The following is a 71,212-nucleotide window of genomic DNA, read 5'->3' on the forward strand; positions in this document are numbered from 1 at the left end:
TGATTCTCATGGGCAGCTCTTGGCACCTGCACAGATTCATTCCAGCCAGCCACATGAAACCATCTGCAATGTATGTACTTTATTGTTAACATTTTCCTTTTTATGTTCTTACATTGCTATTTAATTCAAACTATTATTATGCATCTTGGCATTTTTACGTGTACCCATCTCTTTTATGTGATGTTACAGTCCTACCAGATCTCATGAGTCTTGATATTTGTGTGGTTTTCTTATGTTCCAGCCCTTTGGAATTGTGCGAATCTGATTTTTTCTTAAAACAAATGTAAATCATTAGCACTTACGGATTCAGAGAAAAAGGTTCAAAAACCAGAAGACAAGAGAGAATTGCAAATTTGCCATAATTTAAAATATCGTGATTGCAAGGATAATCTTGTGATTTATTGGGATCTGGCACATGATTTTTTCACAGTTGGGGGCTTAGCAGCTGCGTTGCCTCTAATTTTATTACATCTGTAGACAGAATAAATGTTGTTATATACACCAAGACATGCGTAGATGCACACCACTGATAGAAACACACCTTGCCCTGGAGGCAGGGAAGTAAAAATCCTTGTTTCCCTTAATGTCTCTGGCATACACTTGGCAATAGAAGCCAGGAATGAGAGATCTGTGGGATCATTGTCTCATTGGGCAAATGAGGGGGAAAATGGAAGAAACTTTTGTCCACCGCTGGTATGCAGCCACCTTTTTGATGGGATTTAGCACCTATTTATCACCAGCAATTCTACACAAGCAGGGGTTTGACAAAACAATGGAAGAATCACTTTTCAGACTGAAATTGTATACTTCCCTATGGCTGGGTCTACACGTGCCCCTTCCTTTCGAAAGAGGCATGTTAATGAGCAGGTTCGAAAGATGCTAATGAGGTGCTGGAATGAATATGCAGCGCCTCATGAGCATAATGGTGGCCGCGGCGATTCGAAAGTGCGGCTTTTTGAATCGCGTGCCGCCCGTGGAGAAGAGACTTTCCAAAAGGACCCCCCCCCAGTTTTCCAAAAGGACCCCCCCCAGTTTTCGAAAGCCCTTCTTCCGATCACAGATAGGAAGACCCACATGGCCAGAGCTGCTGACTGGGATGCATTACTTGAGCCTAACATCTGATGGGTATGTGGCTGGTGGTTTTTTTTTTTTCCTGTGAGTGCTTGAGCTTCAGAGCAAACAGAGGCAGTGCATATGGCTTTTGAGAAATATTTGTTATGTATTGTGGGATTGAAATGACTGCTCCAGGAATCTTTGGGAGCTGGAATTTCCCAGCATGCAACTTGCTTTATGTCAGAATGCCATCCATACCTAATAATTTTTTTGCATTTCTTTGAAAAAATTCCACACATTCAGACGGCACTTTTTGACTATTTTTGATGGAAGCATTATGCCAGAGAGAGCTGCATTATTCACATGAACTTCGCAAATATAGGATGCACAATTCTCCTATATTTGCAGACCTGGTGGAAGTACTGCAACATCTGGGGACAAGGTGGGTTTTTTCCAAGGCTGGTTTCCTGACAGATAGTGAACAACAATTCAATTTTGTTGATGACATTCATGAAGGAGCTGCAGATGGTGGAGTGTCTCTTCTTGGACTGCAAAATAAGCACTGACTAGGGGGATCTCATCATAATTCAGATCTGGAGTGATGAGCAGAGGCTGCAGAACTTTCAGCTGCAGAAGCTCACATTCCTGGATCTGTGTTCTTAGCTCATCCTAGCCCTACACTGCATGGATGCCAGAATGAGAGATGTATTGATAATGGAAAAGTAAATTACACTGTAGAAGCTCGTGTCATGGAGTATATGGGGTCACTGAGTCCGGCATCCTCCTCTGCAGCCAGATGTGACTCTGAGCCAGGAGGTAGAACAGAAGGTTTATTAGATGATGGGGACAGAGTGGAGAACAGACTTCTCAGGACAGAAACAGACAGTACAATCCACCCTGGGGAGAGGGAGGCCCTGACCCTCTCCCCTGCTTCCCCAGATAGCAAAGACCACCTGCTCCCAGCTGCCTGGTTAAAATTCAAACCGCCAGGCCCCTCCTCCTGCCTTTGTCCTGGTTCTTGAGCAAAAGGCGTCACCTGGCTGCACTCCCTGCCTCCCCACAGGCTCAGGTTACAAAGGCATGTTCATTGTATATTCGAAAACAACAAGAGTCCTGTGGCACCATATAGACTAACAGATATTTTGGAGTGTAAGCTTTCGTGGGCAACAACCCACTTTGTCAGATGCATGAGCGGGTCTTTGCCCACAAAAGTTTGTGCTCCAAAATATGTTAGTCTGTAAGGTGCCACAGGAATTGATTGTTTTAGACAGTGGAACATCATTTTGAAATTAGATAATCTACAGTGGGGGCCCTTGTAATACAATTGTGCAGGGCCTTCAACCATCTTACATGCATCTGTCTTGGCAATGTGCAGGAAATAGCAGATGGGTTTGCAGAAATAGGATTCCTGAATTGTGGTGAGGTGATAGGTATCCTAGCACCAATACCCCAACAGAAAGGACTATTTTTCTAAGCACTGATGGACCTCTTGGGGATGTTTCACCATTGTTAATGTGGACTGGTCAGGGAAGGTAATGATGCTGGTATTTTTAAGAGCATGGGACTATTCAGTATGCTAAATCAGGACTGACTGGTGAATTACCACTGGTGACAGTAAAATGCCAACAATGATTCTGGGGGCACATGCCCTCCTGGAATCCCTGCACCAGTCACCTCTGGTGCCAGTGGCACTGAGTCCATACTCAGAAGGGGTCCTGATGCCTGAAGTGTGACCCTGCCACCCCTTCTGTTTGCATTCTGCCACAGGTCCTGGCTGTACTTGGCCTCTCCCCTGGCAAAGCCCTGCCCCACTTGGGGTGCATCTACACTAGGAACTAACTTTGAAAACTTTTAGGTGCTACTTCAAAGTAGCCTGCAGAAAGTCTACACGTTTTCCCTTAACTCGAAGTTAACTTTGAAGTAAGGGAGCCCAACTTCAAAGTCCTTACTTCATTACCCCAAATAGAATAGTGCTTTATTTCAAAGTAGGGTGTGCGTAGACTCTCCACTTCCAAGTCTGTTACTTTGAAGTAAGTTGTAGTGTAGACATGGCCTTAGTCTCATCCCCATGAGACACCACTTGCTGCTTGCTTCCCTCCACCTGCTCTATATGAGCTGTAGAGCAGGTCGTGGGGACAGGTCCTTGAGGGGGAGGCACAGGGGGAAAAGGCTGAGTGGGGTGGGGCTCTGTGGGATGGTGCATAACCCCTGATTTGAAGTGCTTTTAACATGGGTCTCCATGGTTTGTTTACTTGCCACGATGCTGTCCTCCAGATTTTTTTTTAAGCTAAATCAATATTTGTCCTTTTGGATACACTGTGGATCAGGAGCAGCTTAGCTGCTCAGGAAAAAGAAAAGATCAAGAACAGGGTATCATTTAAATATTCTCTTCTGGTAATTTTCCTAAACAGCTAAGTTGGTCCTGATCTGCAGTGAAATATGTCTCAAAATTAAGACAGGTAACTGGCAATAATCAATTATCTAGCAAAATCAGCACTAATTAAAAGTTTAAATTGCATTGGTACCTTATAGATTCTTCTAAAAGGTCACCCAAGGCAGGGCACTGGGCTCCAAAGTGTGTACTTTCTGGTAAGCTCTGTAACTTAGAACCATGTTATACAGAATGCTTAGGAGTAACCGAAGAAAGCATATTCAAACCTAAGATCTAGTAGTTATCAGAAAAACAGCCCATTCAAACAGACTGTATTTAGTGTTCTGATCCAAGTACAAAAGCATTTATTGGACAAAGAGTAACACAAGAACTGTGAATGAATGTCTGTCCCAGTGTTTGTAGAACTGAGCTTTAAAAGGTATGTAGTTTGCTATATTTTAAACAAACAGCAACAAAAAAGGAAAGGTTTAGTGCTTGGACAAATTAAGTGACTGAATCCAATCTACATAGCCTTGACTACAAGAGGCCCTTTATTAATATTTCTCATTGTTATTACTTCTGATTGCTGCTCCACCAGTATTAGTGTAGACAAAATACTGGCATTTTTAACATAATACTACAGGGTTGTTTTAAATTGTGGACTGCCAAAACCTGGTCTGTGCTACAGCTCCCAACACTGAAGCTTCATCATGAGTAGCAATGGAGGAGATGTTTATGTTAAACTTCTTCTGTCAAAGGGGTTAGCTACCTTTTGTGAATCGGTGAATTTGTCTCAGTAGTTTTTCAAGGTGTATATTTGTGGCTGATTAAAATTATCTCCACAGGCTCTTCCAGTATACAAGAACATATGATTAGAAAAGTATTTCATAAACACACACACACAAGAAAAATATGTAAAAATAAACCCCACTCTTAAGTTAATCCATATTTATATTTTTCTGGTGGAGAACAAACTTCAGTTCATACAAAACATTTAAAGAAAAAAATTAACCAGTATTAACAAAAAATAGGAGACACTTAAATATTCACAGCATGGCTTGATGTTCTAACTCATGTAGTTCCAGCAGTTTTCCCAGAATGTATGTATTTTGTTTCATTGGAAATAAATGTGCAAGCTTAAAATGAGAATAAATGTCTGCTTCTTTCCATAACACTTAAATCCAGGGTGAGGAACCTTCAGCCCAAGGACAGCATCAAGGCCCTGGCTTAATTTGATCTGTCTGGAAACCCTGAACCTTGTGAACCCCTCTGGCAGGGCTGGACTGTGAGTGGTGGCTCAGCCCATTGTGGGGCAGTCCCCAAGCCCTAGCTCCCTCCTGCCCACAGGACTGGAGTGGAACATGTGTCAAGTTAAGTGTGCATGAGGCCTGGGTTTTTGGTGCTTTTTTTATTCATTGCTTCCTACAGTGGGGGCAGGTGATTATTGCTTTACCTTGTGCATGAGTCCCGACTGATTTTTCTGTGGGGCAGTTGCCCGTTGCTGGAAAATGTTTCCCCAACCCTGACTTAAACTTTTAATGGATTCCTGCATATATGTTGTTTGATTTATTGTATAGCTGTGTTGGTCCCAGGTTATGAGAGTGACAAAGTAAGTGATGGAATATTTTTATTGGATCAAATTCTGTTGGTGGAAAGGACAAGCTTTTGAGCTTCACAGAACTTTTCCCTCAAGTGTCAAGTGGATAATCAGAGAGCCTAAGCTAAGTATAACATGGGAAAGATCATTAAGCATAAGGAGTTCATATATGCTACTGCTGAGGACATAAAATGAAGTGACAATTAAGGGCTAGCAAGTAGTAAGGTGCGTTACAAATTGTTGTAATGAGCCATAAAACCAGTCTCTGGTAAGTCCAGGGTTTTTAGTATTCAGTGGAATTACGAATTTAAGTTTCAAGGCTTGTCTTCTGAAGGTATTGTGCAGGTTTCCTTCAAGAATAAGAACTGACAAATCAGCTACGGAGTGATCTCTCTGTGAAAAACATTTGTCCACAAGTGATATGGTATATTTGTCTTTTATCATTTTCTCCATGAAAATTAACTGAAGAGCACAGTGATTGTCAGGCTTCAACCACCTAGTTATTGCTGAAGCACTTGATGAGATAACCACATGTTGTGATAAGCATGTCTAGGATTCTTGGACCTTGAAAGGTGTGCTGCAAGGTGGTGGTGGTTATTATAGCATTGGACACAGGTGTGTGGACATAGGCGCTACCTCCCTCTCTACCCAGGAGGCGCTCCGCCCCCATTCCACACTTTTGAGCACCCCCTGATTTTTTCCGTGTTCTTCAGAACACCAAGGGGTCAATGCCCACATGCAGATTTTGTATCTGCAGTTGTGACAGGGTCTCTTACTGCTTTGAGTTAGTCTGTTGTGGTCTGTGTCCTCTTCAGGCATTCAAATACCCCTCCAACCTCGCCAACTCATTGAAGGCAATCTCCCCACACACCAGGACACACCAACTCAAAGTGAGGCACAGAGATGCTACAGATAAGTTAATAAAAAGGACTAGCAAAAAGGGAAGGAAAAAACATTCAGACTGACCTTTTATAACAGGATGATGAACCTTTTTTTGGGTCAGGGGCCACACAAGTGAGAAGCCAAAACAGCACTTTGCCCCTGCCCACAACAACCCTCACTGATGTGGTCCCCGACTGAAAAACAAATGAGGAGAGACACATTCCCCTCAAATGCCAGCATAGAAGACAGGGCTAGTAGATTTTGTGAGCCTCCCCAGGCTCTGGAATAGAGTCAAAAGTGGGGGAGCTGTCAGGAAACAGGCTGGGTATGGAGAGTCTGGGCAGAAGGAGTGGATGCAGGAGTGGTCTTGGAGAGGTTCCAGGAGGGGGTCTCAATAGGAGCAGGGGATGCAGGGACAGGGTGCAGATCGGAATGGGGTTTGAGGGGTCTAGGGATGGTTTAAAGTTGGGGGTCTGGGCAAGATGGGGGCCACTTACCTGGTACAGCTCCTCTGCTGCTTCCAGACACTGACCCCTGCTGTTCTCATAGGCCAAAATTCCAGCCAATCAGAGCATTGTGGAGAAAAGCCTCTCTGGACAGCACTGCATTATCATTCCCCCAGCTGGGGGAGGTGGACGGAGCTGTTTCCTGCCCCCACCAGAAAGAATCCATAGGCCAGATCTGGACCCAGCTTACCTGTCACCAGCTCAGGGCCCCCAATCTCCCACTCTGCAGTCGTCCAGATGCCACATCCAGGCAAATCGTGGTCCATATTTGGACCACAGGTTATCCACCTGTTTTAAAACTGTTTTAACCTAGAAATATCATTAAACCCTTTGTGCTAGGTTCTGATAACCATAATGTAGCAGAGAAAAGGGGGAGAAAACTCCTTATGCTCATACACAGACTTTCCGTTTGCTTTTGTGGGCGTTGGATCAGGTTAAGAGCAAGATGGGGATGGCTATACCATCCACAAGTATTCCACATCCATGTAGGTATAATACCGAGATTTGACTGACTCTTGTCATAAATCTTTTGAGCAAATTTAATCTTTGTGTATGGGGGTAAAAATCCCATGAAGTCAAGAGAGTTACAAATGCTTGTACAAACAAGTTCAAATTCATCCCTGTGTCTTGGGTATTTATAATCACCCAAGAGAATGTTCATGGATAAGCCAATGTTATATCAAAAATGCATTTTGTTATATTTGTAGTGAAACAGTCTGAAAGAGCAAGATTCTATCCTTAGTTCCATCCTACAAGGCCTCTGACGTCAATAGTACTGCATAGGTTCAAGGCCACTGACGGCAATTGTACTGCATGGGTTTAACTGAACACAGAACTGAGCCAACTATGTTTTAACTGAAATATCATAAACTTGGTGATCTCTTGAATCTGGCTCTTGCCATCCTTTCTAGTGAGTTTTATATACTGAAACCAAGTGAACCTTTCAGAGCATAAACTCCTGACACTCAGTTTTTGAAGTGTGTTTCAATGTGGTTAGTAATACCACTTACACATAGTAGTTTCACTGTGGTGTTTTCTGCTGCATGTGAAAGTCTGAAATGGATGATGTTCATTTCAAATCAGGGGCTCCATTTCTTATTTTACTTCTTTCCAGAGAAAGTCTTTGAAGATCTTTCCGAATATTGGGATAATTTTCCAGATCTTCATATAATGATCGAACGATATCCAATCTCCTGTAGTCCACTGGTTTTACCAGACTGCGAACAACCTGAAGACATCTCTCTTTCAGACTGAACACTGTAAAGAGGGATAAAGATTTATGTAAATTGACATTTTAGCACTCTCCTGACAAATATGTCTAAGTATCTCACGAATATTAACAAATTTAGTTTGCAATTCTTCTGTGATTCTCCGTGCCTTGAATATTGAGTCTGCTCTGGTATGGCTATGATCTGAAGAAGTGGGTCTGTCCCATGAAAGCTCATCACCTAATAAATTATTTTGTTAGGTCTTTAAAGTGCTACTGGACTGCATTTTTGTTTTGATAGCATATAGACTAGCATGGCTCTCTCTCTTAGTATTCTGTGAGATAGGTTTTACTTTTCCCAGATGGGAAGAAATGAGACCCGGTGAGGTTAGATATATCACCAAGTCACTGACAGAGAGAAACAGAGCTCTGATCTTCTGACTCCCTTGTTTGCCCTACCTACTCAATCATGAAATATTCCACAAGATATGTTAAAAATGCAGGGAGGCTTAAATAATGTCAAAACTCAGTAAATCGCTGTGCTCAAGAGAAATCAATGTTGATGTGTTAGAAAGCCCTTGTTTTCAAAATCTTAGATATAATTTTTATTAATTGCTTGAATATCTGGTTCATACATGCCCACTGTTATACTGATTGAGGTCACTGGAGTTAGCTCATCAATTTCCTCTTACATTCTAGCAGATATAATTTAATTCTCTTTATACTTTTACCTGGAAGTGTGATATTTGCAAATATGGGCTGGCCATTCACATTGCGAGTAGGAACGAACAGTTCTGTCTGATTGACAAGAAGTCCATCGCCTGTTTTTGCATCTCTGAACAGCCAAAGATGTTCTGTAACAAAACAGAGATTAAAAATAACAAAGGAACTGAATTCCTAATTATTTTGAATATTATTTCAATTGGATACAAATATGAAGAAGGTAACTTATTTTAAAATTAAGCTGAGCTTTGGAATTAGTAACTTTCAGTTTTTTTTGTGGCTTGTATGGGACCTTTGGAAGTGGGAGAACAGGAAGAGTGTGGATGGTAGGGGGAAAAAAAGAAAGGCAGATGATCCCAGAAGACATCCAAGAGAAGATGTACCAAGTCATCAAGATGACAAGATTTAAGACATCCCTCTAAAAGGATACTTTGCACACAGAAGTCTGTGCTTTGGGCATATGACTATAGTGGACCACCTGTAAGTGGCTTTCAAATAGCTGTTTGAACTGAATTCCACTCAGGTTTTCCCAGGAGTGGACATCACTGTTGCCAGTTTCTTAAACAAATGCACTCAGACAGTCATGGAGCCTTTAGACACAACAGTAGCCTTGGGTCAGGCAGAGTGGGTGATACTTTGTTTTAAATCAAAATCTTTATTTTTCTCCATTGCTATATATCTATCCAAGGTTCAACTTTGCATATGAGCCTCACCCCAATTCAAGAAAACATTACGCTCCACTCATCTCCTGAATCTCTAGATATTATCATCCACTGAGCTAGCTGGGTGTCAAAGCTAGACCAACCCACAAAGATTCTCTTACATATTTACCTTACCCCACAACGTAGATAAACTCACGTAGGTCCCACTTGGCCTTTTCTATTTAACTATACTCATCCAGGCAGCTGGTGCCCCTAGCTGCACCAACCCTGGGACCTAGAGTATAGCCACCCTCCAGAATCTGTGCCTCTGTCCCCTACCATGATACCCAAGTAGCTGTGACTCCTCTGGAGTGGCCCTGCTCATTCCAACCAGGTAGTTGTGGCCCCACACCAGTTGGTGCCCCCCACTCCATTCCAAGGCAAGTAGTTGCACGTCCCTGCTGTTTCGCATCCAGACACCCTCCCATGCACCCCAAGTAGCTGTGCTCCCCACTGCCTATCTCAGTAGCTGTGTTCTTCCTCTGCCCGGCCAGTCACCCCTCCTCCGCCCTCGGTAGCTGTGCACTCCCGGCCCGGCCCACCTAGGTAACTGTGCATCCGGCGGCCGGTGCCCGGCTGCAGCACCGGGTAGGGCCGTGGCTGGCCCTCGAAGTCCAGCCAGACGGGCATGACCAGCCGGGGGCTCCGATTACAAAAGATCACGTGAGAGGGCTCCCGCGTGTTCACAGAACGCAGGAGCTGTCCCCTAGCTTCCTCCGCCCGCTCCTGCGGCATCTCCAGACCAACGCACTAACCACCCCTATCAGGAACCGGACGAGACCTACGTGCTCCGTCCCGCGCATGCGCGGTGAGACACTGACGCCATTGGACCGGCGGGTGCTGAAAACGGAACCCCAGGCCGTACAGGCGGCCTATCGGCCGTTGCGCTGGGGGGAGGGTACTCCGCGCGCAGGTGCTGTAACGAGACCCAGCCTGCGCCGCCTGGCGGTGGAGCCGTGTGGGTGGGTTCTCAGTGCTCCACAGCCGGGCCGGTTACGGGCGAGGCCGCGACCGTTTGGAGGCGTTCTTTGATCGCCCTGCGGGCGGGTGCCGCCGGGGCGGAGGAGAACCCTTCGGCCCGCAGCCCCTTTCCTGATTCCCCCCCAGCCCCTCGTCATGGGAGGGCAACAGAATGGGCTGCGGCGGGGGTTGCAGCGCCACACGCAGTATTGCCGCTGGGGCTGGGCCCTGGCTGCTGCTATTTGTTGGGCAAGTGCTTGTTGAAATGTGCCGGCACCTCCTTCCCGGAGCGAGGCTCAGGGGGCATCTGAAGAAGTGAGTCTGTGCTCACGAAAGCTCATGCTCAGAACTTTTCTGTTAGTCTATAAGGTGCCACAGGACCCTTCGTTGCTGTTGTGAGGAGCGAGGAATTCTCACTACTGCTGCAGTAGTCACGTCCAGGCCGAAGAGTACAGGTGTGGAGACTTCAAGCGGGGGGACGGGCCACAGGACAGCTGCCCTTGCCCTATCCAACTCATGCACTCCAGTACCTGTTTTGCTCCCACCCCCTACCTCACCACTTGCCGTTTCCTCCTGTGGATGTGCCTTACCTTATCTGGTGAATAGCAACAGAGAAGTAGCCCTGTTAGTCTGTGCTCCCAACAAAACAAACCAGCAGAAATGTAGCACTGTAAAGACTAACCAAATGATTTATTTGGTGACGAGCTTTTATGGGAGAGAGCCACTTCAGATCAATTTCTGAAGAAGTGGGTCTGTCCCACGAAAGCTCATCACCAAATAAATCATTTGGTTAGTCTTTACAGTGCTACATTATCTGATGAATGCAGGGCAGTTTCCTTCCCCTTGCCCCCAGGGGAGCCAGGAAGCTTGTGCTGCTCTTAGGTCATGTAACCTCCCTGCTTCCTCTGACTCACTAGAAACTGCAAGGTGCTGATGGTGAGTGTCTGGGTCCTGATGCTGGGGAAACATGTGACCCACCTCATACGCCCTCATATGTGTCACCCATGCCTGTGGCAACTGCCCCATTTCCTGCAAGTGGGCCAGGTATATTTAACACCATTATGAATGCTGGAGGCAAGGTGTGGTTTGGAATGGAGGGTACAGTGCTCAGTCCTGCCATGTGATAACCTCTGGCCACCATGAGTGGTCTGACCATCAGTTTGAGAAACCCATGTGTTGGGCTGAGTGGCGTGTAAGGGCTGTGGTTCTCCTAGCAGTTTATTGTCTCCTAGCTGGTCACATCTTCTATTCAAGGGGCTGGTTGTGAGCCAGACTGACCTGTGTAGTTTGTGTACCATAGGCTGTGTCTACACTAGGACACAACGTCAAAGTAGCCTATTTCGAAGTAAGAAATTTGAAATAGGCTACTTCGATGATTATCATCTACACGTTCTCCAGGGCTGGCAAATGTTGATGTTCAATGTCGAAGTAGCGCTGGGGAACATCGAAAAGAGCCGCCCCAGAGGGAAACGCGGAGTGTCCACACACAAGCCCACTATTTCGAAATAAGGGGCCAGGAAAGCCCACGAACTGGGTCACTAGCCCTTCAGGGGCAGCTGCAAGCCGCTCCCTTAAAGGGCCCCTCCCAGACACACTCAGCCTGCACTGCACGAGCAGCCCTGCATTGGTGAGACAAGCCTCGCAGATCTCGAGCCTGCAGATATGGACCTCTAGCAGCAGCTGGAAGCCCTACAAGCCGCCTCCCGCTGAGCAGGCACCCTTCTAGATGCTGCCCGGGCAGCCACCCAGCAGCTTCTGGAATGGGAGCCCTCCCCAGGAGCACCAGGAGACGCCCCCGAACATTGGGCCCTCCTCACTCTCCCCCGCCGGGTGCCCCACTGACTCTGGAGCTACCCCTCCAGCACTGAGTGGTGGGAGCACCTGGTTATGGGGGAATGGAATGATGAGCAGTGGCTGTGGAACTTCCGCATGAGCCGGCAGACCATCATGGAGCTCTGCTAGTGGCTCACCCCTGCACTCAGGCACCAGGACACCCGCATGCGGCACGTCCTCCCTGTTGAGAAGAGGGTCGCAATAGCTGTCTGGAAGCTGGCCACTCCAGACAGCTACTGCTCCATGGGACAGCAGTTTGGAGTGGGAAAGGCCACAGTTGGGGCTGTCCTCATGGAGGTAAGGAGGCCTGGGGCTGAACTCCCTGCTGGGGAGGGGGGCCTGGGTGAGGGGGGGCCAAGGAGGGGGGCCTGGATGAGGGGGTCACACTCTCCAAACCCTCACAGGCACCAGTCTTCCCTCCCCAGAGGTGGTGCGTGCACTCAATGCCCTGCTGCTGAAGAGGGTCGTCCAAGTTGGGGACCTGGATGCGGCCGTTGAGGGATTCGCCACCATGGGATTCCCCAACTGCTTCGGAGCCCTTGATGGGACCCACATCCCCATCTGTGCCCCAGATCACAGTGGTGGCCGCTATGTCAACAGGAAGGGCTACCACTCTGTGGTCCTGCAGGCCATGGTCGACAGCCGTGGCTGCTTCCAGGACATCTATGTGGGCTGGCCCGGCTCTACCCACTACGCCCGCGTTTTCTGGAATTCGGGACTATGCCGCCGACTGCAAGTGGGGACCTACATCCCCCAGAGGGAGATCCCTCTGGGGGATACCACCACCATACACCTCTGCCTTGTGGCGGATGCGGCATACCCCTCCAGCCCTGGCTTATGTGGCCCTGTACAAGCCACCTCTCTGATAGCCAGCAGCGCTACAACGCCTGCCTCAACCAAGCCTGACAAGTGGGCGAGCGAGCCTTTGGGTGCCTGAAAGGCCGCTGGCATTGCCTCCTGGCACGCCTAGACCTGGGCCTCCCAAACATCCCCTAGGTTGTGGGTGCCTGCTGCACACTCCACAACCTGGTGGAAAGCAAGGGGGAGGCCTTTGTGCAGGGCTGGGCACAGGAGGCCGCAACAGTCTACCCCCAGCCAGCTGCTGCCCCGAGCCGCCAGGCCCACCAGGACAGGCTTCGGGTCCGGGAGGCCCTAAGGGAGTACTTTCACCAGGGGGCCCAGTGAGCGACCCCCCTGGCCATCCCTGCAGCCCACCCCAGCACCCACACTTCACCCTCACCAAAAGCACACGGGACACAGGTTTTGGGAAAAATAAAACTGTCATTATTTACAAGAAAAACAAAAACGTCACCTCTTTTCGGCAAATAATAATATCAAAAAGAACAGATTAATGAAAATAATAACTATGTACAAGTGGGGACATCTCTACAAACTATAACGGGGGGTCACCTATAAATAACGATATACAAAGACGGGGACAACTATTTATGGGGGGAGATGTGGGCAGGCCACCCATCGGCCCATCATTCTGGGGTGGGGGTGGAAGGGCGCAACCCCCGCTGTGTCCAGCTGGCCAGTCTCCCTCTCAGCCGGGGTCCCCGGCAAGGCTGGCTGGGGGCCGGGAGCACGGGGAGGTATGGCTGAGGTGGGTCCACGGCCCTGGGTGGCTCCTGCTCTGAGGAGCTGGTGGGTGGGGCAGCAGGCGGGACATCAGCGAGGAGGGCAGGACGGAGGACATCGGAGGGAGGCAGACGGGCCACCAGCTCCTCAAGGGTATCGGCCACCCAGTTAAAGGTGGCCATGAACTCGTGCCAGGCCTCCCGGTGCCAGGTGGCCTCCCGCTCCTCGAATTGGAGCCTCCACTCCATGAGGTCTGCTGGCGCCGGAGGGCGGCAGCCACTTCCGGGTCGTAGGTGGTGGTGGAGCGACAGTGTCGTCCCCGGGAGTGGACCTGGACTGGGGCAGGCGGTGTCCCCGACAGCTGGTGCTCCGGTGGTCTGGGAGGGCTGTCAGAGACAACGGATGGTGCGGCTGCAGAAATAGGGGGAGAGGGTGAAGGGAGGCTGTGAGTACCCAGCCTTGACCCATGGCCCACCCTCCCATCCCCCCAAGGGCCTGTGTCCCCGCCCCATCCATCCCCCATTGGTGCGTGCAGTGATCCTGTGGGTGGCCCCCTCCAGTGGTCCTCCCCTCTCCCTTCCCACCGGGGGTGGGGCACGGCACTGTCCATGGGTGGAGGTGCTGCTGGGCACTGGTGGCTGTGGCACCGTCCCTGTGCTATGGATTGCCCGGGCCATGTCAGGCTGGGGTGTTGTGGGGATGTGGGGGGCCCCCAGTTAAGTGGTGCCCCGCCCCATGCTCGGGGGGTCTGTGCCCTGTGGGTTACGTACCTGACGGTGCACTGCCAGGCTCTGGAGATGCCCAGGAGGCAGACACCCGGCTGGAGCTGCGGGATGGCACGTCCAGCACCAGCTCCCCCTCCTCACTGGACCACTCAGTGGCTGGGGTGGAGAGTCCCAGCTGTAGGCATGGGGGGGCAGGGCTGGCCTCTGGACCTGACCCTGTCTCCGAGGCCGGTTGGGGCTCATTGGCTGTGGTGTCAAGGGTGGCTGGGGGGGAGGAGGTGCCCCGGGGGCCAGGATAGCCCTGAGCTCCCAGTAATAGGGGCAAGTGGCGGGGGCAGCTGCAGACCAGCTGGCCGAGTCCCGGGCCCGGGCGCAACCCTGCCGCAACTCCTTGACTTTACTCCTGACGTGGTCAGGAGTCCAGGCAGGGTGACCCTGGGCAGCCAGGCCCTCAGCCAGCCGGGCAAACGCCTCCATGTTCCGCCGCTTGATCCCCTTGATGTGCAGCACCTCCTCCTCCCGCCAGAGCCCCCGCAGGTCTTGGAGCTCGGGGTCTGTCTGGGAGGGGCCCTGCTTCCTACCCCACCTGCTGGAGGCCTGGGAGCCCTGGCATGGCCCAGAGGGGGAGCTCTGGGGGCGCTCGTGAGGCTGGCTGGCTGTCATGATGTCCCTCTGGCAGTGCAGGGACACCATGTGGCAGGGCTGCTGCGTGCACGCTGCCAGCTTCCTGCTACGGGGTTTCTGGGTCCCTGCGGCTTTAAGAGCCGCTGAGTGCAGAGACCATAGAACCCTGCAGGGGCTGGACAGAGCGTCTCAACCCCTCAGCTGATTGCTGCCATGGAGGACTCTGCTATTTCGAAGTAGCGGGACGCGGATCGCCTACACAAACCCTACTTCGACGTTCAATGTCTTCTGATGGGAATAGCGATTTCGACGTCTCGCCGCTTAACGTCGATTTCAATGTCGAAATAGCACCCGGTGCGTGTAGACACGACGGGTGCTATTTTGACATCGTTCTGGTTACTTCGAAGTAGCCGGCTAGTGTAGACATAGCCATAGAGATGCCTCTTTTTCTGTGGTCTCTCTCTTCCACCAAAACAGTGCTGGTACACAAGTTGCTTCTGTGACATTAGGTGTGGGTAGCTGTAAGTGTTAATTTTGTAGGTGTTTAGCTAATGGGTGTTTGCGTATGTAGTAGCAGGATTTTTTTTTGGCAAGACTTTTAAAACCTGGGCCTTATTTTCACTGTGAGATACCTGTTATAAGTTTAAACTTTCCAAAACTTATTTCTCTGGATCCTTAGTTTGAGCTATAAAAATGAAGCTTACAAGAGAATGGTAACCTAGTGTATTGCTATAAAAATGAAGCTTACAAGAGAATGGTAACCTAGTGTATTGCTATAATCTGCTAAAAAACAACACAATTGTATGTACAGTAAACAGACCTGTTTTTTCTGTCCAACCTCTGGAAAATTCTCACTAACAATCAGATGGTACACCACAGAAATACTGATCCTGAAAGTTTTCCTTGCTACAAACCCTGTTGTCAGTTCTGTCCACATATTTATACTGGAGACACCATCACTAAACCTAACCATGTCATTTACACGATCGGGGCTCATATTCCTGCACTTCCACTGATGTGATATATGCTATAATGTGCCAGCAATGCCCCGTGGCATGTATATTGGACAAACTGGACAATCACTTTGCCAAATAATGAATGGACACAAATCAGACATTAGGAATCTGAATATGCATAAACCTGTAAGTGAGCATTTTAATTTAGCGGGTCATAGTATCCAAGACTTAATTGTGTGCTGTCAGGTAAATTCAGAAAGGTTCCAGAACTCAAGTAGGCTGCTTAGCCTAAGGAGCTTTATAAGCATAAGCTGACATTGGAAACTTCAGGAAACTGCAATAAGGTAGGCAGCAGGCAAGCAGGAAACATGTAACTGCAAGGCTCTGTCAGTTAAACTAATAGTTTTATACTTGCTGTTGTATTTCTTTAATTGTTCTTATGTCATAAAATTTGTATCTTGATTGTTACGTAGTAAGCGAGAGAAAAGAGGCCAGCCGATGGGGATAAGGAAGGCCTCATCAGGTGATCATGCCAACTTTTAACCCACCAATTGCAAATTGCCATCACAGCAAAAATTAGCATGGTAAGCACAAACCAGCAGTAATTAGCATGGAAAGCGTAAAACCGCAAAAATAATTAGCATGGAAGGCGTAAGCAGAATATTAAGTTAAAAAATTAGCATGGTGAGCGAAAAAATGTCATTATGTAGGGGGAAAACACCAGAATATAATTAGGAGCCACAAGTATAAACGACTTCATGGACCAGTCACTCATTGCGAGCTCGAGGACAAGGTACCTTAAGGGTGTTAAACTTGCCATTGGGGGACACTTGATAGGACAGCTCAGTGCTGCTGTTGCCAGCCCCAAGCAGCAAGATATGGGGACTGTCTGCAACATCCGTATACCGAATTGCCTAAGTACCTCTATGTTCTGTGAGGACTTGGCTTAGGTAAGACCTTGCCTGGCTAGGGGATCAGGCCCCAGACATTAGCAACAGCAGAAAAGTAGGCCTAAGCAGATGTAACATGAATTCACAGCTGTCGCTAGGGGCAGAGCAATCAAGGAAGCCTCCAGCAGAGAGTCCCCACTGTAACTGGTAAAGGGAGTCTCCAATAAAGGGTTCCCACTGTAACTGGTAATTGTAACTGTAAGCTGGTAACGATCACCTGGTGGCCCTTCTTAGCCCACCTTGGTCCTAGAAACTCTGCACCTTTAGGCTGTAAGGTTAGGTATAGTCTGGTTAGAAAAATTAAATGTCCAGTGTAACTAGGGATGACCTGGAACTCATTCTCTCTGTTTGTACTGTAAACCCCTGTGTATCTCTAATTGTTCTTATTCTGTTTTTGTCTTTGATATTAATAAACTTTATAAAAAAACAAGTAAAAAGCCTTAAGATGTTAATAGCGATCACAATAATTACTAATAAATAAATAAATAAATATTAATGTAATAAATCATAATAATAAATAACATTAATAATAGGGTAAAGTCCACTATCAGCCACACAGTAAATAAGACCCCCGACCAGGACACCTCATGTGCATTCTAAAACAAAGAGACTTTGACAACAGATTACATTGCCAGGAAGACATCTGAACTAGAATTTATTCTAAAGTTTGATACTTATCACCTCGGAATCAACAAAGATCTGAATTACCTTCTGCATTACAAGGACAATGTCCCCACCTTTGATATTTGCAGTAACCCCAGGCAGACCACTTAACTTAACAGATACTTACAGAATGTTTTTCTTCCCCCTTTTCCCCTTCCTTCTGTCTTATCTTGTTGATTCATCAGTTTTTATTTAATTTTTATTGTATCTTTCTTTTAAATTCTCTTTGTCTCAGTTATCAGTTATTAGGATTCTCCATATCTGAAGAAGGAGATCTGTCCCATGAAAGCTCATTGCCTAATAATTATATTGTTAGTTTTTAAAGTTCTACAAGGCTGCTTTTTTCTTTCATATCCAGCAGCCTGGGATCGAGAGATTGCCAAATATTCTGGATAATAGAGAGGTATATCTAGCAATGCATAACGCTAAAGAAAAACGAGTAGATATTAAGAAACAAACAGAAATGTATGCAGTGTACTTTATTTACCAAGAGTAGTATTAGTGTAGACATAGCTCTGAGCACGTTGCAGAGGTCTGCTAGGGAGTACCTCAGCTCATCTAGATATTTGCTCAGTTTTACAACAGGCCACATTACAGGCACTAGTGAAATCAATATAAACTAAAATTTCATACAGACAATAAAAACATTGAGAAGTCGTGTGGCACCTTATAGATTAACAGATTTGTTGGGGCATAAGCTTTTGTTGGCAAAGATCCACTTTGTCAGATGCACCTTGTGCAGTCTTTTCCCACAAAAGCATTTTATACTCCAATAAATGTTAGTCTGTAAGGTGACACAGGACTTCTCATTGTTTTTACAGCTACAGACTAACAAGGCTCTCACTCTGAAACAGACAATACCTTGTTTATACTACTGTATATACTATACAGTGAAGAATGAGTACAGTATTTATATTGCAGTTGATTTATTTTATAATTATATGGTAAAAATGGGAAATAATTTTTTCACTAATACCTGTTTGTATTTTTATGTGTGATTTTGTAAGCATGTAGTTTTTAAGTGAAGTCCTGCATGTCCGATAGGTGAATATATGATGTATGAAATAAATGGATGAAAGAATTTATATTTAGGAATGGGTAGATTTGTGTATGTGATTATTTATGAAAATTCTGTTTTGTAAGGAAGTCCATGTGGGCATGAATGAGTCAAAAACTGTGTTTGTTCTAATCAAAGTGTGTGTTGGATGTAAACCTTGAAAGTTCTACTTCCAAATGTACAGAGCTGTACTCGTATGTGAGGGAATTGGTCCTCCTCAGAAAGTCTATGTACAACATCCCTGTTAACTGCATTTCAAATTCCCTGGATACTGAGCATTAACTTTCAAAGCAACAGAAACAAAACTTCTGACGATCTGCCTTTCTCTCCTCCTTATTGGACAATGCAAACCACAGCCTTTTAAGACCAGCTGTTTCTGTTGACTGTATTAGTTAACCAAGAAAGGAGCACAGAGCAGTAACTGAAGGAGGCATGCTTTATTTCTAGCTCTCCTTGCAAACGGCTCCCAGGAGATCAGTGTTGCAGGAGCGTATTAGCTACATTTGACAGTTCTCTTTGCAACATTTATTAACTAACTAATTTCAGCTTGGACTCTCCCGCATTTAGCATTTGGAAATTTGATATCAGTTTTTACTTATTTGTGGGCTTTGCTCTCTCTTTTGTGATTATCTTTAAAAGAAATTTCTGTACTCACTGCTGAGGGAGAGGGACATTTATTGTATTAATTTCCTTAATGGAGGAGAATTTGTATACCTTTTGACCTATATGTGATTTCCTCCACCACCAGGTGTGTGCACACACACACACAAAATGCAGTGGTAGATGTAGCAACTAAACTCTTCTTATTTCATATTTCAATAGACTGTTGATGAACATTTGTGTATCTTTTATTTTCAGGAATAAGATGCTGCTAGACACAGAGACAAGAAAAGCCAGCATCCTTGCCTCTCTCCAGGCTCTGGGGGAGGATTCTGCAAATGGGAGAAACAGGAGGAATCACAGAAAACAGCTTGTCTCTGATGTGAGTCCTGCTGTGTGCAGCTGCTTTCCCACAGGGAAACTTCTGCATGGATCCAGATTCAGTGATGGAATCCTCCAAAGTGGAAATCTCACAGGCCCACTAGTCCTGGAAAGGGTGAAACTGACCAAGACAAAGCTGGGAAAGAAGTTCAGAATTCCTAAAAGCAAAGGAAACAGCAGATGGGGAATTTCACAGTCTTGGCAGCACATGGTATCCTCAGCCCAGGAAGACCAACCAAGCTTGAAGGTGAGTGTTAGCAGGAAATAGTCTTATGTTGAACCTCCATGTACAGTCGCTCTGTGCCCCTGCCAATTCCCCCCTTCCTTGTGCTTAGAACCAGGATGGTGTTTAAGATTTTTAATGCCTTTAGGGATGAAAATTTGTTTGAAAGGAGTAGGGGATTTACAGACTAGGGTAACATTTCAAGGGTAATCGGTCCTCATACTTCAGGGCATAAACTAATAACAGAACTGGGGTAAAGAAGAATTTTTCTCATGGAGAGTATTGCCTTGGTTGCAGTCTGTGAAAGTTTTTTCTGTGAAGCACCTGATATTGGTCAGAAGTAGGCTGTCAGACTATATAGGATCTTGTGTATGTTCTGGGATGGTAATTTCTAGGCTCCTGTTAAAGAGACAATGTGCTGAATGGTTTTTCAAACTTGTAGCTCTGACACTTCAACTTTTGCATGGGACCACGAGTCCTTTATCTGAATGGTTTGTATAAGGGGCTTCAGGTATGAAACTTGTTCTTCAGCACTGAGTTTTCTTTAATTATATTTAATTGTGTAACTAACAATCACTGGAACTGGTAATACGAGTAACAAGTTATTGGTCACTTTTTCTTTCAGACAAAACATCTGTTCAGATTTCAGAAGATTGCTAAAAGCATTGTCATACTTTGCTTGCTTTACAGAGAGCACCACCTTCTGTGAGTAATGAATATTTGCTCATAATAAATGTTGTTCTTTTCTACGTACGCATATATGTATATATAAAAAATTTTAACCCTATCACATGCATTGCCTTAGTGTCTGAGCACCTTGACTTATTACTTAAACATTTCTGTGTCAGTTATAAATACATCATGTACAATTGTAGCCTGACATTTTGAGTTAACTTTGGAGCAGGTAAATGCAAGTTATGTGAATGACACTGCAGAATATGGATCTCTTACTATTTAGTTACTACCTGTATATCTTTCAGAACATGTTGTATATTACCTTCATAAACAACACATCCTTATTGCATATTTATCTGAATTTAATTTACTACATTTACGCATTATTGGTGAACAGTCACCGGAAGTTTTACAGCTGCAAAAATTAAAGCCAAGTTAGAAAAGGAGAAGTTTTTGTTTTTCTGTAGTGATGAGACATCACAGTTACACAAATAACCCTGGCAGTGCCCAATCTTTCAAATGCTTACCTATGCAGATTGGTCCATTGACTCTAACAAACTTATTGGAGGCTATGTGTATTGTGTTTGCAGGCAGGGCCTAGTGTTAGCCATTAAGACACAATTAATTAGACAAATTTCTGTACTTTCATATTCTTAGTAAGTCAGAGATGTTTGGATGTGGACAAGAATTTTAAGCTTTAAAATTGCCTTTAACTAGCTGAAACATGTTGTTCCAATAACTGTGTCATTTTTGTTAGAGCCAATCTCAACTATGGGATTGAGAGAGTCAAGAGATGGAGATCCCAGCCAAATCACATGGAACAGCCTAAAGAAGAGATCCTCTTTGATGTGACACTCTTCAGAGCTAATAAACAGGTAGGGAGAGCGAGAGTTACCCTCTCTATGTCCAAGTTCAACAGCCTAAATAATGTCAGTGAAACCACCCTAATCAACTGCATGTGTACTGACACAAGAGGTAGTCTCAGGGTCTGTTAATTTAAATGGCATGCCTGGACAAAAACATACAGTCCTAGGGCTATAAAGAATCAGATTTAGGCCAGATCACACTGGAAACATTTGCTTTTTCTGTTAGCTAGTGAGGGAGTTGGTTTCTTCACAGCATTTCTATACTGGCAGAAGCATACATGTAGATGCAGTTAGGCTGACATCAAAATGCTTTTGCTGGTATAGTTTTTTGGTCAAAGAACTAGTATATTCTATACCGGCAAAACCAAGTGTTTTTGCCAGTATAAGATGCCCGTACTAGAAGGTGTAGCTGTACCTGCAAATTGTTTCTAGTGCTGAGCTGGTGCTAGCAGATAGCTTTTCCTAGTATAAAAGTGCTTTTTCTGGAATAACTTATGTTGTTTATGCAGGCAGGAGTAGACTAGTTCTTGTACTCACAATGAGAAAGGTTCAACTGCAAATTTTTTGTGAATTGTTGAACTTGTTTTTGAGCTTCAAGAACTCTTTTTAGTAAGTATTATTAGAAACTACTGCTTGTGTAAAATCCAGTGTGGCTTAATTATCACTGGTGTCTTAATCAAACAGTTGCAATTTGACTAAAGTTCAGTCAGTCCCTCTATTATGGGTGGGAGGGAGGCACTTTCCATCAGCAAGTATAAAGCTGTTGTTTAATCAGTTTTATCATATCAATCCATCTTTTTGTCATTTGCATTTTCATTCCCTTTGCACAAAACTTGGAAAATAAATTTTCTGGCATTCCTGCATCCATACCAGTTCTGTCTGCAACGTACTGTGAAATATGGGTTGCATATGCTACTCACATAGATAAGAAATTGTCAAATGTACTTTAGATTATACTGTTGTACAGGCTGTCAAATGCTCTGAGAGTCAACATATCCAGGCACTACAGGAAATGCATCTGAAAAGAATGTACACCACCTGCAGTCGGTAGTTTTTTATGTGACATCTGTACTTGGCTCTGCTGATCAAGGATTGTTTTAGTCACTCGCCAACAGCATCATAGAAGATGAGGGCTGTTGATCAATGGCTCAGTCCACACGCATAGATTAACAAGTTTTATTGAGCGAATGTTTACAACCAATAAAGAGCCAAATTGTATAGGGTAAGAGATAAAACACATAAGTCATCTGCCATGCAGAGGTGGGTTACAGCGGTAACAAGCACTGAACTTGGTTAGCAATTTTACATTGTAACCCACCTTGCCCCGGATACATGTGGTAGGAGGATTGTATTTAAGCCAATAAGTAGTCCCTGGACAAATATCCATACAGTAGATTCTAAGTCTGTCAACATAAGTAAATATCTTAACTGCGGGAACTTAACTGCAGGAATTTGCCTCTCTTGGGGATAAGTCCTGAGATTTAAAAAAAAAAAAAAATTAGCTCAGTCCAGTTTAACTCAGTCCATCAAGTATGGAAGCCAATGCTTCCCCTGCAGTGGTCCTTCATCGTCTTCAGTCATGTCCCTCGATGGATGTCTCTCGTCATTCAGTCTGTTTATAATCAGTCCCCGATATGGTCTGTCATCATCCTTAGTCTTGTCTCTTGTTGGTCGTCTCACATCTTTCTGTCCAGCTGTAGTCTATTGAAGTCCTGATGACGGCCTCCTCAGTCACCCAAGAGGGAAGCAAGGCCTTGGGGGAAACTGATTGAAGCCCTGACTGTGCCCTTCCGTGGTGGGAGTCCAAGTAAAAGTTTCATAAAAGCAGAGTCTAAGAGTCCATCAGGGAAGCAGTGAGAGTGATTCCCAACCGTGTCCCTTGTCAGTCACCTGTCTCTCTCGTCAGTCATTTGTCAGCATCAAGGTCACAGTCAGTTGCTCTCCTGGTGATGGCCTCCTCTACTACAAATCTGATGTATTTTACAGTGAACTGTGAACCATTTGAGCTTTTTAGGAATCTTTTTATCCCCAGAAATGTGCATTTTTATATACATTGTGAGGTACATTAAGAATTTTGTTTTTAGAAATTCATCCTAAAATGGCTAAAATGCCATCTGAACAAAATCATAAAGATCATAGTCAGTTTAATTGTGTAAAATGTGCATGCAATCTTATGCTTCATTTTTACATGCATTTATTCCAGCCAGACGTGACGTTACCATGGTTGTGCATGTAAACATGCCTTTGAGGAGCTGGGCTTACATGCCAAAACTACCTGAAAAATCTGGTCTTGCATGTGCTGTATGGCATAGATTACTTGCCAGGTTTGTTATTTTGAATTGTACTATACATTTCACAGGTGTATGGGTGACCCTAAGTATTTATTTAGTAAAGCCAACTTTCATAGTATGGGTTGTACCTCCCTGGTCTAGCACTCTCAGGACCTCTGTTTAATAGCGTGGACCTGACAGCACTACAGCAATTTGTTGATACCACAATGTCTATGTAGAAAGGAGCCATACTGGTCGGTTTATAATAATTGACTTTCCTTTCTTAAAGTCAAGGATTTCTGAGCGTGCAATACATATTCTTCGTCAGTGTCCTCAGGAGAGAAGTGAAAAGGATATCAGCTACATGTTAATCACGCTGCAGCCTGTGAAGGCTTTTGGAAATTATTCCACAATGATTCAGAAGAAAGTGGCGAAGGCTGCATGGTATTCAAGGTAAGAAGGATGATAAATCCTATGGGGAAGAGGATTAAATCAGTAAAGTCATAGTTTTGCTATACAGGCAAAACACAACAGTGTTTAGGGCAGTAGATCAGAGGCAGCAATAGTATGAGTTTAGTGTATGGGCTGACACCAAACCAGTTTGGGTAAGACAATAAACCCTATAGCACTGAGGATGAATAAAGGCAAGAAAATTGCTAAACTGTTTTATTTTTAGGATAGCTTATGGTTTTGTATAGGGTTTTACCATAAATAATGTGCTGTGTGCCAGTGAGAAATACCAAGCATCTCAGACATCAGGATGTACTCTGCCACAAAGATTACACAAAGAATTAAAAAATGGCTTAAGAGTTTGAAATATAAAATATTAAGTAAGGTTTTAATTTTAACATGTTTGTTTCCATTTGCTTTCGATGGAGATGGTTTTTAAAAGACTCTTCCCCATTTGAAATCTTCTAGATGGTATCAAAGATGATAACTGTTCTTTTTGGGGAGAAATACAAGAAGTTCATTGAGTTGGGGCTGGAGTATTGTTATTACTGTTAGGCTTTGGCCAAAATTTCGAAATGGCCAGGCTAGTGGCCAAATTGGAGAGTACTAACGAGGCGCTGAAATGAATATTCAGCACCTCATTTGCATGCTGCTGGCCGCAGCACTTTGAAAGCGCCACGTTTTGCTCGCGTGTGGCTTGCCTGCAAAGGGGTCCTTTTTGAAACTGATAGGAATAAAGGGATTTTGAAGTCTGCGGGGTCCTTTCAAAAATGCTGTGGCTGGCAACATGCTAATGAGGTGCCAAATATTAATTTCAGCCCCTCATTAGTATTCTTTGATTTGGCTATTAGCATGGCCATTTCGAAATTTTGGCCAAGCGTGGCCACAGCCTTATTGTGGAAGTTTGATCCCATTTTCTAAGAAGACAAAAGAAAACAGATCCACAGCAAAAGGAGTGAAAAGAATAGCAAAGGTAGGAAGTGCAGCTTCTGTTTCTGGTGTTGACTTACATTTGAGGATGCCATACATTTCAACCTCTCTGCTGAAACACAGCACAATCTGATTTGCCACTCTGAGATCTGGCAAACTTGTATGAGCATTGAGCTGTTCTGGGTGTTGCTTTTAGTTGCCTTTCTTGTCAGAAGCTCACAGCCATATTGCAAAATACCTTGACTGGTTAAGCCAGACTGCTATTAAACAAAAGAAATAAGGTAGGAAAGGAACACATGCAAGGAGAAGGAGACATTTTGTGGTTGTTGTCTTATTTCCTGGGTGGTTTTGGGGATTCAGCCAGAGCTGGTAGAGGTAACATTGTAAACTAGGTCCCTCTCTTTGGCCTGGTTTGGAAATCTCTCAGAATCAGGATAATAAAGATTTTGTGTCTCAGAAGAGAGAGGGAATGACAGCTGTGATGGTAAAGCTTGCTCCAGTGGCAAATTTAGCTTCCTTCTGTCTGTTATATTAAGGACTTCAAAAGGTAGTGTTGAGGGGAAGTGACCATCCACTCATCATTTTATCCACCAGTTATACCTAATTTGCGACACCAGTTTTAGGTCATTGATTTTTGTTCTCAGACTTTTCTTGTTTACCAGGCATGATGTTAACACAGTCCTTGCATTATATCAGTAGGCCTTTTTGTTTGGACTAATTCAAAGTCTGTCTTGCTTTTGCATCTCTTTCATTCCACGTTTATTGTCTATAGGTTTTTATGACATTTTATGAACTTTCACTCACTTTTCACTGTTGTGCTCACAATTCAGGTAAGTATGTAGGTCATTTTATTACAACAGCTCTGAACTTGTGGTATGTTCAAATCAAAATCCAAACTTCATATTTCACAGCTTGAGCTTTATGTAAAACAGTGATGGGGAACCTAGACTAGTGAGTGGGACTCAAGATTGTTGTAACCAAGACGTTGCCCTGGGATAGGATAGTTTTGCTAAGTGTGTTTGCATACCTAGAATTTGTAGGGTGTGGCAATTGAAGTGTAGTAGTGTCTTGATTAGATAGAGAGGGGGCACATGGCTGTCACAGTCAACGTTGTGTGCAATCAGCACACACTGCACGTGACCTTGCTTTATGTGCATGTCACTTTTGTAATAAGTAAAGGAAAAATTTCATACACTGAAACGAGTTGGAAACAGGCAACTGTGTGCATGGGTAATAGTAAACAAAATGTCTTGTGGTCTACACACAGACTTCTGATGGGTGCATGGGCTGCAGGTTGCCCACCATGGATGTAAAAATATTTATACTATCTAGTGTGAATGTATGACTAATTATATAATCTGCCCTTTTTGGGGAGGAATTTGGAACTAAAACATATGTTACATCTATCAGCCAGTCAGGCTTTACTTATATAAACACTTTTCCTGCCATGGCTGCAGCTCCACCATTGTTAGCAAAAGTTGGAACCCCAGTAATAATAATTGTAATATCTGGCTCTTATATCCATAGATATCAAAGGAAGTTATACTCAATTTAGAAACTGGAAACTGAGGCACAGAGGTGAAATGACTTATTGAGGGTCACCTAGCAAGCCATTAGTAGGCTGGAGAATAGATGCCTACTGAGTCAACAGCCAGTATTCTCTCCAGTAGGCCACATTATGTAAAACAAAAGAAGATATATGTCTCTAATTTAGCAGTGAATTTAAGACTTTAAAGATTCAAGATATTCAGAACTAGCAGCACGGTTAAACTCTTTACTGTTCAGGGAATCTATCCATTTTAGGTATGACTCCTGCCAAGTGATGATCCAACAGGGCTACATGCCACATTCCTTCTATATCTGTCTCTCAGGATCTGGTAGGTAGCAGTTTATTAAACGTAAGAAGTGCTATTTATTGCTGTGCCCCAGTCAGCCAAATTAAATTACCGTTCAGTTTATTAATGTGAAGGGTGTACAGTGTTCCATCTGTTTAAGGCTCTTTACAAGATAACCTTTGAATGTTTTACAGCTTTTTAAAATGAACTTCGGTGAGTTGGCAACTAGGGCAGTAGCTTTATGCCGTGGAAGCCTTGTTTTCTGACTTTTGTCAGGAATTGCTACGCCTGAGGGTATAGAACTTTAATCAGCAATAATATTAAGGTTTCTTGCCTCTTTCAGAAATAGATAAGGCATCAGTATTTTGTTGTTGTTAAGGGAAACCAAAAATTATATAAATGTTGCCCGAAGATAATTCCTCTAGAATTCTCAAGTCTGACAGAGAGAAGGATTTAAACTTGATCTTCCGTGAAATCTTTTAGAACTTCAAAAAGGTTTCTTTGTTTACATTTACTTTATTGACTGTCTCTTGAGAACTCCTGGGCTGTGTCTACACTGGCCAAAAACTTCGAAATTGCCGTGCAAATGGCCATTTCGAAGTTTACTAATGAAGCGCTGAAATACATATTCAGCGCCTCATTAGCATGTGGGCGGCCGGGGCACTTCGAAATTGATGCGGCTTGCGTCGTCCAGACAGGTCTCCTTTTAGAAAGGACCCTGCCTACTTCCAAGTCCCCTTATTCCCATCTGCTCATAGGAATAAGGGGACTTTGAAGTAGCCGGGGTCCTTTCGAAAAGGAGCCCCGTCTGGACGAGCTGCATGGCGGCGAGCCGCATCAATTTCGAAGTGCTGCGGCCGCCCACATGCTAATGAGGCGCTGAATATGTTTTCAGCGCTTCATTAGTAAACTTCGAAATGGCCATTTGCATGGCCATTTCGAAGTTTTTGGCTAGTGTAGATGTAGCCTTGGTGTTCCTTTTGAATGCCAAACTGCAGCACTGTAAGCAGGATCTTCTGTGGTGCTGACTATCACTGTACTGTTTCTCACAATATCCAGCCTTCTGTCAGGAAAGTTTTGCCACATTAGCTGGAATTAGTGTTCCAGTAATATTTTCCAATGATGTGTTCTCCTCAATTATACATACTTGAACATTCACTAAACCTGACAGAAATTGGGCATGTGAATGCACATGCATGTGTTGATAGAAGTGGAGCATTAGTCATGTTTTAAATGCATGTAGTGTGTGTGTGTGTGGTTATGCAGTATGTCTTCTGCATCTAATCATAATTTGCTCAAACCAAGTAGAAAATAAGAGATGTGTACCTTGCATATTGGAGAGCATTATTTTTTGTTTATAAAACCTGTAACTCCAGGAGGAATTTTATGTCATACTGGTACATATCTGATGGTCTGAGGTTAAGCTGCTGTCTCCTGGGCAACACACTGTGACTTCTGAAACATGCTGCCGTGCACTTTAGACTCTTTTCAGCTGCGTATTTGCTAGTGTCCAGGAAATGCCTGTGTTACCTAAATAAATATCTAAGCCAGTGGTGTCCAAAAGCAAAACATCCTATCATCATATGCCCCCTTGCAAATCAGGCACTGTCTCCTTCCCACCCTGCTGCTGCCAGGCGACCTACACCCCTTGCCCCCACACCCAGGCATCGTATCACCAGATCTGGTCCTAGGGGTGGGTGAGTCGTGCTGTTGCCCAGGGCTGCCAATTTCAAGGGGCCACTGAAATGGACCAGCTCATGCAGTGCTGCAGCCAGCAGGCGCTTGCTATGCAGCCATAGGGGAGGGAAGGGCTGCCGCTGAGTGGCCGGGCGGCTGGGGATGCAGCAGGTCCTGGGGGGATGGTGCAGCAGCTGGGAGGGCGTACCTGCCTCCCTGCCTGAAAGCCTCCATTTGCCTGGGACTGCCAATTAGTGAGGCCTGGCCCTGCCTGCCCCCCCCCACTCCCCCACAGCCAGGCACCCTACCCCTCTATCCCCCTGGTGACTTGCTAGAGCTGTGCAGCCCCGAGAGTTGCACTGCTGGAGCTGGCCAGCCCCAAGTCGTACAGCCTTGAGAGCTGCGCGATGCGGTGCCCAAGCTCCCAAGCTGGCACCGCCACATGGTGCCCGAGGAGCCCCTGTGCTGGTGCCCAGCCTGCCAAGCAACATTTGCCACAATATGCTTCCCTGTTTGCCACAAGTGTGGGGCGCATATTGGGTACCATGGCTCTAAGCTCTTAGCAGCAGTCTGAGCTACAGAAATTTTCAAGGGCTATTGTACCCTTCCTAAGAGTTAGTCTGTTGATCACATAAAATTTACAAGCAAACAGTAACGCTGTGTCCCTCTCATTTGTCATGTTTTGCAAACTCACTTTACAGTCCCTATTTTTGGTTTTTTTATTTGCAAATCCTACATTTTGGATTCATACTGTTTGAAAATATCCTTTTGAAGCTCACAACAAGCAGAGTAATTCAGCATATATTTTTCATACTCCAAGAGCCTCAAACCAGATTCAGAAGGCATCTAGAAAAATGCTCACTTGTCTGCACAAGAAGCCTCATTCTAATTTTAACAGCAGCTTTGTGATGTTCACCTTGTAGCAACAGTTATCAAGAAGAACAATGACAGTGGCCAGGTGAAGCCTGCTTGGTTCTTTAGTCAAGGGGATGCGTTTGGGGTGAGTTACAAAGCAATGCATGACAGGGTTGACTCACCCTGTTATTTTTGCAAGGATTGAATTTGAAGCAGTTTACTATATGTGTTACATAGATGCAACATAAAATTGAGATCTTGAGCATTTGTGGTAGTTAAATATTTTACACTCTTCCTGAGTATTGTTTGCATAAACGTCTGTGGCAACATTTCTAATTGCTAGCACTGTAGTGTTGCATTTTGTGTACCAGTTGGTTAATACTCTGTACTCCAGTTACATTTCAGTAATGCAGAGATGTCTGTCTTTTCCAGTATAGGGCCCTGAGTAAATGAAATGACTTTTTATTAATGTGTAACTTTTATCTGATAATTTATTTTCATTAGCACAAAACACATTCTTTGTCCCCTCGTTCAGTATATACAGTAGACCCTTGAGTTATGCGGGGGTTGCGTTCCTTGCAGTCCCTGTGTAACTCAACTTTTGCACAAGTTGTGGGAGTCGGGAAACTGGCGGCAGGAGCAGGACTGGTCAGTTTCCTGGCTCCCACAGTGGTGGGGAGTGGGAACGAGGTGGCAGCTTGGTTCCCATTTCCCTGCTGCTTCCGGGACTCAGGATCAATTTCCTGGGTCCTGACAGCACAGGGGAGCCAGGAACCAGGCTGCCGCTTGGTTCCCTTCACCTCACCCTAGCGGGACACAGGAAACCGATCAGCCATGCTGCCACCTGATTCCCAGCTCTCCTGGGCTTGCAGGAGCTGGGCGACTGACCATACCACCAGGGCTGATCAGTTTCCTGGCTCCCAGAATGTTGGGGATCAGGGAACCAGGATAGGAGGAGAAGTGAAGGGTTGGAGGAGAGAGGTAAAGCTTATAAAGCTTTTAAATCTGCCACCTTGTTCTAAATCTGCCATCTAGTTTAAATCTGCTGCTGCCATTCCCGACCACTTTGGGAGTCAGGTGCCACTTCTCCCTGGCTTCTCTCAGCTGTGGTGGCTGTTTGCCCACCTGGCTTGCCCAAGCTGGGGCAGCTTGGCAGGCAGGCAGCCGCAGAACAGCTTTGAGCTGTGCTTAACTCACGTTAATGCGAGTTAAGTGTAACTCAACATCGTGCATTTCGAGGGTTTACTGTACATAGAGGTTAGAGAAGATTTAAAATTAAAGAACAATTTAAAATCATATAGGTGTTTTAACACATGTATGAGGTTTACCTCTCTCCTCCAACCCCTTTTTTCATTTTCAGGATAGAGAGATTATAAATGGTGACTCTTGGCGAACAACTGTTATTATTCAGGAACCAGCTGAATTTCTCTGTATTGACCGAGAGGTAAATATTTCTTACATCACAACAAATAAAACTGGTTAATAGTCAGACATGTGTAAGCTCTTTGGATCAAATTCTGCCAACAGTTATGGCCATGCTACCCCAACTGAGCTGCAGTACTGTCGTATGGCTGTAATCAAGGTCCTCTTCGTTTAGAGACACTGCTGTGTTAAATATGTAATTTGGTCCTCTTTGTTTAGAGACACTGCTGTGTTAAATATGATTTGATGCATAGGAAGAAGGTCCACCACTGATGACTGTTTTTGTATATCATCCTTCAAAAATCTGTTCCGTTTGCATTTGACTGATGATCAAGACTGCCTAAAACTGCCTCAGGCAAAAGTGAAGAATACTCATCTTATGCTATAAATCAGTGCTTTACACTGGTGATGCGTGTTTGCATAGTGGATTCATGGGATCATGTGAATGTAGATACAGTCTGAGGTCAGCAAACCATGTCTATGCAACAGTGACTGAACCAAATTGGCTAGAGTAAGAGTTGCCTGGGTCCTTGGTTCAGAATTTAGACGTTTTTCTTTTTTGGAAGACTGGAACAGTTAGAATAACACTTCTTTTTGCCATTCTTGTACACTATTGTACTTTTGGGTTTTGGCTGGGACTGGAAGGGGAGTTGTTCTTATGGTATTCCTATCTTGACTGGAAACTGGAAGAAAATTCCATATAAGTCACAGTGGGTCAAACTAATTTCTGGCATAACTGCAGAGATTTCAGTAAAATTACATCAAAGATGAATTTGACCTTTATTTCTGACTCAAATGCTACCTGTCCATAAGGCTGAGTTTCTACCATGGATCTGATGAAAGTCACAGATTCTGTGACTTTCTGGGACCTCCATGACTTCTGCATTGGTGGCTGTGGCTTCACTCTCCCTCTCCTGGGAGACACGGCCTTACTTCCAGACCTGGCTTGCCGACAGTAGTAAGGGGCAGGCACCATTGTGAAAAGTTTGGGAACCACTGGTCTGGTGGGTGGAGTGCTTGACTTCCTGCCCCTGCTTCTGTGGTCAGTGTGCCTCAGCCTTTAAGGCAGGAATGTAGGGGGATCCAGGTCTTCCCACTCCACCAAGTCCCGGTACAGGGCCCTGTATAAGTCAGCCCCCTAGTAGGGAAGCTCCCAGGGGAGTCTACATCCATTGCCCTGGGCTGCTTCTAACTTTTGCCACTTCAATTTGGGTCATGGCCTCATAGTCCAAGTTTCTGTGGAGGCTTGTCTCTAGAAGCCTCCTTGCTGAATTCCAGACACCATAGACTCATAGAACACTAGAACTGGAAAGAACCTTGAGAAGTCATTGGGTCCAGTCCCCTGCCCTCATGGCAGGACCAACTACCGTCAACTGCAAATTTGTTGTGAATTGTTGAAGTTGCTTTTGAGCTTCAGTAACCCTGTATGTAGGTAACCAGTGAATTATAATGATGGGTCATAGAGCTAAAGTGCCTATCTCCTACCCAAGGTTATAATTCCTTTGGATTTACAGAAATTTGTACTTTTCAACATCAAAAGGAGGCGTGGGTGAGGGGAGGAAAAGCACCACAGAGGAAGAAAGAGAGACCCCTGCAAAAATATGTTGGTTAAGCTTTCTCACTTCTGGGTCCTAGTTCTGTTCCGCATAGCATTGCTGTCTACCATTCTCATCCTGTGAGTGCTTAGGGAAACACTTTAAGATAAGAGAAGAAAGAGTTTGATTATGAATAGGTGAATGGGAGGTTTTTCTGTTTTTAAAGTATTTTTTTAACTGATTGGTTCTTTTCTTAAAGGATTTCATCAAGATTTTCCTGTACAATGGGAAAAAAGTGTTTGGAGACCCTGAGCAGATGTGGTTTCTGAGGTGGGATGGAAAAAACTTGACTTTTTCATTGCATCTGTGAATCACATGTGTTATTAATTGAGAGATGGCTTATCACCAGAAAAGTACTTCTAGTCCTTTTGACCTATTACAGCTTTTTCCTCTTCTTTCACACTGTTTCCATGAGCAAGTCACTTAACTGCTGTGTGTCTCATTTTCTCCACATGTGGTAAAGTACAATATCTCGTCCCAGGACTGTTGTGAAACTTGTGGATTTTCAGTGTTTGAGATCTTTATGTTGATGGCATTATTGAAAGTACTATCTTTAAGAGTACTCATCAATCTTATATTGTTCACTAAATGGCCTCTCTTTTGTTACAATAGCATATCAACTTTCTGGCATAATTTTACCATTAGTTATGATATTTCTTGAGTTTTGAGGATGTGAGTTTTTAATTTAACAATATATTAGTATTGCGGATCTGTTCATAAAATGAACAGGAGTATGGTGAACTTTTAACATTACAGATGCTATTGTATTTCAATGGATGTGTTGGTTCTCACAGCTTCTTATTCTGATTTGCTTAGAAGTCTGCGCTATTTTAAAGGTTGGCCCATCCATCTCTTGGAAGACAATCCTGAGAAATGTGTTATCTGCCATTACAGGTAAGAAATTTTATTTGGTGTAGAAAAGAGCATTATCCAGGAAGGTATTACAATTACAAAGTGTTTAGCTTGTGCTTTACAAATAAATACTTCTGGCGGTGGGATTATTCATTGTAGTAAGCACTATGTCCAGTAGCAGATGCTTTCAGTACTAGGACCACAGAAGATATGTTCCTTGACCTACAAACTTTGTGACCTACAAACTGATCCTGCAGTTGAATGTGATTTGGCCAACCCATTTGCACTTGCAGAAGTGAGAACTGCATGATGCAAGATTAACTGACAGATGTGACTGCAGAATTTCTGTCTGAATAAGGATGAACATAGAGTGTTCACCAAAAATCTCTGGAAAAACTTGGATTTACTTGCAGTTTTAGTATTAGTCTCTCAACAGACAACTAAGGCTCCATGATATTCCCTTCAGTGCAGTCTGGACTGTTGAACATATGTGTCCCTTTACTTCACCAACTTGGGGTGCCTTTTTCAAGATTGCTGTGAAAATAAGCACACCTGTTCTGCTCACATGCAGCTTCCAGCGTATAAATTACTCCCAGCCATACTATGTGAGTGCTATGACTGCCCGTTCTTGTATTATGCTACAGAGCAATGACAGCTAATTCCCAGTTCCAGACTTCCCCCAGAAATGTGCGTTTTGTATTACCCGTCTCTCTCCTTGACAACGCAGGCTCATTTAAAGTCATTATATTAATAGATAATGATATACACAAATCCTGTTATCTCACTTGGAGTTTCCCAAACATTTCAAGAGAGGAGTGTTCTCTCTCAAGGGAAACAATTTGGGACTTCTATTCCCCATTCCTTATACGCTTTCCACTCCTTTGAGAATTATCTCCAGCTGGAGTTTGGGATACAGAAAGCCTGTGAGGATGAGAATGTCCAGCTTTTTGCAAGGATATAAATTACTCTGAGAATAGATGACGGGGTAGATCACTTGATGATTACCTATTCTGTTCATTCCCTCTGTGGCACCTAGCTTTGGTCAGTGTCAGAAGACAGCATACTTGACTAGACAGACCTTTGTTATGATCTCGTATGCCTGTTCTTATTCTCGTATATAACAGCATGCAAGTCTGCTGACTACATTGTAGTTTTGAAATAATAAGAAACTACTTTAACATTTGCAGGTATTGAGTAGTTCAGACTGAGTATTAACAGCAAACAATTAACAATACAAAGCTTTGCAAAATGTCAATTGAAATAGTAACTCCTGAAGTGTTCTCTGAGAGCCTGATCCTAAAGCCTGTTAAGAGTCAATGGAAGGACTCCCATTGACACCATTGAGCTCTGAATCAAATTTTGTGTTTTTAATCAGGCCACCTCTTGTTGAAGTCCACAGTTCTTTTGACTGAGTAAGGCCTGTAGGATATGGCCCAGTATTAACACAGGTTTTCCTGAAACAAACCAACACAGAAATCAAACAGTGGCTGTGTCTGCACTGGAGAGTTCTGTTGACAGAGCTCAGGGAGCCTCTATACTCATCGAGCCTTCTGTTGACAGAATCTTGACAGAACTCTGCTCGTGCCTCGACAGAGTTATCCCTGAAAAATTCGAGGCACAACTCTCTCTTGACAGAGTACTATTGACAAGAGCAATGTAGACAGTTCCGTCAGTAGAGGGGGCTTCCAGTTGCCAGCCCGTCCTGTTTGCAGAACTGCCACACTGCTTTCTGTCACCAGAGGGCAGTGTTGTCTGGCAGCTCTGTCAACAGAGCAAGTTGGGTGTAGCAGCAATCTGTTGATTAGAGGTTCTGTCATGATTCCTCTGTCGACAGATGCTTCTAGTGTAGATGTAGCCGGAATGGCATGTAATAAAGAATTAACAACACTCTTGCAGTACGGTATGGACATCCGAACATAGAAGTGTCATGCTAGTGCATGAAACCTAAAAAAAGGAGACTGAGAATATTCAAAAACAACAAGAAGTCCTGTGACACTTTATAGACTAACAAATATTTTGGAGCATAAGCTTTTGAAGCAGGTCTTTGCCCACAAAAGCTTATGCTCCAAAATATCTGTTGGTCTATAAGGTGCCACAGGACTTCTTGTTGTTTTTGAAGACACAGACTAACTCAGCTACCTTTATGATACTTGAGGATATTCAGATAAACTAACTCCCTGGACTAAGACATGTGAAATACGGAAAATAAACAAAAGACATCAAAACAAAAAGATTTTTTAAAAAAATCTTTGTTTTACTGAAAGAGGATAGAACTCTTTAAATTGTAACATTAAACTTGTCAGACTTTAAATGGGAATGTGTGCAGTGCTTATAGAAAATATCCTTAATTTTTATTCTTGAAAGAAATATTAGGCATCTCATGCCTTTTCTATATCATTTAATTGCCTTCTGTTCTGATTGTAGAAGAGGGGCTGTCATTCTGAGAAACAGTAATGTGACTGAATGGATTTACATTGTGAAAGAAGTAAGTATTTGCAAAGCCAGCCTGGAACTTGGAGATCTGGGGAGGTACTATTGAGTAATGATTATTTTATAATTACCTTTCATGTACTTAAAGGGAAGTTGTTCTGTACTGAAGATTTTTAAAGATGACTCTTGCTTAAGCAGCAGAGTGCCTGCCAACAGAATGATGCAAACTAAAGCTGGCAGTGAGTATGACAACACATCCTAATTATATTCAGCAAGATTGTTAGGTAAGCCATTGAATTCTCCTTTAGGTGTGCTTGTAATGTTAGCGATTTGAATTCCCTTACTAAGAATGGTTTGTGTTTCTTTTATACCAGTATAAGTGTTTGTGTTGGTTGTGTGTGTGATTTTATTTTTAAATAGTTTTACTGGTGCAACTCCTAGTGTGGATTCAGTTCTTTTACACTGGAACTTTATTTTTATTTCCTACACAGAATGAGCTATACAGTGCCTGGTATATGTTGGGGTTGTGTTCTTGGAAAGGGTGATGAACACTAGGGATGCCAACATTTAACCAGTTAACCAGCAAGCTTCACCCTAAATGGATGAGGCTTACCAGTTACAGTTGACCAGTATGGGCCACAGCAACCTGGTCAGGGGGTTGGTCCAGCCCTGCATGGCCCACCATGGGCTGCTCCAGCTCGTTTGGAACAGACTCTGTCTGTAGACAGCCAACTCAAGGAGTGCTGTAGGTGGAGAGTGCTCCAGCCCCTCTAGAGCAGGCTCCATCCCCAATGGGAGGGACACTCCTGCCTGGCCAGAGCAGCCCCCATCTGTGGCCTACCCACGTCCTCCCATTTAATTGGTTAAACGGTTAAACTTAACATTTAACCAGTTAATTAATTAAATGAGATTTTACATCCCTCATGGGTACTGAAATAATATAGATCATGGACCTCCTGTACAGTACAGATTGAAACCTCTCCAGTCTGGCATCTCTGATCTGGCAACATCCGTGGTCCAGCATGATTTCAGTTAGCTAGATGTCCGCTTATCATGGGTGTAGGTAAGTTTCTTGCAGTCCTGTAAAGTTTTACAGCCACTAGTCCTGGTCCTTAGTGTTCTATGCCGTTGTTTGGCTCTGATTTGCCTCTAAATGTCGTCTAAGAGGCCAGTAGCGAATGGAAGTGTTGGTAATGGTGCTTGGCAGGAGTGACCTCCTGTGGTTCAGCAAATTCTCTGGTTCGGCACTAGTAGGGTCCCAAGGGTACCAGACTAGAAAAGTTCAACCTGTACTGTACTCACAGCCACTCACACCCTGCCTCTTCCTACCCAGTTCTACCCTCTGCTCCAAGTGTGCCCATTCCCTGCTCTTCCCTCTTCTGTAGGTGTGGAAACTAAGGGTGCTGGGATGGTGGTGCCACAGCATCCCCTAGTTTTACCAGGGCCTCCACTCCCCATACTGGGGCTTAAGGGCCATAGCCAGGGAGCAGGGCCCCACCTGGGGCTCTGTGCCAGAGCCCTGCTTTTGCCCCAGGCCCCATCCCATGCCCAGCACTCTACTCCCAACCCCTGCATCTTTAGCTGAGGGACCTTATACCCTGGCTGCTGGACCTGTACTCAAGCCTCCATGCAGAGCGCCTGGCCACTGACCCTGCTTCATGGCTGCTGACACTGTGCCCAGGATCACATGCCCAGGGCTGTTTGGGCATTGGCTTGGCTCCCTGGCCACCAGCCTCATGCCTGGGGCCCGCATCTGACCTCCCGTTCCTAGGGCCTTGCTTCTGAAGTCCAGCCTGTTGGCCCTGTGGCTGGGGAATGGCTACTGATCCTGGCTATGGGCCCAATGCCAAGGGCTCTGTTCCTGGCCTGTGCCTGCTTCTAGATTGTTTTTTTCCCCTTACTCCTATCCAGGTTCTCCTCTCTTGAGACATGGGCTTGCTCCCAATCCCAGCTGGGGAGGGGCGCAGACAGGGATGGGGGCTGGCTTTCGGCACCCTCACTTTTAAAAAAAGGTTCCAGAGCCCCTCCTCTCTCTGCCTCATACCTCCTGAACATCACAGACTAGCTGATCGTGGGATGGAGAGGGAGGAGTTGATCAATGGTCCTGTGGACTGCTGGCCAACACAAGTACAGTGCTGTACAATAGGGGAAAATGTACCAATTCCTTTGGTCCCAATCCATATATCTGTTATTTGCAACTTATGGCACAGTACTGACAAATGACAGATATGCACATTGGGACCAGCATATTCCAATTCACATGCACGTTATCATAAATAAGTTTTTTCTTTTTTACCAGTGCACACATCTTTGAGAAAAACCGAGATGCCTGTGATCATAGCTATAGACACCTTGCTGCAGGGAGCTGTGTTTGTGAGTATTCCTTACTGAAAAAGAGGAATACTTTCCTTCCTGGCTGCCCTAAAAAAAATGCATGTAACTCAGCTTACAGTCACTGGTGTTGTTTTGTCCATTCCTGGTTTACAGCAATCACAAGTTTTATGCTGCCACAGATTCACTGCCCCAATACCTAAGATAACAAAATTAAAGCTAGCTTAGGAATGTCTACATGAGCTGCAATCATGCCCAATGTCTGCAGTATAGGCATACTTTCTGAATCATCAATCAGTCTTGCAAAGTGTTAGGAAATCGTGTTGCTTTATTTCATCTCTGAGCCAGGACATTTACAAATAGATTTAAATTTATAGAATATAGTTTAGTTGAGGCTCATTTTCGTCAAAGTAATTTTTAACAAAACCCTATCTATTCTGCAAATATATCTGGGTCAGAAGTTGTTGTTACAACATACTTGGCCATATTACAACAAAGTTAAAATTTGTATTGTGAATGGTATCTAACTATGGCTCTTTAATTGAACTAGAACTTTGGGCAGTCCAAGTTTATATTTGTGTATATGGGATCAAAGCATTGACAAAGAATATTTCCCTTGAATTATTTCTCCAACTATACAGGTGTGACTTAATCACTTTTACTCAGGACAGCACTGTTAATACATTTAAAATTGATCTTGAGCAAACATTACCAAGTCTCCCACAGGGAACGTTGGTAGGGAGCAGATTTGGTAACAAACTTGGTTTCTGATTTCTCTGTTTCTGAGATTTATTATGTTAAGCTGGTGGCAGATTCTCCTGTTTACTCAGACATGTTCTAGCAAAATGCACTTCCATGTAATATTCCTGTATACACCACACTGCACAGGTGACATAAGCTCTCAACTGATCAGACAACTTCATGTCTTGGAAAATAGAGAACCTTAAGGGATAAAATCTTGGCTCCATTGAAGTCAATAACAAAAGTTCAATTGGCTTGATTGAGACCTGAATTTCACCCAGTGCTTTTATTAATATTTTGTCTCTTTACTAAAAAAAATTTCTAGGCTCCTAATGCAATATAAAAATAATGTTACAAATAAAAAGACAACATGGCCAAGTAGTAATCAGGATGAATGGCTGCAATGGCAGGAGAATTTGGATGGACAGATTGTAATGAGTATGGCTTGCACTGAATGTGGATAGGGATAACAGGCAGGGATTGTGGGTTTTAGCAAGTTTGGCTTATTTTAATTTTCTTAAATTTTAGGGGCTGTTAGACTTTCTCTTTGAGGATCAGCCCAATTTGTGTGTAGTTAGTAATGGAGCTGAGTGTCTTAAGATCTCAAAGAAGTTTTACCTGCATCATGCCTCCAAAGATCTTCTGCAGAAATTGCGAAAAAAAGTAAGTACACATCTGTTTGTTTTATGACTACGTCCTTGCTAAATTAGATACATTTTGCATCTCCATATCTTGTACTCTTTGCACAATTGAACATATTGTGGAATATTTAGGCATTAATCATGAATGTGCTTAAAAATCTGACAAGGTAGAAAGATATAATTAAAAACATAGCAGTAGTTATCTAACAGTCATTGGATGAGCAGCCTCTTAACATTAGAGATCCCAAGGCACAGTTCCTCACTGCCACCACTAACCAAACCTCAGTCCCAAATAGGACCACCACTAACCAAACCAAGACACTATTCCTGGGAGGATGAGAAAACAGATATGACAGATGCTAGTCATGTTGCTTAATATACTGGAAGATGCTCAGATAGTGTGGTGAAGAACATGATATAAGAATCTATATAGGATGACTCCATTAGTTTGTTCCTTTGTCCTTTACCATATTTCCCCATCTGCTAGTGCAGTAGTGTGATTTACAGCATTTCTTATAGAGCAGTCAGCTATAATATATAATTTATGAACCTTTCAGATGAAAGGTCTCTGCATAAATAGAATATTTGAGCATCTTGAGTATGCAAGATGTTAAAATATGCATTTTCCAAAAGCTATGAAGCTCTCGTAGCTGAATTCAAACCAGCCACAGTGATAGATTTTATATTTTACTATATGTGGACCCTACACATATTGGGATATGTATTTAAGAATTTGTAATGTTTCACTGGGGAAAACGGTTGCAGAGCAAACCTTTATCGATCTTTCAGCACAGAAGTTTATAATGGGAAAAATTAGACTGAATATCAGTTGAATTTTGCCTATTTGTAGTTTAACTTGCTACAGACTTTTTTTTGTGTTGGACTAGCTCATGGCAAACATTCATACGTGCTTTGGTTAGTTCATAATATAACAACTTGTGGCTTTCTTTATCTTCAGGTTAAATAAACTTTTATGTAACTAATAACACAAATGAATGTTAAATCCTAACATGGAGATTGAAATATGCATGAGTAGAATACTTTTTTCTTTGTTCAGTGTTTTGACTTATAGGGCGCGTCTACACTAGCCAGCTATTTTGAAGTAGCTGGCACAACATCGAAATAGCACACGTCACGTCTACATGCGCCGTGTGCTATTTCGACATTGAAATTGACGTTAGGCAGCGAGACGTTGAAATCGCTATTCCTATCTGAAGATGGGAATAGCACTCTACTTCGACGCTCAATGTTGAAGTAAGGCGTGTAAGCAATCCGCATCCCGCTACATTGAAATAGTGGGGTCCTCCATGGTGGGTATCAGCTGAGGGGTTGAGAGATGCTCTGTCCAGCCGCTCCAGGGCTCTATGGTTGCCGCGTGCAGCAGCCTTTAGCCTAGGGTTTCTGGCTGCTGCTGCAGCTGGGGGTCTATGCTGTGTGCACGGGGTCTGCAACTGGTTGTCAGCTCTGTGGACCTCATGCTGTGCAAGCCAAGTGTGTCTGGGAGGGGCCCTTTAAGGGAGCCGCTTGCTTTTGACCCAGAAGGGCTAGTCCAGCCTGTGACCCTGTCTGCAGGCTTGCTGGACTCTTATTTCAATGGAGAGTGCTTGCATGTGTGGACGCTCCGCATTTCATTATGGGGCGGCTCCTTTCAATGTTCCCCATCGCTACTTTGACGGTCAACGTTGACGACACCAGCCCTGGAGGATGTGTAGACGATACACGTCGAATTAGCCTATTTCGATGTTCTTACTTCAAAATAGGCTACTTCGACATAGTGTGCTAGTGTAGATATAGCCCCAATGTTTGTCTTCTAACAAGCAACCACAAGTTAGTCTCATCTGATTTTTGTTGTTGACATAAGTGAATTCATGCAAACTTTCACTATACACTAGTTTTAATAGAAATGAATAATTTTCATATAGGAAGATGGGAGGAGGTTTTCAATGTGGACTGTGGTTGAGATTTTGATCAGGGTCTGTCTTTCCCTCAGGAATGCTCCTATCCCAGTGAGATGGAGCTAAAGGAACAGCTGCAGCAGGAGATACAATGGCAGATTTTTCGCAAAGCAGCTTTGACAAATACAGTTCAACAAATTCAGCTGAAACGCAACCTGCTTCAACATTCCTAATTTGAGTAAAGGGCTTTACTAGTGATGGAAGAACTGACTTATGCACACATTTTTGGCAACAGAGAAGCTATTGATACTACTTAGTATTTGTTAAAGTGACTAAAATATACATCTCCAGACCTGAAAAATCTTGTGAAAGATGGTGGTATTATTAAATCAGGCCTGTATTTTCTTCACTTTCAGGGTAGACTACAACATCAAAAATGTTGAAGTCTTTCCCTGCCTAAATACCTACTACCATCAAAAAGCTTTTTCCTTCATGTTAACTCTTGCTATGACACCTGTTTTGAATGTCTGTTTACAGATGCTCAGTTGGTAGCTATACCATTCTTCTACCCAGCTGCTATCAATATGTAAAGATACATGAAGTTTCTTCTAAACAGTACATGCGGGCTGGGAGTGTCACAGCAACCATTTTCTACCCATGGTATGGACTTTGGTGTGGTTCACAGGATTAATGACACTGCCTATTGCTGAAGGTAACAATTGCGGAGAGACTTGTATGGTGTCCCTTTTTCAAAAATGTTATTCCACAGGGGAAAGAAATCAGAAAAGTCCTATAGGAAAGGCTCAGAATATTTGCTGTTGCAGAAAATAGTGCAGGAAAAAATTTGAATTTACAGTAGCATAGAAGTAGTAGAATACTATTTCAGACATTTAGAAGTAGAATCCACTGTTATGGAATTCTGTACTACATATGAACGAACAGGCTGACAGCCTTGGAAAAATATAGAAAAGAAGCTGCAGTCATATGTTGTTGCCACCCTGGCTTCTATCTTTAAAATAAACTGCATTAATTGATTTCACTTGTTCCCTATGTCTTTTACTGTCAGCTGATAGTATTACATGGTCAAACATGCTTTACTGTATATAACTTAGTACATTCCCATCTCCAGTTACTGTTTACTTAAATTGGTTCACTGTTGGCAACTGTTTTTTATAATTATGTATTTAAAATATTGTAAAAATTCAAGTTCTCTGACTTTGGACTCAAATGTGTTAAGACTTTCTTCCTCTGGTGTCAACACGAATATTTTCAAGAAAATATCTTCACTTCATGGTTCAGTGTTGGAGAGGAGACTGCCCTGTTACTGGCTTTGTTTAAATCTTCTGTTAAAAACGCATCTTATATATCTGACTTATGTAAACTTACTTTAAGCTGCTTTTTTTTTAAAAGCACCGCTATCAATAACAAAACCAACAAAAGCAAGATAATCTATATTAAGACTTTATTACATTCCTATTAAATCACAGTAAAAGCTTAGTGCAACAAGGAACTTTTGAGAAACATGAAACTAGCCACAAATTGTGGCAGAATGTTACCTTGTTATAGTTGCATGTGGGACAAGATGCTTGTTAGAATAAAAGAATTATAGAGGAATGCCCTATTTATTAGAATTGTAACACTGGTGGTGCTTTTTCTGTATATGAAGTCTTATTTGGTCGATATTAAGGACTGCATAGAAGTCTACTACTGAACAAGAAAAGTTAAATGAATGCAGCTAAGACATTATAATCCTAAAGAATGCAACTCTTATCTAGAATGTTTATATTTTCCACTTGTAAACACTTTCAAGAGTGAAGATGGCATGAGGAAGATGATTAACAAACTGGTAACTAATTTTCACCTTGATAATGAGGGATGGCAGACTTGAGAAATCACTTATTGTCCATTTGCAGTAGGGACAAAAAACAGTTTTCTAAAGCTTGTATTCATCCATCTATTGACACATGACTGTTAAGGTAATAGCACAGCTAAAGTGTGTTCTAGTCAGCCAGTTGAATTCAGATGTATCTCAGCCATCCTATTAGTCTAAATTAGTTTACCCCAAGCATAAGTAATATGCAGTAGTACATGAAGACCGCAACAGTATTGGGTTTTTTATTATTTATTATTTTGCTAAAGTCCTTTTTACATTTCTCCACCCCACCTACAGTAGTGATGCATACTATTATGTAAACATTTACTGAATTAGCACTTAACTGAGGCAGCAGGTGAGAACAGAGGCAGCAATATCCAGGTACAGTACTGCAGAGCAGATGCCATTTCTAGCAAAACATTAACAGAGGCACGACGTTTTATGTCGTGTTTGGCAATGCTACAAACTAATGAAATTAAAAGTAGACATCTCTCCACTGGGGAAAAATATCCTTACATAAACCAATACTATTTAAAAAAAAAACCCTTCAAACAAAGGCAGCTTAAAGGACCATCTTCAGCAGTCTTGTACAGCAGCAGTTTAACATTTTCATACAATTTCTACAGGTTTGAAAAGTTACCCTGCATGTTTCCTTGTGAATGTGAAAACACGTACATTTAAGTGAAGAACACCACAAGCACAATAAAGCAGATTCATACACACAGGAAAGCATTGATAATTCTGTTGGTGGATATGCTTTTTTCTATGTGGTTTCAAATAAAAAGGTTCCAGAGTATGCAATGACAAAAGACACTGGATCAATATTCTCTTAAAAGAATGTGTGCACACATTTTAAACACACTTCTTTCTCTACAAGATCTGAGGAATTGGCAGATGTGAAATCTAAGGCATACATACTACCAAGTGGATGTTGCTTGGTATGTTCACTGACAGGTCAGCTACCAGTATGATCTTTTCTCTCCTGCTCTTTCCAAAGTACGTTTCAGAAGATAAACTGCAGCATGAAGTCCCCCTATGTTTACCCAGACTACACGACTCTTCTTCCATAAGTGTCCCATTTTTGACAAGGCCTACAATGCCAAAAAAGAAAAAGTGAAAAATTAGTATAAGTGGGGATGGTTCTGAAACCTATAAGCCTTATTCCTATAAGGCTGCCAAGTAATTTCCCAAACTTTAACCATTCAAAATTAAAACTTTTAAAATATTTTTAAAAAGGAAAGCTTAATTTGGTTCTGCCATTTCCAAGAATGAGGTGAGGAGAAAGTGATAACTGTACTAACATTAAAAAGTCTCCCAAACCGTTTTTAAAGCATTTCTGTGCATTGGGGCAGGAACATGAAATGTAAAAGAATATTAAGGTTGCTAAGCAAATCACTTGCATCTTAGGAAATTCTAGAATTAAAGTTGCCTGTGTTTAACCTTCCTTCACTGCCTTGTGGGTGTGCAATGATATTTTTTTTTTTTTTTTTTAAACAGTACCCTTGCCACCTCCTCTTGTACACAGGATGGACAGTAAATTAGGCTGAAGAATGAAAGAAGAGAAAGCAAATTTTCTTGTGTTTAAGATACAGGTATAGAAAAGCTGTGTTCTATCCCTGGCTCTGCCATAGATTTCCTGTGTGATATACATAAAGACTACCATGACACGTGTATGAAAGGGGTTGAGTTAAGGTTGCATGAGCATCTTTAATTCTCATATTTTCTACCTTAAGTGCCTGACTTTTTCTTATCATTTTGTTTGTAAAAGTTTATTAACTTGAAATATACACAATGATCCTTTACTTTCAGGATGTACAGGTTAAACACGTGGGGATCCCCGAACATAAGCAGAACTCCTTTTCTGATTTATTCACAATCGAATACTGTGCCATGTGTTATTTTTGCCATTTATTTCACTACTTAGGCTTCATCACTGTCCAGCAAGAGACAGTTTTCCTAGGTTTTTTGAGTGTGAGAAGCAAAGGACAAACAAACAAAATCAGTTAATTTTGGAACTGGTTTTTTTTGAAGGGAGGTGGTAAATGTTGAGATGTTTTTTTCCTAAGAATGTCAGAAGATGTTTCAGTTAGTATGTATGTGGTTTTATAACTAGAAATTTGAAAAACATAATAGAAAAGGAAGTCAAATTTGAAGGGCAAATTTCTCTAAATCTGTAGTAACAAATCAGATTTGAGGTGGGTGACCTAATGGATCAATAATTTCTATACCCATAATACACTGTCAGAAGCATGAATTTTACATGTTAGGTTTTTTTTAAGTACATCTTTGTAATTTAGGTGTAATCACTTCCAGTACTTAAACAATAGAAATCTATTTCTTGGAAAGGGAGGTGAATCTGTAAGATAGCTTTACTGCAGAAGAGAGTCTAGCTCAGCGATGGCCAATAGGAATTCAAAGATCACCACATCTGTAGTTATCTTTCCATATGCGCCACATTAATATTATACTAAACTTTATAGACCCAAGCACTCCCAGCTCCCCTTGCACTCTGAATAAATGGCCTTTCCCTCTCCCAAACCCAGGCACCCTCAGCACCCCCCACTGAATGACCTTCCTCAGAGCCAGGCACCCCCAGCCCCCCGCCGTTCTAATTCAATGCCAGTGACTCAGAGTCACCGTAGCTGCTGTTGGAGCTGGGGCTACCACGGAGGCTACTGCCGCCGCACATTTTTCCCACCCAGCGGTGGGGCATGTGCATGGAGTGGGTGCATGGCATTCCCTGCATTGCAGCTCTCAGAAGGAGCCACATTTAAAGGCTCCAGGAGCCACATGTGGGTCAAAAGTTGCAGGTTGGCCACAATGCAGTGTCCTATTTGCCATATGTGGTGAATGGTGAACATATTGGACACTGCAGGTCTAGCATCTGTTTTGTAAGGAACATGTTAAATTCTGAATGTCAGTTCATTTTGAAAACAGTATACGACTTGTGCATACGTTGACGTTTTTCCTGTCGCAGAGGAGGTTTATAAGAATAAATACATAAATCATTCACTAAAAGAAATGCATAATAACAATCTGATTATATACCTTGACAAAACATTTGCTGTCTTGGGTAAGTAGTACAGCTCTGCCTGTCTCAGGTCTGCAGATGCGGCTCAATTCCATGAGGCAGGCTGGATAGAGATCCCAGTTCTTCTTCTTAGATCCTATTCTAGAATAAAAATGTAGACTTGTACACTGAATGAGCCTCTGCAGAGCAGCTGAAGACTAATTGAAAATTAACTTTTTCCTGCATGAGTTAGTTTGATAATTTTTCCTTTTCTTTTCCCACCTATACTTCCAGTAGAAGGACATATTACTGATGCTCTGATTACTGCATTGGTTCCTTTTATCAAGTAATTTCCCTCCTATAAAAAGTACCCAAGTACATTTTAGTGTTAAGTGCTACAAAAGCTATAGCAACAGCAACATGGTAAAGTTACAAACATCCTGCAATCTTCTCCATCCCACCCACTCCTGCTGGCCCAGGTCCTTGAATTAATAAGCAGGTCTGGCTTTCAGACAAATCACTGTCATGTATTAATTGCTAATCTTTCAGGGAAGTTGCAAAAAGTTATTTGAATCAAAATGTGGAGTAATCTGATTGCCTCAATCATATGTCTTAATGAAATAAGGGCTTTCATTGATATTTATTACACATTATTATGAATTAAGATATTCTATGAAACTCTCAAAAAACACATTGGTACAAAAGTATTTTAAGAGACACCATGAAGCCTTTCCAGACATTTGTAATCTATAACTAAGAACAGCCAAACTGACTAATTTAAAAATTAGAAATCCTTGGACTAACATTTTATATCTTTTTCAAATTAGAGTGAATTCTCAACATCGATGAAGTGTTTTGAAGTTACAAAAGCACTGACAAGAATCATGGCAATCAGAGGCCTGGGAAATTCTAGCAAGAAGTGCTGTTGCATAGCTCAAATATAGTAATCTTAAAAATTGTATTTCAAAATAATGATTTGCACCTCTTTCCAAATGGCATATCTGTTACAACAACATCCACAGAGCTGGTCCTCAAGGGGAGATTGCAGATATCCCACTGAATGGCATCTATGGGTATGCCGCAGGAAGTACCGCTGCAAACACAGGCATTCATATTAGACAGGATTTACTAGTTCAAAAAAGTTTTTTCAAATAAAAAATTGCCTGTGATGATATATCAAACTGGAATATATTAAAAACAAAACAAACCTCTGAGAACAGAAATTCCTTATACAAACAGCTGTGCCAAAAATCCCTGTATTTTTCTCTTACCTTTCTTTATTCTGATTTTTCAATAAAGAGCAGATGTTATTTGCTGCTCTTTGCACAGCCTGTGGGTTGTTATCACCTGCAATATGATAACAGGTAGGCCACTGGGTAACCCCCTGAAAATGGAAGAAATGATAAAATCTGTTATGCTGAAATTGGTCACAGAAAATGAGTCAAAAAAACAGTAATAACTGTAAATGGTAGAGTAAATCAGTGAGGCTCTGTCCACACCAGAGAGTTTTGTAGACAAAAAAGCGGTTTTGTCAACAAAACTCATGGAGCTTCCACACAAAAATTGTTTTATTGACAAAATATCAAACAATAAAGCCGTGCAGACACTCTGGGGCCCTTTTATTGAAAGAGCAGATAGAAAGAACGATCCACTTTTATGATTAGACGTGATCTGTTGACAGAAGTTCTCTCAGAACATCTGTTCTGACTAATTTCTGTAGACAGATGCTTCTAGTGTAGACATAACCTAACAGTGAATTTCAGTTTCAATATTCCTTGTAATATACATATTTAATATATCATGCCTCTTTAATGATCTGACAGTATTCCAGGATTTAGTTACTTCTCTCTGCAGCTTGCATGAGGGAGATAAAGTCACCAAGGGAATGTATCTTTCTAATTGTTTGAAAGTTGAGGAGGTCTTTATTTGTCTGTTTCACTTGCTGAATTTAAGTAAGCTACTCAGCATTTATTTGATTCATTTAAATATACAGGATTCAGTTATACATACTGTTAGGCTGTCATTTATATAAGGCTCTTTCCTGAAGAACAAAAGGATTACCTCTATTGGTATAGCCCCTGTTCCACTCATTGGATCGATTATGATGTCAGTTTCCTGAGGATCACAGAGCCTGAAGAACAGAAGAAACTATATTATGAGAAAATTTTAACAGATACAGAAGTTTCTATCATCAAGATAAATTGGAGAGCTACTTAAAAGTCTTCAAATTACACTATCCCCACAAAATAAGGAACCATAATAACCATTTGGAAACAATAACTTTACAAAAAGCGATTGTTAAAATATTTTGAAGGAAGCCATTAACAAAGTGTTATGAATAGAAGCTATGGCCAATGCACACTTTTTTCCCTGTGCTGCAATGTTATAGTGATTATCAATCATTATAAAATGTGCATGATACTTGTTTAACCTCTCAGTTTATTTATGATTTTAAAATGTTTTTTCAGAAAGTAATAAAGGAGCTAGAACAAAATTATATGGCAATAAAACATTGTACACAACTGCTTGCACTGACCTGAGCATACCATAAGCAAGGGTGGAGCGAAGAGTTGTAGGTCCGAAATGTGTAATATTTCTTTTATGAAGACTCTCTTCAGTCAGTGCAATGCCCACCACTATTTCATTATTGTGAATGTTCAACAGGACCTAGGATAAAGTTTCAACAACTTTACGTAACAGAAATTTTAAATAGCATACTTAAATATTTACAGTATACTTTAGTTTTACAAGATTCTTTAGAATTAGTAGTAATGTTTATAAAGTTTGAGATCTTGACAGAAAAGTGCTATGGAAGTGTCCAAGTTCATTAATATTTTGAAGTGTAAAACTCTACTTTTGCATGCTTTTTTTTTTTTTTTTTTTTTTAAAAAACCTCAAGGCTTCAAAGCACTCAACATTTAAGCTAAATGCTCCCCCAAGTAAATATTTTTCTCATCTGTAAAATAAGGATGTGAAGCAGAGAAAGGGCATACAACCTGTCCAAGATTTCAGCACATCCATTGCGAATCGACAATAAAAGAATAAGGTTTCTCTAGGCACCCAGTACCCAGCACTGTACCATAACCAAAAGGGAACACTGACAATTGTATTCAATAATAGTAAGCCAGAAATAGATTCACAACTTAAACACTTCATTTCAGGGCTCTCCATCCAAAATGTTCATTTGAGATTGAACCCATTGAACCTAGTTTCCAGTGCTTTGTCTACACAGCAAAGATATTTTGGAATAACAGTCGCTATTCCAAAATAACTTTACAAGCATCTACACAGCAAAACTGATACTTCAAAATAATAGCAGATTGCTTATTTAGAGCTCTGTAAACCCCATTCTGTGAGGAATAGCACCTACTCCAAAATAGATGTTTCAGAGTAGGGGCTGTCTAGACAGTGAACAGGAGCTATTTTGTATTAGGGGGCCTCCAACTCTAATCTGGGTGCCAATAAGCATGGCTGCTCTATTTTGAAACAGCTGAGCAATATTTCAATACGTATTTTGTGTGTAGACATTTTGGCCATTTCTACACATGCCACTTGTTCTGAAAGTGGCATTCTAATGAACAGGCTGGACAATGCTAATGAGGCATGGATGTAAATTTCCGGCACCCCATTAGCAGTTTCTGGGCTGTTCAGTAGCATGCCACTTTCGAAAGAAGTGGCATGGGTAGAAACAGCCTTTGTGTGTAGACACAAACTCACGTCCAGAATAGCTTATTCCTAAATAATGTTGCTATATAGACATAGCCCAAGTCTTCCACTTCCCGTAACAAGAAACCCCATTTTGACGTTCACTATTCAATACTTTATATGAATACTCTTTTTTTTCCTCTGTTTGGATGGTGCCTGTACATGTGATTCATATAATATAAGGCCAGAAAGGGCCACTGATCCTCTAGTTTGCTCTCCTGCATAATACAGGCCATAGGATTTCTCTGAATCAATGCACATTGAACGAGAGCATCTCTCAGAAAAATACCCGCTTTCAATTTAAAAAGTATCCACTATAGAAAATAAACTACAATCCTTGCAAATTAGTAGAATGGCTAATTACAATCACTAATAAAAATTTACACCCTATTTCAGGTCTGAATTTATCTAGCTTCAACTTCCAGTTAGTAGACCTTGTTATATCTTTGTCTGGTAGACTGAAGAGTCCACTATCAAATTTATGTTTTCTATGCAGGTATTTATAAACTGATCAAGTCTGCATCATGGTGCAAATTACAAGAGATTAAAAAAAAAACACACACAAGCCCCTTAAGTGTGAAAATCACAGAATTTAAGTTATATCTGATTTCTCAGAATAAAATTATGTCACTGTTTCTACCATGAAACATTTTTTCTCTTGGACCAATAGCATCAAGTCAACATATTGGCTTAATCAAGATACATGAGAGTCATGAAGTAAAACAACAACTCATGTATGTGTGTAAATGTATGTGGATGTTTTTGAAAAATACTGTGTTTTGTACCTCCACGTCAAATTTGGTCATGTCAGCCTTCCACTGGAAGTACTCTTGCACAGCTCCACCAAAGTCTCTGGCTGCATCATTTGATGTAAAACTATGTTTGTCACCAGCCCTATTGCATGTAACACGGAATTTCAGCACCTGATCTGCTTCACCATTCTTGCAGTCACCAGCTTTCGTTTCATTTCCAGTTATATTAGAGAATTGCTCTTTGCCATCTGATTGGTCATCTGGTAGGATCACTTCACGTGTCTTTTCTGTATTCTGTTCGGCAGAATTCAAGTCTTGGGTATTTTGTGCATGATCAAGCAGCTCTTTACTGGCATCCTGTTGATCTGCTATTTCTTTTCCTCCATCATCATTCAGGTTCTCTTTGCTTGCATTACTCTGTTGATTTTGTTTTCTATATTTTGTTTTTCTCTTCTTTAGGCTGGTATTTAACTTCCATACTTTCAAAGGTTCAGTCCAAGGAAGCTTTTTAGCCAGGTTCTCCAAATCCTTTAGAGAATCCTCCTGTAATAGATCACAGTATTACCAGAGTGTTCAATAATGTATTTTGGCAAATTTTACTGGCAACTTTCATTTACTGTTGATGACCCTGGGTAAGTCACTTCACCTCCCTGTGCCTCAGTTTCCTCATTTGTAAAAAAGGGGATAGTGATACTTCCCTCTGCAAAGCACTTTGAGGTTTACTGACAAAAACTGGTATACACAGAGGTGCTACTTAAAGAACTATGAAGTCATTATTTAAAGAACTGTCTATAGTCAGTTTTGAAAATCTGATCTGAGGAAAATATGCAACTATTGTGGAATTATGCTACACTACCTGGTTCTTTCACTTGAATAAATATTTAAGAGGAATCTGACAAATATATGGCACACAAAATTAAAAACAAAACAAAAACAAACAATCCCAGCCCCCAAGACTTAACAATTCTAAATCTACTCTTACATTTTATAGAAACCTTTATCCAGAATTTCCTTATGAGGAATGTGATTTTTAATTTTTTTTTTTAAATCACACCTCTCTGAGGATTTGGATACACAAATAACTTACCTTAGTTTCTTTAAATTGATAATCTCTAAACTCCTGAACAACAACAAATAAATTATCCACGGATCTTAAATGATGAACCTAAAATAAATTACAAACAATGGTAACGTTACTAGGTATACATAAGTACCTGTAATTAAAATTGTTAACACCTAGACAAGGTACAGCAGTGAAACTATTTTGAGGCTGAATTTTGGATGCTTTACATTATAAAAGCTAAAAGTATTTCTAATTTCTCTCACTTCTTTTTTCACTACCATTGTTACTACTGTTTGTTTGCACATAGCTCCTCTCCAGTATTACATGTGATGATAAAGATCTAACATAAAACAGGAAATAAAACTCTTTACCTTATTTCAAATTATTTGCTTCTGACTTCGTTTATTGTTACAGAAGAAAAGAAAAACCTGATATACTACAAGTTGTGTAGATTGCAATTTACTAACAGTCACGTTCAAGTCAAGGGTGGCTGCATTTTGGCTGTAGGTGAAATATTTGTAAGATCTTATTAGTAAGATCTCTGTGCATCTAAATCATTATATGTAATTTCTTTAAGAGGTTCATAACATTAAAAGTGAACCCAGAGCTACCCTTTGAAGAATGTTGACAGAGCCTGACTTACTTTTACCATTGGTCTACTTCAACTACGCAAAATGTGCAGCTGAAGTCAATATAGCTACTGCCGTATCTTCCACATAGTGGGTTGATTGGAACTGCTCTCCTGTTGACACCAACTGCTCTTCTCATTTTGCTGGAGTACCCATGACAAAGGGAGCAAATTTGGAGATCAATTTATTGTCTCTTCAATGACAAATAAATTGATGCCCAGCAGACTGAACCCTGCCAGGTTGATCCCCAGTGCTGTGAAAATATACCCTCAATGATAATATTCATAATGCTGAATTCATATGCAGAAAATATCTAATTGATCATTTAAACCTGGTCTATCCCTCAAAAGAATTATATATCCGGGGGTGAGAGGGAGCAGGAACTAGGCCAAGACTAAACAGAAAAAAGAAAAAGGAATATTAAGACTCCTAAAATAGTAAAGTTATCCAAGGAACAAAACATTCAAACCTGTGGAAGTTTTTCTACTGAAATTTCAAAATAGATTTTCCCTCCATCCTTGCTTATTCTGGACTGTGATCCTAATTTCTCTCTCACTTCATCTGCCGCTGTCAGCTCAAAGCCAGTTGGAACTGTAGCTCCAATAGTGACCACAATATCTTTCAGGTTTGAGTGGAGATCACTTTCTAAGTTTTCAGTTAAAGGCTTATAGGTGTCATAAAGGTTCACGTCAGCTAAGGTGTCAAAAGATGCTTCCATATCTGACATTTTAACAGCACTTCAAACCCAGGGCGGGTCTATTATGTACCAGATGCAAGGTAGTGACGGTATCTTTTCTGCAAAGAAAAACACGTTTAAGTATGGCATAGAAGAGTCAACTTTTAATGCTACTCAGCTGAGGGAGCAGGGCCTGAATAAGTACAACAGTTGGTCAAATAAGGCCACGGTATGTATTGTGAGCCTGGCTAAGGCCTTCAACAGCCAAGAGGCACACTCCCACCAGTGGCCAACAATCTCCGTAGCAGCTCGCGAAAGGCCACGCTGCCCGAGCAGTCTGGGAGTGTCTCGCTTCGCTACAGCCAAGTCTTCCCCCGACCGGGATATCTGGGGAGCAGGCGGTGCGCTCACCTTCCTCCTCCGCCCCGGGGGCTGAGAGCAGCGCGTGGTCTGGCGGGTAGCCCCGGGGAAAAACTCCCGAAGAGGCTCCTGGCAGAGACACACCTCACAGATCAGGGCGGACACGGCTTCACAGAGACTCCCGGGCCCCTCCGCCCGTCGCATCCGGGAAGGCTTCCACTCCCGGCTCCTCACGTTCCCTACGGCCGCTCTCCCCCACCCCCTCCTCGGCACCCAGGGACGCTGCTCCCCTAGAGCGACCTTCCAGGCCCACCGCTTTCTCCAACTCTCCCAAAGATAGGGACGCGGCCACAAGCATCCCAAGTCTTTATTACCGGTGGCAACGGACACTAAAGTACAGCGCGTGAAGGACTACACAGCTATTTCCGGTTCCGGCAAGTTCGAAGATACCAAGTACTTCCGGGTGTGTTTCCCTCTTCCCTGTGCTCTTGTCGCGAGCGCCTGGGGCGGGGTCTAAGTTATGGGCGCATGCGCAGTGCTCGGTTGTCGGCGGGGAAAGCCAGACTGCTTCCCGGCTATCTGAGCTTGGGGTCTTTGTGGAACTGCCCCTCAGGGCGGCGCTGTGGGTTGGATTCCGAGTTCTGAGGGGAATAGGTCCCTCCCGCCTGCGAGGCGCACTCTCTTTCAGTGACGGAGAGGGAGCTGTGCTAGTCTATGTGCTATCAAAACAAAAAAGCAGTTAAGTAGCACTTTAAAGACTAACAAAATAATGTATTAGGTGATGAGCTTTCGTGGGACAGACCCCCTGTTTCAGACCATAGCCAGACCGGAACAGACTCAATCTTTGGGCGGGGGCTGCGTTTGTGGCTTCCTCAGGTTGCTGGGTTACCTGCAGTTTGCGTTTTCTCCTTCGTGTATTGCAGCCAAAAAGGGCGAGATCTGCTATGTCTAAAGCGAAGACTCAGCAGGGTTGCCTGAATCCTCCCCGCCCCCTGGGCAAAGAGCTGGGGGGAGGGAAATTGACCAACCCTAGGGCAGCTGGGGGCTCAGGTAGCAAGTGTTTCTTTCACTGTTCAGTGCTATAGCAGGTTTGAAGTTTTATGAAGATAGTACTTTGTGATTTTGAGTATTTGTCTGAATTAACTTTTTTTAGCTCAGTATTCCTGCATGCTAACCTCTCCAGTCAATTCATTGGTCATTCATGGGGGATGGGACTCTGGCTCCAGTCTACTGACTGAATGCTTATTTTCATCTTCTGAGACAGATGCCACTGGCAGAAGGTGATTTTCTTTGGTTTGGTGGTGGTCGTAGGGGGCTAGTTTGGAGCTGAGGCATGTAAATCCTGGAGATGGGTTTGAGGCTGAGAGGGGTTAAACCTGGAGATTGAGCGGACAGGTTTGGGGCTAAGGGGTTAAGCCTGGGGATAGGGAGAGTAGGTTTGTGGGATGGGGAGGTAAAGCTTGGGGATGGATTTAGGGGGTGAAGGCTGAGTTGGGTAAAGCCTGGAGATGAAGGGTGGGTTTGAGGTCTGAGGTGCGTAAAGCCTGGGAATGGGGTTGTGCAAAATTCTTTTGAATTTAAAAGGGTTCAGTGGCCAAATAAAATTGGGGGGAATCAGGCTTGGAGTGCTTTCCATTCAGCAAATTTTCAGGAGTAACCACTGATTTTGGGTGCGCAGCTTGGGAAACTTAGGATCTGATGCTCAGAAGAGCTGAGTGCAGGCAACACCAGTTGACTTCAGGATATAATTTAAGACAACAGTAGGATTTGAAAACTGATTTGATGTTTATTTGGTTAATGACAAAATGCAAGTTACATTAGATAACATCTTATTTTTAGAAGGGATATACCCTCATCTGCTATGACATTTCTTATACTCAGTTCCATGCCATAGGATGAAAATAAAAGAACTGGTGAAGTGGTTAAGTTTATTCCATTTTGGTTGAGGAGGTTATCAAAAGCAACCAGAAAATTCAATTGCAAGAAATCCCCTCTTCTCTCCAAATCTCCAGCACAATGTAAGTGTATTAATAATTCAGAGAACCCATTAAATAAAATGGACAATTTAGCTTTGCAATTAGTCTTTGTTAATCTGCCGTGGATTTTTCTTGCTTGTAAGCCCCAACACCTTTTATTAAACCATAGTAAGAGTTCTCTCTTGCTAGGTATAGTTTGTATTCAGCATTATGCCTCAGTTCTGTTCGGTCACCCTAGAGAGCATCATCCTTGTTTCAGAAAATGGAAATTGGGGATGCAAAATCCTGTTTAATTAGTTAACTGATTAAAGTTTAACCAGTTAACCAATATAATGGGATGTGGGGTGGATGGTGCTGCTGTGGCTGGTCTTAAACACCCCCACCCTGGTGCTCCTGGGCTGCTCCAGTCCTCACTGGTTAACCATAACCCGTAAGACTCATCTGTTCAGGTTGAGGCTTACCATTTAATCAATTAAGTGTTCACATGCCTTATGAAAATGAGCTAGTAAGGTTCCTGTACGCTTGTCAGAGACCCGTATGTGTGAAACTGCTTTGAATGTGAACAGTGATCTAGCTATGCACTGTTCTTACAGGCAAATATGCAGTAGAGATGACCAGAAAATCAAGAGCATTTCATGTTCCAGATATATTACAAAACACTGTAAATTATTTATATTGTATAATAAGGAAGGAGGTGTTCTATCAACAGGTTACTCAGAAGTTCAGCACTACTACAGGCATAGAGCTTGATTACAGTGCCGTGCGCCTTGCATAGTTAATTTTGTCTGTGTAAGGTGGTTGTAGAAGTGTTACTGAATCAAAAGCTAGTGTTTTATGTTCCCTTTTATATTGGTGCATATGACTTCAAAAGGGGTTGTGCAATGAAGAATCTGGCCTATATATGTTATTTGGAGTTGTGCCTGTTTGTAGGTTTACAATCTGCTGTGCTAATGTGACTGGTGTGATTAGCAATGTAGCATATAACAAGAGCAAAAGTATTTTCTCATTGTCTGGTTTTCTTCGGAAGCAAATTCTTTTGTACTAGTATATCTCTCCTTAGCTATGTGGGCAGCATTGCTGTAGCTTTCAGATCTGGAAATTGGCCCTTTGTTTGCATTTCTGTACAACATGGCAATAATAAGGATTACATTTTTAACAAATCAACATACTATATTAAAATGTTTCCAACAATATCCAGTAGCTCAAACAAGACCTTACTGTAAATAAATTAGCCTTTCTACAACTTCTTTTTTCATTTGTTGCTTTAGAACATTTTTTTAAAAGCGAGCTCTGCATTTATGATAGAATCATTACAAGCATTGCTGAGAAAGGATCTTGTTTGGTCACCTTGGGAAATATTACTTCAGAAAGTCAATCAGCTATTTCAGTTTGATTCTTTAGACTGTAAGAGTGATGTAGTGCTCACTACATAATTATTTGTCTCTTCTCCCCCCTTTTTTATCATGAGAGTATAGTTATTTCTTTACACCAGAGGGCACTCTTACATGTATAGCTATTAGGTACACTCTTTGTACAACACTGGAGCATATGAGAACAGCACTTCTTGTTGTTCTCAGATACAGACCAACACGGCTACCTCTCTGATACTGGATCATATGGTATCTCACCAAGCATACAACCAAATTCTCTCTGTCCTCCTGCACCCCATCTGCTACCTCACTAACATTGATAGAATTGCAATGTGTACAATAGAATTAAAATGGAAAAGATCTCTTAACTGGTATCCTTTTTCTGGCCATGTGGCAAAGAAATATTTTCCTTGTATTTTGTTTTGCTTTGCATCTGCTTTTGACTTGGATTAGATTTCAACACGTGTACATTGGCTAACATACATATGCAGAAATTATTTTTGAGACTTGCATCCCAGTGTTGGTAATCTCAGTGGATTTAAAGATAGCCTCTGAGAAGCTTGAAATTTCAGACAAAAACCTTCTGTCCTATTTATTTTCCCCTTTTTAGTTGTCAGGGGTTTGTGTATTAAATTAGGGCCACTCTAACTTTATGACCCCAGTTGTGAAGCAGTTAAATAAAGCAGCAAGTTCCCAGACCAGAGTCCTGTAAGTAGGCTTTTCTTGGTTGCATTGAGCAGTCCATTTATAAAAAGGGGGACTTAGAGCAGAGAATGTCAAAGACCACTAATCTAAGAAGAAATCCAAGAAGCTAGTGGATGCTGCCTAGAGATCTGCCAAAATGCATGCAGAAATGAAGGACCAAAAGAATTCCCCACAGTTGCAGAGACTTATTGTCTGAACTAATGGAAGGTCACATTGGGCAGTGCCAGGAGGAAATCTTGTGATTTTGAGAAGGGCTGTGAAAACATAAGATTCTAGAGAAGGCAGAAAAGTGCTTGCACCATGCCTGTAGACATGTATGAGGGGCTTCCTTTAGTTACGGAAAGGGTAGGCATTGGGGGTGCCCAGGAACCATGCCAGCCATACACCTGTGCTCATGACTTCATGGAGGAACCACTAATTGGTGTCCCTGAGGAGCCACAGAAGCAAGATGGAAGACAACTATGAAAACAGAAGTCCTTTATTTAGCTACAGACAGATACAGTATGATCTTGGTGGATTTTTAATTTTTTCCTTCCTGTTTATCACTACTGGGCTGGGGTTAAGTAGTTTAACCAGGAGAGGCTGGACAACATGAATCAGATGAGCGACAGGAATTGCTAGTTCTCTGTTGAATTTGTCTCTGGCTTTGTAATCCCCACAGCCTCTCTTAAGAGGTGTGTGCATTAGGAAAAATGTGTATTCTTACCATGTAGAATCCACTGCTTACTTGGATCTGTTACACTTTAAAGTTACAACTGCTGTGTCTTCCCTAGAATTTTACATTGCATTAGTTACCACATGTTAACTAACATGGTAAGAACATGTCTTTTTTTCCTAGTGTTGCAGGGTATGTGGGGGATATCAGTGGGCAGGGCAGCAGTGTTTACATTGTATACTAAGCATACCAAAGCAAGCCTTATACAGTAGACTGGATTGGTAGCAACCCCCTTTGATCTGGTTGCATGACACCTCACATTTTAAAGCCCTATTTAAAGTTGCTTATAACTTTGTCAGACCACTGAAATTTTCCATCATGGGTGCTTGCCTGAGGCTGAAAATCATTGGAAAGTTTCAGCCAAAGGGTAAGCCAATTCCGAGAACAAGGTTAGGGAAAATATGTTGCTTTGCATGTGCTAAAATATTCTAGCAGCCTTTTATCTGGGAAATTCTATTGGTTCCCTGCTTTGGCATACACTTGAAACATGGCAGGAATAACCTTTGTGTCAGGGATGTGCCTTTTGCTGTTTCTGTGAAAGGCCTCTCAAATTTGAACAAATTATGAGCCTTTGAAAAAACTGGACATGCTCAATAAAACTTGTTGACTAGAGCAGCTAGCAGAGTCTGCCCTCCTTTGGTATGCTCTGGTCTCTGGGAACTCCTTGAGAGAACCAGCCTGCACATGCACTATCCCCAAAATGCAATTCTGCAGTCTAAGATTGCAGGCAGGGAGCTAGACAGTCCCTGTAATAGTGAGTCCCAACTGGTTTGGGCTAATGGGACTAAGCAGGCCTTCCTAGTTTTTTAAAATCTTATCTGAGAACCCCTCCATGCCGCAGTAAATTAAATGGAACCCTCTCTAATATGAGACGTATTAATTCAAGCCTGCAAGATGCTTATGTGAAAGGGGCCATAATGGATCAGAAAATAAAAGTATTTCAGTTTTAAAGACTCAAAAGGTATGTAAGTACTTATCTCAAGAAATATCCTTGTCTTTCAATTCCATAAGAGAGCAACAGTTACAATAACAAGACAAAAAGCAGTCAAGTAGCACTTTAAAGACTAGCAAAGTGGCTTAAAGTGCTACTTGACTGCTTTTTGTTTTGATAGTGTATAGACTAGCAGGGCTTCCTCTTTGTTACAATAACAAGGTTAGCCCAACATGTATTGGTTGAACTCATGACACTAGCAGGAGCTGCTGCTGTGGGCTTTGATCTTACGGAAGGTCCAGTAGGTTTCAAAGGAAAAACATTACCATCCATTTGTCAGGTAGTGTTTTATGGCAGGTGAACTGGATCTGTCTTTATGGAAGATACCTTTCAGCATTAACATGTTGGGCTCTAAGCAGGAATAAATTTCTCTTCTCCTGTGGACTCCTTAAAGTAATGGAAAAGGATTAGTGACCAAAAATGGAAATTTTCATATTACACTGTGGTAAAATCTGCCTCCTGAGGCATGTATGATATTTGGTAGGTGTGGGAAGGAGATGTTAATGGCTGCGATTCGGGCATTGGGAGACAGAAATTATTGTATTTTTCATTTCTACCACTGATTCACTGTTTTCCTGGGTGATTTTTTTTTTTTTTTTTGCAAACTGTTCTCCAATTTATACATATGTAATATCAGAATGAAAATATTTTACCTTATGAAGAGGGAGCCAATGAGGCTTAAATAAAGTGTGTGAATTATACCGTGATGTTCAGATGAATGAGACTAATTTGTCAATTTCCTGGTGCTGGGTTACTCCTAAAAAATGAAAACAACCCCCCACAATTTAACAACAAATAACAGTTTGGTTCCTCCAGCTACCCTAGAATGAGGGACCTGCTTTGGAACTTGATTAAGAGAGAAAAAATAATCTTGCCATCAGGTAGTCCTGAAAGATAGTGTATAGGGGCTCCACTCTCAGGCTATGTCTACACTTACATTCATCTTTTGAAAGAGGAATGCAAAGATGAGAAATCAAAAATGCAAATGAGGAACTGATTTACATATCTTGCATCTCATTTGCATAATCTCTTTTCAGAAGAGATTCTTTCGAAAGAAAGAATGCAGTATAAATGGGGCTATTTTGAAAAAAAAAAACCCTCATGTGTGAAAGAACCCATCTTCCTGAAACAAAATAGGAAGAAGGGTTCTTTTGAAGATGGGGTTTATTTTCAGAAGAGCCCTGCCTACACTGCTTTCTTTCTTTTGAAAGAATCTCTTCTGAAAAGAGATTATGCAAATAAAACATAAGATATGTGAATCAGTACCTCATTTCCCTCAGTTGCATTTCTCTTTCAAAAGAGGAATGCAAGTGTAGACATAGCCTCAGTCCTCTTGCTACTTGTATGTCCTTGGAAAGATAATTTAAAGATAAAAATGATCTTGTGACCTCCTGGGTTTCTTTATGGGGTGCAAAGAAGATCTGAAACATTTTTGCCTCCTTTTATTTTTGCTTGTTTTTTTAACATACAAATATCAGGGATATTCTGGGCTGCTTTAGTTTTGATGGGGATCCATTATATATCTCAAAAGATCATCTAATCTCACACTTCAATTAAAGGGATTAAGGCAACAAATCTTTTAAAAGACATTTTTTCTCCAAACAGTCTTTAGCCTTAAACAAATGTTTAAACCCAAGCAAACAAAAAAATAAAGAATATTAAATACTGTAGACTAAAAAAATCTTCCCCTCTCAGTAGATCCACTTTCATTCTTATGACTCTTGAGGTGTCATCATTTCATTACTTCACCAGTCATCACAGGGTCTGCCAGACTAAACAGGCCTGAATTTCTGAAGTAGAAAGCAAGCAAAAAAGGCCCTATTGTTGGTTTGGAAACAATGTGGAAGTAATGGGCTTATGTTGTGACAAGATGGACTGTGATAAACTAAATATTAGCAAATATGTTGGCCTGAGCAATTGCTTTTAGTATGGATTTCAACTGTCTGATCCAAATGACTGTGTATTTGCAAACCTTTGTGAATCAAACAGCTTGCATGAACAGATTTCTCTCTGTGCCAATGGTGAGGGGGCTAGCAGAACTCAATATCCTCTTGGAGCAGCTTTATGCTGTAGTGCCAACACTCTTTTATGTCATAGCAGACTCACTTCAACAAAGCAAGCATTGGACTGTGCAGCAGGCAGACCTAGTACTGGGCATGTTGAGAATTTGTGCCTATTTCTTGCAATTCATTGACTCTATGGCCATGTCTACACTAGCCCCAGACTTCAAAATGGCCACGAAATGGCCGTTTTGAAGTTTACTAATGAAGCGCTGAAATGCATATTCAGCGCTCCATTAGCATGCGGGCAGCCGCGGCACTTCGAAATTGACGCGCCTCGCCACCGCACGTCTCGTCCTGACGGGGCTCCTTTTCGAAAGGACCCCGCCTACTTCGAAGTCCGATGGGAATAAGGGGACTTCGAAGTAGGTGGGGTCCTTTCAAAAAGGAGCCCCGTTGGGACGAGACGCGCGGCGGCGAGGCGCGTCAATTTCAAAGTGCCGCGGCTGCCCGCATGCTAATGGAGCGCTGAATATGCATTTCAGCGCTTCATTAGTAAACTTGGAAACGTCCATTTGCGTGGCCATTTCGAAGTTTGGGGCTAGTGTAGACGTAGCCTGTTAGTTAGAGCATGGGGAAGGGAATCAGTCACAGCCTTGCCAACAATTCACAGTATGACCTTGGTTACATTTCTTGGTTTTAGCTTCCCCTGCTGTGCTATGAGAATAATACGTTTAGTTGTCTCATTGTGAGAGTGAGTTAATTGTTTCTTAAAGTGATTTAAGATATTGAATGAAAGGTGTCATATAAATACATAGTTATTTTATTATTTAGAACCAGAGATCAGAAGAGAAATGAAATTGGGATGTTTGACGAACGTGAAGGTTACCTGCCTGCAGAGAATAAATCGAATTAGGAGACCAGTTAAGTCACAGTAACTCTGGCACATCCCTGTTTCAATCAGAGAAGAGGTAGGAACTGAAGCTATTAGCTACATGAGCAGGGGCTGATACTGAGCACTTTAAAGAAAGAATTTGTTGCCATAACAACAAATTACAACTAGCATTGTTTCTTAAAATATGACAATAATCATTCTGTCCTTCCACATTCCCAAGAAAATTGCACATAAACAGCTGAGCACCTCCTGGAAAGTAACATGTACAGCAAGTGATGCAGAACAATGCACAGTGTTTCTGGAAAGTCAATATGCGTGATGAGGAGAGAATGGAATGAAAAGTTCAGCTGTAAGAATTGAAAATACATATTCTAAAAATATCACAGTGATCAAACCATTCAGCACTGCATTTGTACAGCTCTGTGCTTGGAAGCTAGTCATTTTTGTCTATCGTGATTATAGAAAAACTCTGCTTATAGGCCAGAGTTCAACAAGGAACCTAAGCACATACGTAGTAGTTTTAAGCATGAGTAGTCCCATTGCAATGATTAATTTAATTTGTTCCGTAGTGAAGTGGAATGAACATCTCAGATTTTCAGTTAATTTCAGTGGAACTAGTATTCTCCCTTACACCAGTGAAACTCTGCTCGGCTATGACTACACTTGCCCCATACTTCGAACTGGGCATGGCAATCAGGCTGATGGGGGATTACTAACGAAATACTGTGATGAATATGCAGCACTTTATTAGGCTAATTCTCCCCCACTGCAACTTCAAAGTGTCAAACTTTAAAGTGCCAGCATGCTGTGTATTCGCAGGCACTTCAAAGTGCCTTTACTCCCCAAAATTGCTATACAGCAATGCCAGCACTTCGAAGTTTGACACTTGGAAGTTGCCATTGGGGGAGAATTAACCTAATGAAGTGTTGCATGTTCATCGCAGCACTTAATTAGTAATCTCCCATCAACCTGATTACCATGCCCCTTTTGAAGTACGGGGCAAGTGTAGAAGTAGCCCTGGAGCTGGTGGGACCCACTGGTGTAACAGATCAGAAATTGGCCTTTGAATGTATAAACTTTGGGTAGAAATTTCATATTCTTCTTCAAACAATAAAGCTGTGTAAAAGCATAAAAATAATTTTATAAATATTTGGAATTTTCCAGTAATTTCCTTTGTCTGTATGTGTTCTGCTAGGCTTTGCTTTCTGTTTTGTGCTAGTTGATCAGGCTTCACAAGCAAACCTGTTTCCAGAAAGCAAATTTCAAAAGCAACTCTATGAGTAAGCCAGAATTGGAATTTGCGTACTTACAGTTTGAGCTCCTCCTGTTGAGGAACTGAAACAATATCAGGTGATCTATCTGACCAGTCATAGCTAAACAGCATAGCTCACATTTTGAATATTCATAAGCAATCCATAAAGTAAAATATTAAAAAGAGAATTGTCAAGTAAGGAATAAAATATAGGAAACTACAATCTGGTCATAGATGTTTAGCAAGAAGGAAAAGTTTGTCTCAAGTCACAGTCTATTATTAGCCACAGGCTTAACTACTTGCAAAATTACATCAGTTGAACAAAAGATGTGAAGTAAAATAGATTCAGTTAAATTGGTGCAAAAAGCTGTGTGGTTATTTTTCCACTGATACAAGTCTATCATATGTTGATGTAGGAATTAGGAATAGGTTTAAGATAGCCCCCATGTCTGTCTATTCCATGATTCTGGAACTTCTGTATGTAGGCAAGGCTACAAAGTTTTGTAAAGAGACTGACATAATTGACAACTTTTTTTTTTCTTCTAAATTTGTCAACAGATTTTCTCTTTCCCCAGTGATTTCTGTCCCCACATTTCCTACCGGATGCTTGTAGTTCAAGTCTTCATAGCGCAGGTGTGGCAGGAGATACCTAATGGAGTTTAGATAGCATGCATGCAGATGTTGGAATCATTTCAATTTTTGTTTTTTGGATAAACTTGATTTCATTTTAGTTTATCTGAAAAATTTCTTCCCCGTTTAGGCATCAGGTTCAGGTGGAGGATATTCTCCACACTGCAGCTCCCTGATGAAGCAGCCTGTGTATGAAGAGATGAAATCAGGTTTCATCTTGTTAATTGAAAAACTGAACCCTCATCCCACAACTGACAGAGAGAGTCACTCATACCAAATGTATTGCAGATTAGAGCCCATGATCACAAAACAAGGGCTGAGTTCAGGTGTAAGCAGACACAGCTGAGCTTAGAATATCTGTGGTGTAGCGTAAATTCCACGCAGTGCTTGGTGATACAAAGCTTAAATGCCACTGGGCAAGGGATACAATTTTCTGTCTTGTTCTCAGGTGCCAAGCAAGTATGCACAGTCTTCCAGATGAGGCTATTTAGAGGTGGCTCAATGGTGCTGCTTTATTTTGCATTTGTTATGAACTATTCCTTAGTTAATCATTATTGTATTGACATCCCCAGACAGCTGAGTCTCATTCTTAACTCCTACTGGTTGAGCCTACCTTATCTGGCACCCATGGGACCTGAGCAGTCCTGGACCAGGAACTTTACCAGACCAGGGGAGCTCAGTGCCCTCTGAGCACCCCTCCTGGCCATCAGTCCCAGCCAGTTCCCTGACACTGCCTGTGACTCCTCAGCCCTGGCTCTGGGACTGCAGGCTTCCTGGCATCCACTCCCTTGCCTTGGCCATGGGACCACCAAATTCCTGGCCTTGGCCACCAGCTTCCCAGATCCAGCTGCTGCAGCCCCATGAGTCCTAAGCAGTTCCCCAGCCACTGTGGCCCTGCCACTCCCCAGCCAGCTTACTGTCTGGCCACTGTGGACCCACTATTCCCTGACAGCTTCCTGGGTGCCAAAGCTCACTGTGGCTTGCCAGCTCCCAGCCGGCTTCCCAACCCAGCTGCTGCACCAGGGCCATGGGCTGCCCCCTTCCTGACCACTGCTCTCTACTGGCGTCCCACCCCCAGCTGTAGCTCCCTGGCTTCCTAACTGTGGCTCCTTGTCTGCTACTAGTCCCCCTGCCACTGGCTGTGGCTGTGCAGCCTGGGCTAAGGCTCCCTGCTGCTGGACTCTGAGATGGTCCCCACCCTTGGCTGCTGGAACCCTGTGGTCTGGTTACAACCATGATCCTGCTGGACCACAGAGTCTCAGATTTCAGAGGTTCAATATGTGTTTTTTGAAAATATGCACAAATATTCTATGTAATGGTCCCAAATGCTGTAGCCTGTAGTTGCATTACTTCAGTATTTTTGGTAATTAGAGAAATAGACTCATAGTAATGTAGGGCTGAAGGGATCTCAGTAAGTTATCCAGTCCAGTCCCCAGTTGGTGCTGAGGCAAGATTGTTACCATATTTATTATATTTAATACATATGCTGCTGATTAGACTTAAGGTAATAGTGCTTGACTGTAGGATCCGATTCTGGTTTACCTTTCTTTGTGGTTCCCCTGATGGTTCAACCATACTCCGACCAGTCTAGTCAGCAGAGGGCTACAAAGTATGGGCCCTCTATCTGCTAATTGTGAAGAAAACTGGCCCTTACAAGAATCTAAAAACAATCAGTGCACCATGAAACTTCATAATTGCTGACACAAGCTTTAGGGAGCCAGATCCAGCAATATTCTTAAACATTCAAAGCCAATATTGAAAATTCAGGGAATTGGGGGAAATGGAGAGAGTGGACATCCATGCTAGATTCCCCCTAAGAAATCCCATAGAAACTCCCTTTTTAATGCATGATGCTGAATGTAAGGGGCAATGACACTAACAGAATTTGTGCTGAACACTTTAATATAGCTATAATTTAGGATTATTTTGCCAGATAATGGCTGTTTGCATGCAGCTAATGCCATGGGATGATGCCAGACTTTTTAATATTTTTAATATTATTCTGTGGCCTATTGTAAATTGGCTGTTCAATTACTGCCATATTAGCTAGCACAGATATCCATTTATAGCAAAGCAACATAATAGATGCCAATGAACTACTTGGGCAACCTGGATCCTATCATTTAACCTGGTGTGCACAGAGGCAGTACGAAGTTGTTCACTGAGGTAACGAATATAATGCTGTCAGAGGACTGTGTTAAACTCCCTCCACTGAAACAAACAAGTTACAGAGCATAGCCAACATCAGACAGGCTTTTCTGACATCCCCACAGGGGAGAGCCTAATGTCGTAGAATGTTTTTGCTTGCACCACTAGCATCTGTTGTCTCTAAAGACAAAAGCAGGATTTTTTTAAATTTTGCCTTGAGTTCAGAATGTTCATCAGTATAAATCACTGGAGTCTGGGAAGCAGGGAATTGCTTGGTACCTAGTTAAATATCTGGGCAGCAGTAACCACCATCTTTACATTTTAATAGGATTCTCAAGTTCCTCAGGATTTTTAATAATGATCTACTTCAAAGATTCCAAATTCCAGGAGTTGTTCATTACTGTCTAAAAGCCAATCCCTTAAGTCAGGGCCACCCTGACCCATGCAGAATACACAGCTGTATAGGGCATCATATATGCCAAGCCCAGGCATATACCATCAGTTTCTGAATTTACTGTGTTGGTCTATAGAACATTAATTTAAAATTTTCTCATCCATACCACTTGTATTTCATAGCTTGTTAAGTGCCTTGAGGTCCTTTACAATGATAATCACTGTATAAATTTAAACTGTTTATGATCTGAAATGCTGACTGATTCCTTTCAAATCTGTCCTGAGTGGTTGGCTTCCTCCAACGCTGTGCAGAATGAGACCTTTTTGTTTGTAACAAAAGATATAACATACAGCAGATGTCTTCCTATTTCTTCATGCCAAAGTGACCTGTGGTAAAATGGAATAAAGTTATCTCATGGTGGTGGTGTATTGAGATTCATAAATAATTAATATGTTTTTCATACCTCAGTGTATTGAAGACATGGAAAAAAAATCACACATTCTAGGTCAGAATAGTCATCTTCTATACTTTGGATGTTGAGCTGTAATATTTATTTGTAAACCAATTAGCTAAATTTATCCCTGGCTACATTGGTATTACTCTGAGATTAATGTTGGCCCATAAGTATATGCATGGACTTACTATACTAATCAAAATCATAAGAGACTTAAAAATTAGTAGTCTCTTTTGGTCTGAATATACCTCTCTCCAAACTCAAAAAGTATGCTGTCTCCAGTGAGCAATCCTAGGTCTCTATATCAGGGGTTGGGTGCGCTTTCTATTAATGAAAGTTGAAGGAGAGCGGACCACCAATGAAGTCCTGTATGTAGGGCTTACATATGGACGGGAAATTAATGCTTTATGCGTAGGGCTGCTACAATACTTGCCAACAAAATTAATAACCATATAATGCTGTGCATTATTAAAAGTGAATTCCCAAGGTGTTCTAGAGTGATATAGGTTTCAGGGAAACTATACTTCCATTCAGCAGTTATATTGGAAAGAGGAAGTGTGGTTGAAAGGCTTCCTCTTTCAACATATAGTAACATACAGTTGCTGTTAGCCAGAAGTCATATATAATAATGAATGAACAAGAGACCACTATTTTTTTAACGTTTCTTACAATTTGGAATGAATGTATAATGTGCAAAGCTAAATTCTTAATGTGTTCAGGGAAGGTGTCACCTGTGGGGTTCACTTTGTCTTCCAGCAGCCTCTTTTACTCTGTCAAATGGTTAGCTCACAGAGAATGGTCCCATGGTTAGGCTGGTAGTCTTGGACTTAGAAGTCCTGGTTCAGTTCCATGCTCTGTCACCTATTTCCTCCTTGACTGTGCACAAGTCAGTTGGGATAAACTTTTGAAAAGTACCCAAGCTACTTTGGAGTTGAAGTCCAATTTTATGAATTGAATATGTCTCTCAGATCAGTTACTTTTAGTGTCTTTGTACTACAGCTTGCCATCTTTACAATGAGGATATCGGTTTATCATACCTTACAGGCTGTTGTGAGGATAAATGCTTTAAAGATTATGACAGTATCTGAATATCTCACAATGGGGGCTATAGAAATAATTTCTGGAAACCCAAATCAGGCGTGTGCAACAGGGCTTGTGAGTTTCCAATAATCTAGAGCACTAAACACTCCGATAAAATGTAATGTGCCAGCAAAGGCCATCCATTGCTGGCATATAAACAAAACCAGCTGTAAGCCTCTGCTGCAAGTATCTGTTAGCCATATATGCTGTCTTTCACTCAGCCACCCACTATAGAGAATCATTAACACCTCTTTATTACAACAGTTGAAATAGAGTCTGTACAGTTCATTCATATTTTTATGTGAACTTAGTGCAGTCAAAAGGCACTATATTAGAAGATATAAGATTCTTTTATATTGTCTTACCAATGTACCTTTGTCCTGGCCTGGAGTTTGTGAATGTGGTTCATTGCTCACCAATATTCCCCCTCTTTTTTTCCATCCATGTGTGGAATGAATTTTGTTGTGTGTCTCGAGGCATAGGTAGGTGTGCACCACCAATAGAAACACATGCTGCTAACTGTGGGCACTCTGCTAATCAGCAGGGAAGCCACTGAATCTGAACTGGGCAAACGCGGAAGCACTCAGTTTACAAAGAGCACTGTTCGCCACAGTGGTTCAGTCCTTGGTTTTTCACTGAGATGACCAATAGCAGCACTGTATGTAGTGGCAGCTGTGGTAAAGTAGCCCCCATCTTACTGGGTAATGAACTGAGACTCACCAACTCATTTCATGTGCCACATTGCTGTCAGATGATAACTACTTAGGTTTAGTGATTCATAACTGTTGACCTGAGATGGACTGAAACATGATCATTAACAGGTGAAAGGTTGGCTGAATTCAGCCTATTGACTATGCTGACAGGTATACTCATGCTAAAGTTGAATTTGACCCAATCTGTCTTGAGCCATCCAATTTTTCTGCTCATAAAATGCTAACCAAGGATTGATTGGAACTAGAACTGAGATCTGAATGCCATTACTGCCCCGAAACTTGGGGTAAATTGGAATCTAGATGTAAATTTTACAGCTTGCACCCATGTCTGCATTTTATACTGTTTTTCTGGCATCTTCCATTCCTTTTTTCTAGTAGTTATTCTTTCAATGTATTGCTTGCCTACATTTTCTTGAATCACATATATGTATTTATACTACAGTAGTGGCATGGAGTGGCACCAACCAAGATCAGTGTTTTTTTTTTGTGCCTATACATATGTTTAGTAAGAGACAGTACTGAACCCAAAAAGCATGTATTCTAAATAGACAAAGCAATTCTTTTTTTTGTTAATTCTGACATCTCTGACTATGGTGAGTCATAAATGTCTAAATCCGTTCTTGCCGTGTGACACTGGTGAAGGGTAGGTGCCACTGCCTTTCTCCTGTGCATAATTAAAAATCTCATTTTATGTTGGAAAATTGTGGGGATGAGTGGTTTTTAGCATTTTGAAATACTTCTGACTATCCCATAATGACTTCCTGATGTATCAAGATTTCTCAGGCAAATTTTAATTTCTTTATACTGTGCACTGAACCATTAAAGCAGCTGTCTGGAGCAGCGTGCATTGTTCTTAATGTGACAAGTTTATGGACAGAAAATGAACTAGAAATTGACAAAGCATTGTGAAATGTACTGTTGGAAGCAAGACAGAATAGACAAACTCCTATGATTAATTTTTAACCTCTTATTTGTATAATTCTGCTTACATTTAGTCATATGCAAAAGCAGATTAGGATTTATTTATATGTTGTGCTCGCTGATGAAGAAAGTGTTATGCAAGTGATTTTTGAAACATGGAGATATACGTATCTCATAGAGCTGGAAGAGCTCTCCAGAGGTCACTGAGTCCAGTCTCCTACACTAACAGCAGGACCTGTCGCTATCCCTGACAGATTTCTTTTATTAATCTAACCTGCCCTAGAACTTGAAAGGCCTCCTCAAGGATTGAGCTCCCAAGCCTGGGTTTACAAGGTAAATGCTCTAACCACTGAGCTATCCCTCACCCCATTTCTGTCCAAGACAATCAAGGAACCTTTTTATTGTGAACAGGAGTTATGTACGGAAATGAGGTAAACTTTCTAATACGGTGTGTAGTTTAAGCCTGCAACTGTCCTATGCTGTGCTCTTTTGTTTCCGTTTCTGGAAGGAAGTGCATCATAAGAAGCCAAGGACTGTATAAAAAGTGTACATGAAATGTGTCATCTTTACACTTCCTGTATGACTTACTCTATAGCACTGGAGCCTTCAGATACAAAGGTGTACTGTCTCAAGACCTCTGCTTGACAGACCTCTTTGGGCGGGTCTGTACTGCATCTGGGAGTAAGCCTCCCAGTCTAGGTCCACAGATTTGAACTAGTGGGACTTGTGCTAAGGTTCTAAAAATATTTGTGTAGATATTGTGGCTCAGTCTGTGAAGTCAAGCTCCAGTCCAAACCACACCACCAAAGCACTCCCTACACAACTTATTTTTAGAATGGTAATGTGAGCTTTGCTAGCACAAGTATTGCTTCCAGGGGTAGTGTAAGTTTGCCCTTAAGGTTTCAAATGATTTGGGTGAGAGGATTTTTAGTTCCTCTGTTGGGTAGTAAGACTTTTCAGTAATGTGGTGTTTGAAGTTTAGAGGCACAGACAAGAAACGGTCTTCAAGACTTGGAGGAACCTCACTTCCCCCCATGTTTGTCACTTAGACAGACCAGAACTGAGGAGAAAACACTTTTAAGGAAAATGGAAAGCAAACCTTTCTCACTTGCAGAAAGCACTTCAAGAAGAGAAGCAGGCTTGAGGGATGATCCTGGGTGTGATGCGCTCATCATTACCAGACCTTCCGCACAAAAGCCCATGTGAAACATTGATACCAGGCTGCTTCCCAACAGTCTTTTCTTTATTTTCACTGTGGTGGAGCCTGCATACTTTTCCTTCCATAAATTTGTAATCTGAAGAACAGTCTAAGCCAGCGTGACCTCCTGGTGTGTTGGCTTAGTGCATAAAGGGGATAGACTTTTACAGGTACTTGGAGGGTAGTAGTTTGATTTCCACAGCTACCAAGACCATCACTGAGGACTTGCAACCATAGGCCTCTGAAGACTCATTTGCAGGGGGGTAGTGTAAAGAGGAGTTGTCTGTGGTTTCAAATTTCTCCCTGCCTAAGTCATGTGTGATGTTTTGCAGGGCTGCCATCCGACCCTGGTTCTTTTTAAAAAATATTTATATTTGAACAGCTTGAAGCCATTAAATGGGTAGTGTGAACTGGGGTTTTCTTTGTTTCAAAAGAAAACCTATATTTGCTTGCCATTTATGTCAGAACCTAGCAGCAGTCTCCTTATCAAACTGCCTTAGGGAAAGACTTCCTGCTAACTGGTTGGAAAACAGACTGCCTTAATCAGACCAAATCCGAAAGGGTGGAACAATGCGGGTTATAAGACACTGAGGTTCTCCTGCTTTCATTTTGACAGACGAGTTTATTTAGCTAGTGATTTTTCT

General features: G+C 42.2%; 3 protein-coding genes and 1 long non-coding RNA gene across 7 annotated transcripts; 2 read left to right on the plus strand and 2 right to left on the minus strand.

Annotated features, from left to right (window-relative positions):
- Positions 1-6,932: 6,932 nt before the first annotated feature.
- VHL (von Hippel-Lindau tumor suppressor) lies at positions 6,933-9,840 on the minus strand. The gene is made up of 3 exons (XM_075005202.1): positions 9,583-9,840; positions 8,348-8,470; positions 6,933-7,666 (listed from the first exon to the last, which is right to left on the minus strand). The coding sequence occupies exons 1-3, from the start codon at positions 9,773-9,775 to the stop codon at positions 7,479-7,481; spliced, it is 504 nt and encodes a 167-aa protein (XP_074861303.1). The 5' UTR covers positions 9,776-9,840; the 3' UTR covers positions 6,933-7,478.
- Positions 9,841-19,361: 9,521 nt separating this feature from the next.
- Positions 19,362-21,091, plus strand: LOC142019220 (uncharacterized). The gene is made up of 3 exons (XR_012647026.1): positions 19,362-19,617; positions 20,219-20,298; positions 21,026-21,091. It is a non-coding gene; the product is annotated as an uncharacterized LOC142019220 (long non-coding RNA).
- Positions 21,092-21,111: 20 nt separating this feature from the next.
- Positions 21,112-41,325, plus strand: LOC142019222 (cyclic nucleotide-binding domain-containing protein 2-like). Its single transcript, XM_075005789.1, has 12 exons — positions 21,112-21,143; positions 23,694-23,857; positions 26,570-26,661; positions 29,220-29,296; positions 30,512-30,595; positions 32,368-32,438; positions 32,985-33,062; positions 35,445-35,505; positions 35,599-35,689; positions 37,750-37,823; positions 39,051-39,185; positions 41,154-41,325. Exons 2-12 carry the CDS (start codon positions 23,769-23,771, stop codon positions 41,289-41,291), a joined length of 990 nt encoding a protein of 329 aa, XP_074861890.1. The 5' UTR covers positions 21,112-21,143; positions 23,694-23,768; the 3' UTR covers positions 41,292-41,325.
- A 1,218-nt stretch (positions 41,326-42,543) lies between these two features.
- On the minus strand, positions 42,544-53,561 carry THUMPD3 (THUMP domain 3 tRNA guanosine methyltransferase). 4 transcript variants are annotated; one of them, XM_075005786.1, is made up of 10 exons: positions 53,501-53,561; positions 52,560-52,885; positions 51,486-51,563; positions 50,432-50,941; positions 48,478-48,608; positions 48,003-48,072; positions 47,213-47,325; positions 46,924-47,034; positions 45,980-46,103; positions 42,544-44,022 (listed from the first exon to the last, which is right to left on the minus strand). In XM_075005786.1, the coding sequence occupies exons 2-10, from the start codon at positions 52,815-52,817 to the stop codon at positions 43,891-43,893; spliced, it is 1,527 nt and encodes a 508-aa protein (XP_074861887.1). In that variant the 5' UTR covers positions 52,818-52,885; positions 53,501-53,561; the 3' UTR covers positions 42,544-43,890. The 4 variants fall into 4 exon arrangements, with proteins under 4 accessions (XP_074861887.1, XP_074861888.1, XP_074861886.1 ...); XM_075005787.1 differs by lacking the exon at positions 53,501-53,561 and adding an exon at positions 53,440-53,470; XM_075005785.1 differs by lacking the exon at positions 53,501-53,561 and adding an exon at positions 53,271-53,393.
- Positions 53,562-71,212: the final 17,651 nt, after the last annotated feature.

This window comes from Carettochelys insculpta, chromosome 11 (assembly GCF_033958435.1).
Source record: "Carettochelys insculpta isolate YL-2023 chromosome 11, ASM3395843v1, whole genome shotgun sequence".
NCBI classification, from domain to species: Eukaryota; Metazoa; Chordata; order Testudines; family Carettochelyidae; genus Carettochelys; species Carettochelys insculpta.

Bases quoted from the DNA above. Each gene is read 5' to 3' on its own strand.
- THUMPD3 (XM_075005786.1), bottom strand. From the start codon at position 52,817: ATGTCAGATATGGAAGCATCTTTTGACACCTTAGCTGACGTGAACCTT. The intron at 46,104-46,923 runs GTGCAAATCATT...TTTTTATTCTAG, and splicing joins GATATGCCATTTGGAAAGAG to AATAGGATCTAAGAAGAAGA. The intron at 44,023-45,979 runs GTATATAATCAG...TTGGCATTGTAG, and splicing joins ACAGCAAATGTTTTGTCAAG to GCCTTGTCAAAAATGGGACA.
- VHL (XM_075005202.1), bottom strand. From the start codon at position 9,775: ATGCCGCAGGAGCGGGCGGAGGAAGCTAGGGGACAGCTCCTGCGTTCT. The intron at 8,471-9,582 runs GTGGGCCGGGCC...GTTTTGTTACAG, and splicing joins CCGGATGCACAGTTACCTAG to AACATCTTTGGCTGTTCAGA. The intron at 7,667-8,347 runs GTAAAAGTATAA...CCCTCTTTACAG, and splicing joins TGCAAATATCACACTTCCAG to TGTTCAGTCTGAAAGAGAGA.
- LOC142019222 (XM_075005789.1), top strand. From the start codon at position 23,769: ATGTTAATCACGCTGCAGCCTGTGAAGGCTTTTGGAAATTATTCCACA. The intron at 26,662-29,219 runs GTAGGTAGCAGT...TTCACCTTGTAG, and splicing joins TATCTGTCTCTCAGGATCTG to CAACAGTTATCAAGAAGAAC. The intron at 37,824-39,050 runs GTGAGTATTCCT...CTTAAATTTTAG, and splicing joins TGCTGCAGGGAGCTGTGTTT to GGGCTGTTAGACTTTCTCTT.